Source organism: Chenopodium quinoa, unplaced genomic scaffold (genome assembly GCF_001683475.1).
Source record: "Chenopodium quinoa cultivar QQ74 unplaced genomic scaffold, ASM168347v1, whole genome shotgun sequence".
Classification (NCBI taxonomy): domain Eukaryota; kingdom Viridiplantae; phylum Streptophyta; class Magnoliopsida; order Caryophyllales; family Amaranthaceae; genus Chenopodium; species Chenopodium quinoa.
The window spans coordinates 4,984,529-5,051,049 of NW_018743327.1; the positions used below are offsets into that span (position 1 = coordinate 4,984,529).

Below are 66,521 nucleotides of genomic sequence, written 5' to 3' on the forward strand. Positions count from 1 at the left end.
TCACATTGAGGCGCTTGTCTTTTAGTATAATATATAGATAGATTTTTAACGTCTTGTTTTTGTTTGCGTGTTTTCCTATTTTACACCTAGAATTTATAAATTACAAGTTTTGTACCTAAATTTTTTAGAAATTTTAAAATAAAATTTAAAATTTTCACCCAAAAAATTACAAAAACACACATTCCGGTCCATTCCGGTTTTTTACCCGGACCGGACCGGAAACCCGGAATCCTCAATTTGTGAGGACCGAAGACCGGTCCGGGACAGTCCGGTCCAATTCCGGTCGGTTTTCCGGTCCAGGTCCATTTATGCACACCCCTAATGCCAGCGCAACTTCGTGACTTGCGCTGATAAACGCCGAAAAAAAAAACGTACGTGTAATAGGAGTGGACTTCCCGTGAAACCGTTTTCGTTAGGATCTCCTCTAAGGCGATTCAAGCACAGATTGGTTTCCGCCAAAACCAAAGGAGCGGGTGAATGATATCCCTCTATTTGCTCTACTATGGACATCATGGAATAATCTCCGTATTCTTTGCCTATCCTAAGTAAACAATTAACAAGTTCACGAATTTTAAAGCGTTGTTTAGTCATGTTGTCACGAGGGGCGACAAAATGTTCAATAAATTGAATCAAGTTCACGCCTTCTTCAGTTCCCATGTTGGTCATATCATTGTCGAACAAGCCAAAAAATCTTGGGAATATAGGTTTGGGATCCGACAAGGTAGGCGAATAAGTCACAGGGAGAGTGTTTGTAGGGAAACCTAGCAAGGCCTCGAACTCACCGGGAAGGGGGACAATTTCGTCCCCTCTGAACAAGAAAAGATGGTGGTTAGAGTCCCAATGGTTAACTGCGGCATGAATAAAATCAAAGTTAACAACTGGTTGCATATAATTCAATAAAGGGTCTAAGTGGTAAATTTTGAAAGCTAGTTTGTCCTCGGTTGAAAGGGAAGTGACCCATTGCTTCAAACGTTGTTCAAAGGTCTTCACCATTGTTCAAAAAAAAAGAGAGAGAAAAAGAATTTAGAGAGATTAATTCTTTTTAGTTTCTTATATTACTAAGCGAATGAATGCGAGATGAAGTGGCCAACCTCACGCACAGCCCTTGAATGAAAGCGCAACATCACACAGAGCAACGCACCCAACACAACCTCACGCGCAGCCCTCGAAGGCACCACAGAGCACGCACACCAACATCGCACACGCACACACCAACGCAGCACCCCACGCAAAGCACCGCAACATAACACGCAACAGAAAATTGAGCACCAACCCAAGATGAAATTAGGGTTTGAGACCCCTAATCTCGACCAAAATATTGAAAAAAATTATAATAAATTTGTGTATGTGGGGAAAAAAAATCAAAGCCCTAATTTCACAATTAAACAACAAATTGCAGAATTAAATTAGGAACAAACCAAGATCGAAAAAATCCTCTAGAAATTAGAGAGGCCTGATACCATGTTAAACTCAAGAATATTGTGGAGAAAACGGCTTAGCCCTTGCATTGATATTAATCACATCTATATACACAATACAATAGGAAATCTAACTTGCCTAAAATTCCTAACAAGATAAACTTAACATAAATACACCAAACAGACTCTAATAATCGATTCTCACCCCGCCCTTGTGACTCTCTAAACACCCTTTTTGGTTGAAGGGATTTGGCTAGAAAAGAAAAGAAAAGGTTTTAATATTTTCCCATATTTAGTTTGATGAATGATATGAGAATTTTAAGGAAAGAAAGTGAAATAAAGCCTCTTTACAAATTTTCAGCTTTCCTTTCCTCCTAAAATTGGAGGAATTCAACTGGAAAGAGAAAATAAAAGCATATTTCCTTTCTCTTCCTTTCATTAACCAAATCTCCTTCTTTTCCCTTCTTTTCCTTTCTTTTCCCCTCCCCTCCCTTCCTTTCTCTTCTTTTCCTTTACTAACAATGAACCAAACAAAGCCTTAAGTATAGAAGTCCTATTAGTAAAAGTTTTGTTTTACTTAACTTTTGTTTTATGGCAAAATAGGAGTTAACCTAAACAAATACTGTTTAAAAAGTCAAACAGGGGTTAACATAAAACAAATACTGTTCTTTAAGGACACTTTTTCATTATTTCACGGTATAAGATTATTATTATACCTTTCTTTCTGATAGCAACAGCATCTTCTTTTGGATCAGCAGTAACATTTAAGATTTGAAAACACAACTTTTACAACCTGGACTTTGTTAGACTAACTCATATAGAAACGTGAAGAGGTTGAATTTGGGCCAGCTGAATCCACGTAAAGTCTGCAAAATCTAAAAACCAAGTAAGAATAAAGAAGTTTATAGCCAAGCTAGATGACAAACAGAGAATAAAGAATTAGTTTGCGTGAAAGGAAACAATATGCATGTTAGCAAAATATGTTACATTGTTATAGCTAACATATCCTATCTCATCAAAAAAGAAAAAAAAATAAAATATGTTCAACTTTTCATATTTTATTCCGAGAGCCCTAATTTATCTTCATGATAAACAAAAATCATTTATCTAGTGTCATTATTAGAGTTGTCAATTCAGGTATTCAAGTAGGGTTTGGGTCGGGTCAAATTAGGTCTCGGGTCAAATCAGGATCAAGTTGTGTCGGGTCAATTTAGCCCTAATTTATCTTCATGATAAACAAAAATCATTTATCTAGTGTCATTATATTAGAGTTGTCAATTCAGGTATTCAAGTAGGGTTTGGGTCGGGTCAAATTAGGTCTCGGGTCAAATCAGGATCAAGTTGTGTCGGGTCAATTTAGCCTCAGATCAGGTTTCGGTCGGGTCAATTTCGGTTCAAGTAATTCCGGGTCGTTCATCCTTTCGGGTTTAGGTAGGGTCTGATTCGAGTCAAATTAATAACGGGTTTAATTTCAGGTTCGGATTGTATTGAGTCGGATTTGGTCGGGTTAATAGATAGTACATCCGGGTTCGGGTTAAGGTAGGGTCAGATAATTATATAGTCGGAATCTTAAAGTTGGATCATTCTTGGTTTTGGTTCAAGTTCAATTCGAATAAATTCGATGTGGTCAAGTTAATTTATTTAATTACGCTCTGCATAATTTGTTTAAGCATTATCAAGATTTTATTACACCTATATAAGAAGTAATAAAGAATAAAAGGTATATAAAATTTATTAAACCGTCCATGACTCGCTTCATTAACAGGTTGTGTTGGGTTATAAACGTTTTCAGGTTCTAATAGGGTCGGGTACTATGTTCGGGTTCGGATTGTTGTCGGGTCCTATTAAATTGGTTGACGGTTACTATCGGTTCGGGTGCGGGTTTGGATTCAGTTCATAAAATATTGAATCAAATCAGTTGTCGGTTAACATCGGGTTGGTTCGGGTCGGGTTACGGGTCACTAGTTTCACCCCATTGTTCGGGTATAGGTCAGGTTCAGATCATTATCGGTTCAGGTCAGGTCAAATTTTGACTGCTCTAGCTATTATTGAAAATAATTCGATCAAACATCCCAATCAGCATGACATTTTCATAAATAAATCAACATTAAATAATGAGACCCGCATTTAATAAAAGTTTTTACTTATTTACAAAAATGTCACTCAATAAATACTTTTTTGTTTATCATGAAGATAAACTTGTATTTTCTCTTCTCTTTTCTTTTCTGCCTTTATTTTGAATAAATAGTACAACACTAATATATATACACTCTATAGTTTATCATAGTCTATAGTTTATACCCTACTTCCTCTTTCTACCTAGTCCAAAACACCATCTATAGAACTTTAACCCTTTGTTTGAAATATAAGACAACATGCCTGAGCAAGGCTCATTGCCAGAAAGAAACGACGAGTTTTTGGTTAAATTAATAGACCCACTTGAACTTAGAATGTGGTCGTTTTATAGAGCTTGCATTGCAGAGTTTATTGCAACCCTTCTTTTCCTCTACATTACTATCCTTACTGTTATAGGACATAGTGTCCAAAGCGATGCGTCGTGTGGCGGTGTCGGAATTCTCGGCGTAGCTTGGGCTTTTGGTGGCATGATCTTCATCCTTGTTCATTGCACCGCGGGTATTTCAGGTAAGCTACCTATATTAATTAATTGTAACTATTGTAGTTTTATATTATTCGTTTACATGCATGCTTAAATTAGTCTTCCTTATTTGATATCTCTTAAACTTTTCTTAATTTGATTACGTACGTGAACAAATTTTCTTGTCTTTATTTGCATGTATGCATGAATGGTTTAAAAATAACTATAGGATACAAACATATTATTACTAGATAACAAAAGGTTAATTAGAGGGAAACTACCTTATAAAATACTTTTTCTGCAAATAATTATCTTGTAACTATTATTTTTAAATAAATAACTAATTTATATATGTTTCTATAGTAATCAACTTTAAAGTGACTTCCATATACTTAATTCTTATGGATTGATTTTTTTTTTTTTTTTTTTTTTTTAGTCAAACTTGTTAATAACGATTTTTCTTTTATAAAGATTCATATTTTTTTTTTTGGAAATTAATTAAAAATGCTTTGAAAATTCTAAAAATTAATTTCCAAAAAAATTAATTTAAAAAAAAAATTAAAATCATTTTTAATAAGTTTGACGGACAAAAAAAAAAGCAGTCAATAAAAAGTAATTATAGTGGTAGTCATTTTAAGGATGATTACTGCATGCACAATTTTTAAGCAATGAACTTTTTTTGTTGATAACACTACCAAGATAGAATCCATCCAAAATTTAGGTTATAGAGCCAATATTTATAGATCTTACACGTAATTAAGCTAAATTACTCGAAAAATAAAACCACTCTACACGCTATGCCATATTTGTTAATTTACCCCTTAATTAAAAACCCTGAAATAGGGGCAATCGATGTCAAATGGTGCATTTAAGGGTAGTTGGGGCTAAGTGAGTGTAACTACTGCATACTAATTAGAGGTAATGGGTAGCATGGACATTATATTTGTTGTAGGCCTCATTAGCTATAATTTGGAGGATATATTTTTATAAAAAAAAAACATTGCAAGGTAATTATGTGCAAAAAGAGTGTTTTATAGGGTTTTTTTAAAAAAAAAAATATTTACAATGGTAAGTTTTATCCAACTAGGTGGGCACATAAACCCGGCGGTGACACTCGGGATGCTCCTAGCGCGAAAAATCACACTGTTACGTGCAGTGTCGTATATGGTGGCTCAATGCTTGGGATCCATATGTGGAGTAGCGTTAGTAAAGGCGTTACACGGTGTTTACTACGACAAGTACGGTGGAGGAGCGAACAAGTTGTTACCTGGATACAGTACTAGCACCGGTTTGGCCGTTGAGATCATCGGTACCTTTGTTCTTGTTTACACCGTTTTCTCTACTACTGATGCTAAGCAAAAAAGCCAGGAATTTACATGTTCCTGTAAGTACCTCAGACTTACTTATTGATCCATGTTCATTTTAATTTTTTGAATTCAACTTTACATGTCTTAATTAATCTCAGTACGTACGTTATTATCTACAATGTATATACCATTACGCTAATAATTAGGATTCTAGGGACATACATAATTGTATTGGAATAATAGGGTGTCAAATGAGTAAGGACGAGTCTAAACTCTAAAGGACCTTTTTCTTAAATTAATTTCTTAGTTAAGTAATTCATGTAGAATTTGAAAAATTAATCCCTCAGAATCATGCGAGTATTTTATGATTAAAACTGCAAGTACATGTTCTATAGTATTATAGTGAAAGTTTTTTAGCTAAGTGATCGTTTGAAATGACTATTATAATGTTATACTAGTAATGATTATATAATTGACATATTAATCTCCAAGTAATACATTATAATACTTTATATTTAATATTTCGTATAAAATAGTATTATCAACTTTATATATTCATCAACTTTTATATTTATATTATTTTTATTTTTATTTTTTAATGCTTGAAATATATTAATTTTATGTTGGATTAAAATTTTCAAAAATTGTATTTGTATTGTATATATAAAAAGATTAATTATGTTCATATTATAATGTAAATATACCGGTTATATTATTTATCATTAAAATAATAAAATAGTAATATTTTAAACGACCGCTGCAAAACATCCTTTATAATTTATAAAGGTAAAGTTATGCCAATAGGATACAAAGAAAGAATAAAGGTAAAGTAGATTAAGAATTGAAAGTATTGTTAACATAAAAGAGCTGAATGAATTGAAGGTACTAGCACCACTTGCAATTGGATTTGCGGTATTTATGGTTCACCTTGCAACCATTCCCATCACCGGAACTAGCATTAATCCTGCTCGTAGTCTTGGAGCTGCAGTATTCTACAACCACCACAAGACCTGGAATGACCTTGTTAGTACAATTTACCTTCTTATCAACTCTCTTAACTTTCTTATTCATCTAAGACTATTATAATGATTAATGAATTATCTGTTTCATTTTACTGCCACTTTCAACCCTATCATATATGTTCCATTTTTTAAAAGTTTTTAGACAAATTATTATTATTATTATTATTTAGGAAAAATTGACAAGAATAATCCCAACTTTGCTCCGTTCTCCCAAAATAATCCCAACTTTCGATTATTTTTTAATAATTCCAACTTTGTATTTCATCCGCCCAAAACAGTCCCAATCGGTCATCCAACTTGCTATTATAAGTTAACGGACACGTGTCATCCTATGATAGGTTAAAAAACAAATAAATAAAAAGGAAAAAATAGAAAAAGAAAAAAATAAATAAACCCACCATCCTTAAACGGTTCAACCTAGCCACCGCCACTGCCGGCCCAACCCCCTGACTCCCAGGCTTCGGCCGCCGCCCAGACACCTTCCCCTTCCTCCGGCGCCACCTCGACCATTCTCCCCCTTCCCCTTAAACCACCATACCACCATTCCCTCACCCTAAAACCTCGCAAAACAGCCTAAAACTCCTTCCCACGCTCGACCGCCCCTTCCCCCACCCTTGAAACCCCAACGACTATGATTTCGAGGGTGGGGGAAGCGACGGACGGGCGTGGGAAGGGGTCTCTAAGGCTGTTTTGTGGGGTTTTAAGTGAGGGGATGGTGGTTTTGGCCTTTAGGGTGAGGGGATGGTGATTTAATTAAGGGGAAGAGGAAGGGATGACGGTGGGGATAGGGGTAGGGGTGACGCCGACAGCAGGCAGCTGGGTTTGGCGTCGTCAAGGGGAGGGGGAGAGGGTTGCGCCTGCCGGAGAAAATGGCTTGGGCGGTGCAGAGGGATGTCACGGATGTGGTGGTTTCTTTAAAAAATAATTTTGATTTTTTTTTGGAAACCTTTTAATTTTTGATCAATTAGTTTAGTTTTTTTTTTTTTTACCAATTACGTGATGACACGTGTGCATTAAAACCTTAAATAAAATTTGTGCCTATTTAATAGGTCACCGGTCACCTGGGTTTGTTTTGGGCGAATGGTGTATAAAGTTGGGATTATTAAAAATAATCGAAAGTTGGGATTATTTCGGCAAACGAAGCAAAGTTGGGATTATTCTTGTCAATTTTTCCTATTATTTATTCCCTCTCACATTCCGACATTCATTATTTTTCAATAATTATCACTTTCACTATATTTTCTGATGTAATATTCAACTACCTTACATATTTTATTAGTCAAAAAATTACATAAAGATATGTGTTAGTTAATTTATTAAAGTGTGACGCTTAGTATCATTTTTATCAATCAGTCTTGCATAAGGCGGTTTTACGTTAATTTTAATTTAAGACAGTCAATTTCAGGGTAACTTTAACAATTTTTATGGTAACATTAAACCTTTTAAGGGAAACTTTTAATTTGTAACGAATTTGATTGTATTTTAATATGTTATTTTCTAATTGATACATATTATCAAAGCTAATATGATTACTCTTATACATTATAAGTGTATTTTAAAGGTAAAATTTATGTTAGCAATATGGTAATTTTTATAATAACTTTAACCCATGTTACAATTATTTAATGAAATTCCGTGTTCATCAATAATTTGTCCATTTTAATTTATTTATCTATTTATTTAATTTTTAACAGGGTCATTTTTTAATTTAATAAAGCTGCGGTTGTATGATTTAATTTATAACATTTTTGTTTCCCTTACAATTATTGGTGATGTAGTGGATATTTTGGATTGGACCCTTCGTCGGAGCAGCAATTGCAACTTTCTACCACGAAGGTATCCTCAACGCTAAGATATTCAAGGCTTTGGGATTTTGAGCAGCTCTCAATAATAAATTTACCCTATGATATTGTATGTGAATTATTTATAAGTTCTTTATAAAAAAATTGCCTGTGAATTTCAAGAAATAAACTTTATTCATACCATTTTTCTAATTATTTCACCAAAGTTAATAGTACTTGTTGGCAATAACATCTGTGTCACTTAATCCTTAGAGGCTTATCAATTGAAAGTTGTTTTTAAAAGGATTCTTGATCTTTGCTTGAAAGAATTACAATTTTGCAATTCCATTTAGGAAATTTGAGCACTTAATATCGTGTTTGTGTCACACTTCACTTGCTTTCGTGCAGTCCTTTCGACTGGGATAGTCGGGAGTTACCGCACCTACTTGGAAGTTACCGCACCCTTAGTAGTTAATGATAGAGTATAAAACTTATTCCTGAGTCTCAACCACCAGTTTAAGTTTTTGGTTGAGATGGTCCATTTACATGGTATCAGAGCTAATGTGACATGGAGGTCACAAGTTCAAATCTCATTCACCCCTCCTTCAAAATGGAATTAATTTGCGCAGAGTATGAGAGGGCCTCCACCATCAACTTAAGCTGGTCACGGATTCGAATTTCATCCACCCCTCCTTCAAAGTGGAATTCATTCGCACTGGGTATGGGTATGCCTGTGTTGCATCTACATTTCAAGCCCAAATGGGCCTTTCATGTGAAGGGGAGTGATAGAGTATAAAACATATTCGTGGGCCTCAACCATCATTTTAAGATTTTGGTTGAGAGGGCCCTCTAACAGTTAAGGCTTATTCACTTCAGCTTAATTTCAGTTCAGTTCAACTGCTAATTTTCTACTCTCATATTCATTTCAACTCTATTCAGTTTAGTTCAGTTCAGCTCAGTAAATGCCAATACATCTTTTATTTATATTTTTACCATTATTCTCTCACTTATAAAGTTATAATCTACACAAACGAACTATTTGTAAAGAGAATTTACAAACCACGCCTATTATTTAACTCATCACACTTTTTATGTAGATGAAGGAATAGGATCTTTCAGCCTAACGTATGTGGTCTAGTAAAAAGGAAAGCACTTTCTAATCATGAGATTAGAGGTTCAATTCTCATTAGTAACAATTAAGGAAATGAGATTCCCTTACCTTCTCCCCAATCTCCAAATTGTCTAGTCCGTTATCCCAGACCAATTTGACCCATTAAGGGTTACGACTCGATAAGGCCCTTCATCTCCAATATGATGACATTTTTCATATTAATAGCTCAAATCATTTAAAGAAACGTACAAACCGTTTTGTGAACTCGCTAAAGTTAAGACCTATGAGATTAATAGTTGGGACCTTTTAATGAAAAATGTTCATAATTAGGATTAGTGGTGTCAACTTTTCTTACTACTCCCTCCGCCCACGATTATCTGCAACATTTACCATAAATAGGTGCTCTGATCTTTATTATCTAAAAAAAAAATTTCTTTACATTTTTAGTAAATTTAAAGAGTAAAATGACCACCTAGCTTACCCTTACTTTATTTTTTAAAATTTGTTTAACATCTTATAATTACACTTACTTACCAACTAATTACCACCATAACCTAGCCACTTTGCCGCACTAACACCAGCTCAAACGAGCCAAGAGCACCAGCCCCACCGACCAGCCATTCTCCGACCAGACCCAAGATCACCTAGAGCACCAGCCATTCTCCGACGTGGGTTTGAGTTCGGTGGGTTTTGTGATGGCCATCGACGGTTTCGGTGGGTTTCGTTGTGGCCACCGTGGATTTCGGTTTTAAGTTCGTGGGTTTCATGGTTGTCATCGTGGTGGGTTTCGATTCCAGATGTGGGGTCGTGGGTTCCTTGGTGGGTTTCTGTGGTCTTAGTTTCGATGGGTTGTGTGGAGGGTTTCGGTGGTCTTGGTTTCAGTGAGTTGTGTGGGGGGTTTCGGTGGTCTGGGTTTCAGTGAGTTGCATGGGGGGTTTTGGTGGTCTGGGTTTCAGTGGGTTATGTGGGGGGTTTTGGTGGTCTGGGTTTCGTGGTGGGTTTAAAGGGTTGCGCGGGAGGGTTTTGGTGGTCTGGGTTTCGTTGTGAGTTTGGAGGGTGGCGTGGGCATTGGTGGTTCGTGGGGTTGCATGGGTGTTGGTAGTTCGTGGGGTGGCGTGGTGGTTCAGCACTGACGCGAGTGGTGGTGGTTCTCCTTGTGTTTTTATTTTAAATTTGGATTAATTCTTCTCTCTCCTCTTAATTTTCAATAATGTTGTTTAAGAAGTTTTGTCTAACAGTCCGCAAAAAGGACGTTTGGTACAAATAATCGTGATTCAAAGGGAGTATTAAAAGTCAACACTCATAACCACGCATCTACCAATGTATAACAACGTTGTTTAAATAGAATAAGTTTAGATGAGTAAAAGATCCAACAATTCTCTTAACCACAAATAGGGGTGTAAATGAGCCGTTACGTTTGTGAACTACTCGCGAACAATCTCGATCAAAGCTTGGTCAAAACTCGTTTGTTAAGCTAACAATCTTGAACAAAAATTTTAACCTTATCAAATAGGTGAACATAGCTCAAACAAGATCATGTTCGACTCGGTAATGTTCATGAACAACTCGTTTAAGTCAATTTATATCTTTTATTCATACATATTTATAAAAAGTACTAATTATTTCATCATGTAAAAGCCTGAAAACTCCGTCATTACCTTTTTTCTATAGAAAAAAATATAAAAATCATAAAATTAAACGGATGTGTTAAAATTTGAAAGAAAAAAAAAACAAACAAACAAACCATTTTTTAATGATAAAAAAAGCTCATTTATTTAATCAAGCCGATTTAGACCCATTTAAGCTCGAACTTAAACTCAAAATGCAAACGAGTACGTTCGTGGACAAAGCTCGAACAAGCCAAATTCTTAACGAGCCTAGCTCGAACAAGATTTTTAAAAGCTCGTTCAAGCTCGAGATAGTTCGAACACGAATATTTCTTATCAAGCTTAGCTCGAACAGACAAAAACTCCGCTTGACCCAGATGTTTGCAGCTTTAACCACAAACACGTTCAACATAAGATGTGTACAGAGTGTAAAATTGAAAGGCGTTGTGTCAGACATTCAATCCTACACAAAGAATTACGCTTAACCCGCTCCTTAACTCAGTTCGGAGTAGCAAAAATTTACTTTCATTCAAAACGGTTATGCTTAAACCTTTCGCTCGTGTCCCCCAACCAACTTAGTCCGTAGGAAACAAAACACAGGAAACGGGGTAGCTTGACAATATAAAATAAACTCAAGTACTCAAAGTATCCACCAAAAAACTGTATGACAATATTAGTGCAAGTCTTACTAACATCAGCACTTTGTCCTACAAGACAAAATTGAAAATTTTGCAGACATCTAAGAAACAGAGAAAAATGAGCCCACACAAGGGCAGCTTCAAACCTATTAATTAGTTCTTGCACAACACATAAATAAACTCAAAATAGCCCTAGAACCTCCTTGGGCCTCCAGTTCCCCTGCTGAAGACTGGGGCAGGGGCCATATCCTCTGGCTCGGCCTTGGTGATTCCAGGAAGGTCAGACATACCAAGAGCGGCAAGCATATCAATGGTCTCTGGATCAACTTTGATGACATCAACCTTGATAGCAGACTCAGCAGGCACAAAGTCCATACGCCTTTCACGCTCCTCCTCTTGCAATTTCAAAGAAATTCCACGAACAGGGCCCTTTTGAATTCTCTTCATGAGATGAGTGGAAAATCCAGCAATCTTGTTACGCAGACGCTTTGAAGGAATAATGGCAACCTCTTCCAAGACCTTCTTGTTGGTATGGAAATCCAATGTCATTCGAGAATAATACTTCTCAATGACTTGGCGAGAGGACTTCTTCACAGTTTTTGTACGGACACGACCCATCTTAGTAGCTTAAAATGAACTTACCTGTATCAGCAATACATGAGCTAAATTAACTTACTTGCAACAAACAGAAAAGAAGCAACAAGATCTCAATCAATTAGAACAATCCATTTTAACATCACAATTCCAAAGCTAATTTCTTTACTCTACCCATATCAAGAAGCAAAGGGACCAAGTAAATAAACACAATCAGCGGCAATAACTCTTACTAATCAATTCGTAAACTTCGCTAATCTACGATTGGAAGATAGACAATTTTGATAAAAGCTGTCCAATTCACATGAGCTTTCATAGAGTATTCATAGGCCAAAACTGGTTTTCCATACCGTGTCAATGACTTATTTCTTCTACAATTATCGGGAATGACACACTACTACTCCTAATCCCCTCGCATTTTATCTTGCTTCTCATACCCTCCTTCCCAATTCTCCGTTCTCTTTGCATTCTAATTCATTTAACCAGGCAGAAAACAATCATCCACAACTTTTCAAACCAAATTTCCATTGAAATACTGTCTTTATTGTCAATACACTTCTCTTCTAAATTATTTCCCATTTAAATCAAACACATCCTGCTATAAAATACAATTTATTTCCGATGAATTCCCGACTAACTTTCAATCAGAATAATAAGAAACACCAAATCATTCTAATAAGTTACTGTAGTTAACTGCAAACAACAAACTATATGCATTATCATCTAAAGTGAAAAGCAGCTAACCATTTGAATCTCTAAATACTACAAATAGAGCTGAATATTAAAATAAACTGCTAAAAATAACTGAATATCACACTAAATTTAAAAGCGAAAATCAAGCGTTTCAGTAGCATCACATATCCCAAAACCTAACACAAATCACCATATAATACAACATTACAAATAAAAAATACGAGTAACCCAATTGAAGGAAAAACTAAACAAATAAAACCCAAATCTCAAAATTTGAAATTTTCCCAAATTCTAATCAATAACCGGTTCACTTAATTCGCAAAATAGAACGGAACAAGTAATTAAACAAAATCAATGTGAAATTATCAGCAACAGAATATGAAGGAGAGAGAAATTACCTGAAGATAAACGAAGTAGGGAAAGAGCACAAGGACTCTGGTGCGGCTGCTGTTGCTGGTAGAATGAAATGGGTGTTCCGAAGAGAAAAAGAAAGTGAAGAACTAAATATTAGGGTTTTGGAATACTACTGTTTTTAGGTTAGGGCTTTTTTTTCTATGCTTGGTGTTCATTTAATGGACTGTAATTCGTTTCTTTTTGGGCTTTTGAGCTGTTTAGTTTGGGATTACTAAGTTTTGATTTTTTGATTGGTGAAAGTGTTTGGGTCCATTTTTGTACTAAAGAGATTTAATTGAAGCAATCTCTAGATTGGTGTATAAAAACTGGACTTTTTTTTTTTTTTTTATGGGTTTGAATTGATTCAATCAACCCAAGAGCCACTGATTTTCGCGCACCCTATTCAATATCCGCACACTTTATTGGTTATCCTAAACAAGTTTGTTGTTGGCGATTACAGTGAGAGAACACTAAACTAAATTCATTTTACTATAAGTAAGTATTTGGAAGTTATCTCTCAACGGAAGTGAAAGTCATTCTCATACTAGAAATTTACTCAAAACAATATATATGAGATATATAGATATTGTAACAAATCTAATTGAAGATTTAAAAGAAAATAATAGAGAGCAATTTGGTTATTTCTATCGTGTCATGGTGGAAGAAACCGTAAGAGTCATAACTGTTGAATTAAGGAATTTTGGATCTAATTCTCAACAGGCGGTTACCAGACAGGATAATCGTAAATATAAATGAGACTCTAAACGCTACTAACGTGGCTCTATCCAAGAGTATAGAAACCAAAAAAGTTACAAGACTATAGCCTTTAGTGGAGAAACATAACCAATGAAATGAAAAATTGATGAGTGTTTTAACTACTCAAGCTAGTGGGATTACTAAAGCAAATCAATGGGAAAATATTCTTCTAGGAATCCCTTGATAAGAGTACGTGACAAAATCTCATGTCAATCCACCCCCTCAGTCAATGCCAAGAAGCATCCCTTCTATTGCCGCTGATGAGGGGTGTATGGGCGAAGGAAAGTTAGTGATTCTAGATTAGGTTATGAGTCAGAATATATTTGTAATGGGAACAATATTTGTGTATTTTTGAAGTGAATTTCAAGTGAGTAGGGTGCATTACATATATAGGTCTGAAACACATATTGATGCATGGATTATAGAGTGCACAAGCTTGATGAAACTCACATGCACTGTAAAATAAAATTAGAAAGATAGAGACTAAACTCAGTGAAGCACATGTAATTAATTAGTGGGGTAAATTAGAACCATTAACAAGTAGCAGGGTTTAATTTTTTGGCTACCAATTTGGTGGGGTGATACAATCCATACAACTACATTTATACAATAATTACTATCCTACTTAACGATATCACGTACATGCTTATTAAAGAGCATTTAACATTTTGACCTTAAAACAACCAATTAGCTTAAATACTAAAGTATACATATATATTATATCCTATCCTATATACTATACATTACATATTAGCAAAAATTTACAAGAATGAGACAAACTTTGGGTGATCTTCTTCAAACATGAAAAACTTTGAATTTTTCTAGTACAAGATAAAGTTTGATATGTATTTTTTTTTTTTAAAAAAAACACGAAAATTTATGGTTACATGGTGAATAGGTCACCCTTTTATATTTATTTTTTGTATTTTTGTAAAATATATATTTTGTATTATGTTGTGTTTATTTTGTATTTAACTTAATTTTTAACTGATTATAACTTCTTTTTAATTATAAATATTATTATTTTAATTATTATTTTACTTTTAATGATAAAAAAAAGAAAAAAAACCAACCCCAAAAAACCCAGCAACCCCGAAATCCATCCCACCACCCCGCGAACCTCACTACCCACCTACAATCCCACCCATGAACCCCCCTACTGGCGGGGTTCATCGGTGAGATTTGGGGTTGGTGGGATCGATGGGTGGTGGGATGGGATTTTGATTTAATTTTCTTATTATTTTTTTAGGAATAATAATAATAATATAATAATAATAATAATATGTTTTTGTCGGTAATAATAATAATAATAATAATAATAATAATAAAAATAATAATGTGTGGTTTTGTCGAAAACTATCAAATAAAACCTAGTTAAATTTTGTGAGAAATCACCTAATAAAAAATGTTGTAAAGAAATTGTCAAATAAAAGGCAAAATGTTGGCCGAATTGCCACCGTTGACCTATAATTTTGTTGTTGACCCACCTCAAACATCCCCGAAACCACCAATTGCATCCCCAAAACCAACACAACTCGCTTGAAACTACCTCCACCATGCCAAAACCTATAACACCCTTAAATCTCCCTCTACGGAAATACGAGTATAATACGTATAATTATACCGTAGAGATAGACTTAGGAGTGTTACCATCGCGTGATTACGCAAGGCTACTCAAATACAATTAAACAAGGCTACTCAAATACTTAACTCAATAACATGACTCCACCTGAAAATAGTCAACACTACTTACCATTAGGATAAACAGGGCAAACCAAAACAAATAGGAAATACGGATTAGCAAAATATGCTAAGTACGATAAGTGCGAGATAATGTAAAAACTCAATTTTATTTGCAAACATGCTTTTAAAACCAATTTCAATAATTAATGTAGTAATTTCAAAATTCATGATTTGAAACCAATACCAATAATCCAATATTTCAATAGAATAATTAATAAAACTAATTCCTCTTTTAAAACCAATTCCTCACCCAAGTGTGCACCCCCCTCCCCCCCAAGCTAGTCTTCTTATATTACAAGGTTATTCTTGAGGGGTAATAGGGAACCCGGGCCTTTTAAGCAGCACTAGAGAGGGGATAGAGACTCGAGACTGAAAACTAATGTCCTTCTTCCTTTGAGCCTCGCAGGTGCTAAAGAAGAATGAGAAAACGGTCCACTTTCTTCTTACACGTCGGTTTTTTCCATGATTGAAGTCTTGCTGCAAAGACTCCTTCCTCCTTCGTTCACAACTCCGCGCGAAAATCCGAATTCAAGGTTAAGGCGAATTCGGTATTCTCAGTTGCCTTGTCGCGCAGTAGATGCAATAAAGCTTGTAAAGCTTTAATTCAATAATTCGCATAGTGGGATTACTAACATGCTTCTAAAGCTTTAATTCGATAATAGTTCGATAAATCCTCCGTAAATAAAATAAACCATTATAATAGTTTAAATCAAAACTTCTTTTTATCCAAATAAATCGTGCTCTCAAAATCAACCTTTTAATAAATAATGGAGAATAAAATCTCATATTAATAACCTTTCAAAATCAAAAAATCTTCCTTTGACAACCTTTTTATTCAATTCAAAAAACTTTTCAAATCAATTCCTTTATTTAAACATGATAAGTAATTCATACCATTCAAAACATGATATGAAAATCAATCCTTCAAAAATACATTTATTAAAACAAATATTAAAATCAATACCTCCAACATAATTTATTTCATAAATCACAATTCAAATCAATTTAATTCAATCACCAATAAAATCATACAAATGTTATTCAAACCAATCACTTTCAAAGGTATCTAGCAACCTAAATGTATCTTGATTCCGAATATCAATCAACACTTCACACTTTCGAAGTTCAATCACGAATACACCTTACAAATAACATAACCATAAGGTTATCACAACATAAACTCAAAACTAATGTGCATGGAATATAAAACTCTTTTAAAATAATAAATCAATATAAAATTATAGCTTTGAAATAGGTATTTATATTTTAGAAAGCTAACCATGAAGAAGATAAAAGAATAGGATTAAAGAGAATTGAGTTTTCGTTGAAAATAATAGGCAGAACTTACAGAGATCATAACTCCTTCCATATAACTCCTAATTGGGTGATTCTTGAGCCTAACCTCAAGGATTTTTTGAGAGGAACAATCGTATTTGAAACATTGAAACCCCAAAAACCGACCAGAAGTACCCGAAAATAGGCTTTTAATGTGATAATGTATGAAAAGAGTAGAAAGAAAAGTATGAGAAGGTTTAGCGAAAAGAAGATAAGAGAGAAGAAGAGAATTGGGTTTTGGTATGAATAATATGAGAGATATGAAGGGGGTATTTATTGGCTCATGAATGAAAGAATTTTATGGTAGGAGAATGTAGAAAGAATTATGGTAAAAATAATTAAGGAAATTATTTGGAGAAGCCGAGAAGAGAGTAAAAAAATTATGGAAAGTTTAATATTAAGGTGACTAAGCATAATTAATTTAAGGAAGGTGTATTATCATGAAATATAATATGGCAAAAAAGATTACTTGGAGAATAATCAAGGAAGATATAAGTTAGGAAAATAAGATGATCAAATATTTAGGAGATGGAAAAATAAAATAAATGAAAATAAGAGATTTTAAGGAGACAATTAAAAATACAAATTACCAAAATAATTTACCCAAATTCCAACCAAGGGGGCCGAATATTTTGAGCTTTCATGCTCCAAATTTTTGGATTTCCTTTGTAGTATTTAGGGAATGTTTTTGCTAGATTTAAAAAATTAAAAATAATTGTGTAAGTAATATTTATTTTACAAAATAATTAATTAATAAAATATCAATTATTCACCAAATAAATTAACCTAGAAAATCATATTTTCCACACTAGGAATATCCGAAAATCTTAGTCAATAATTAGGAATTTTTGAAATTTATGAATCAAATAATAAAATATAGGTTTTGCTTTAATTAACATATCCGAAAATATAAATAATTCGATTTTTAAAATAAAATAAATGGATAATAAATATTATCAAAATTTAAAATAATAATTAGGTTTTCAAAATAATTATGGCGTCAAAATTTAAATATCATTGTGGCTCCAAAATTCAAATATTAATTTCAATTACTAAAATACCCTTTTTAGGAAATAATAATTAATTAGAAAAATATGTATCAAAATACAGGGTATAACCTCCCCAAAAATAACCTTACCACCTTAAAAACACAACCCTCACAATGGTTTTAAGTTATGTTTTCAGGTAGGTCAATGGTGGAAAATATTTGATTCGTCTCAATGAGTATTTTATCAATATTCAATGTTTTATTATTACTAATATGCAATTAAAGATATTCATGGTCACAGTAATGCGTTGGCAAACGTGTACCATCAAAGTGAGAAGATCAATGTGTAACAAAGGAACTACAGTCTAGGGGTGAACAATAATGATCGAATATTCGAATTATGAGATATCCGATATTCGAATATGATTCGAAAAGTTTTGGATAACGGGTATCCTATTTTCGAAAAATGTTCAAATCGGATATATCATATATTCGATATTTCAAGTTTGTAATAATTTTTAAGAAAATACCATTAGTACCCAAAATTTTTGATATTTGTATCAAATATCCTATATTTGATATTTGATATCTGAAATATTTTGAGTATATGTTGGATATCGGATATTCGAAAATTGGTATCCAAATAGGGAAAATACAAGTTACTATGCAAGATAAATGAATTTTTGTTAATCTGATGACATTTTTGTAAATATATTGAAAAGTAAGGTCATTTATTCAGTACTTTTGGTGAGCTATCCAATTACTATTTGCTTTTTGCTTTTACTGTTTGGTGAGGAAATGACACATGTACCCCTCAACTAGTACATGAAAAGACGCATATACCCCTCCACTGGTACTTGAAAAGACAATTATACCCCCAGATAAACAAATTTGTTTATTTGGAGAATTAATTGGGTATCCCTCATCCAAATAAGTATTTTAATATCTAAAAGATAAGTTTTGGGTTAGATATTTGATCAAAATTGAGCACTACTCTCTTCATTTTTAAATATTTGCTCCACTTTTCATTTTTGGCCGTTTTTTTAAAAATACTTACTTTATTTTCTTATTTGGAAAACTTTTACAATATTTAATTTCTTTCTCTCAACTAGTGGACCGAACATAAATCATATTTTATTAATTTTATATTTTCTCTACTCTTATTCTCTCGAGTACTTTTATTTTTTACGGAGTACACTTTTTTATTTTTCTACCTATCCCACTACCTTCATATTTTATTATTTTCTCTAATTTATCCTAAAATTTCGCGCATGAAGAAATAGAGCAAGGATGATGTGAAAACAGAGGGACTAATTGGATATATTCTAAATTATTGAATCGAGTACAAATCAGATCAATAGATATACAAATCTTCATATAGTTTTGCTCATCACTACTCCCTTCGTTTTTATTTAAGTGCCCCCAATTTAACTTTGACACTATTCATATACATCGCTTTGATCATTGTTTGTGCTTTATATGTATAACAAAAAATATAATAAATGTGTACTTATTAGAATCGTTTCAAAACATAGTTTTCAAATATCAATTTTTTTAAAATATATAATTTATACTTCAGCGTTGAAACACTTCACTTTTCAAGCTTGCCGATGCATGCTTTCAATCGTTGATTTTTTTAATTACCAATCTGTAAAAATTATAAACATTTGATAAAAAAATAGAATGAATCAAGACGAATCTAACAAGATATCACATAACTATATTTTTATATAAGTATAAATCATTAAAAATAGTCAAAGTGAAACACATGAATACTGTAAAGTCAAACTGTTACAACTATTAAAAAAAAACGAAGGATATACTTTTGAAAAAAATTGCCATGATTAATCTCAATTTTGCTCTATCTCCTAATATTAATCTCAACTTTAGTTTATTTTTTATTAATCCTAACTTTATACCCTATCCGCTCCTATATTGCACCCAACCGGTCATCTATATTAATGTAGCAAGTTACCAAACACGTGATTCGTTAAATTATTTTTTTTAAATAAAATAAATAAATTTAAAAAAAAAATTAAAAACAAAATTATAAAAACAAATTTTACAACCAACCCAGAAGGTTGGCAAGCGGCAACCCCTGCCACCTCCGACCAACCCCTCCCTTCCCCCTTCGTTTTCGGCCTCTTCCCTATCGGTTTCCGGCCGCCACAGCCTTCCCTCCACCGATTACGCCACTCCTAGGTTTCACCTCCCCCGATTCCAGCACTCTTAGGATTCCCCTCCCTGATTTCTCCACTCCTAGGTTTCCCTTCCCCCACTTCCGCCATAAACAACCATGAAATCGGCCAATTTATGGTTGAAACCAACCATTCAGCCCTAAAATCGACCGATTTCGGCCGTGGGTGGCCAATTTTGGTGGTTGTTTGTGAAAGAGGTGGTTGTTTTTTGGTGGGAACTAGCCAGTTTAGGGTTGGGAAAAGTATGGGCAGGTTTCTCGTTAGTCGAAGGTGGGGCAGGGTCTGGTTGCACTACGGCTGTTGTTGGTGGTTAGGTGGCTGGTTAGTTTTATGGTTTATAATTTTTTTTCATCCAATAAAATATTGACACGTGTGCAAAAAAAAAATCCAACTGTAACACCCCAAATCTCCCTCTACGGAAATATTAGTATAATACATATAATTATACCGTAGAGATAGACTTGGGTGTATTACCGCCACGTGATTACGCAAGTCTACTCAAAATACTACTTAACTCAACAACAAAACTTGCAGCGGAAACTCAACTTTCTTTTATTAATACTTATAAAAATAGTAACATTGTTATGAGTGCTAAAAAATAAAGACAAGACCAACTTTACTAAACTAGGTGAAGCAAATCCCGGGACTCCCATATGCTCATTCATGACTCCACCTGAAAATAGTCAACACTGCTTACCATTACGATAAACAGGACGAAGCAAAACAAATAAGAAATATGGATTAGCAAATTATGCTAAGTACGATAAGTGCAAGTATAGTGTAAACTCAATTTATTTGCAAACATACTTTTAAAACCAATTCCAATAATTAATCCAATAAATTCAAAACTCATTATTCCAAAATCGATTCCAATGATTCAATATTCAAAATAATAGTTAATAAAACCAATTCCTTTATTAAGAACCAATTCCTTTTAATCCAATTCCTCACCCAAGTGTGCACACCCCCCAAGCTAGTCTCCTTATATTACAAGGCTATTCTAGAGGAAAGACCCGGTCATACAAAGTCCAAGGTCTTATCAATAAACCAAATCCACATAGTGGGATTACTAACATGCTTATAAAGTGACAGGGTAAAGTCGTATCCCCAAATAAAAAATAATTCCTAAATCCTCTAACTAATGTAGATAGGGAAGTAGGATCGAATCCACAGAGAAACGAGTCTTTCTATTCCTAATTAATTAATATAATCTAGATTATAAAGTAACCAAAATATAATGATCAAAGGAAACTAAACTACGAAGAGTAAAAGTGGGAAAGAATAAAAGTAGGAGGAAAAACAATGAATAAAAGGCCTAGGGCATAGGTTTACCAATAAATAATATTACAGGGTAAAACATAATAATCAATCATCAATTCATACATTAATCAGATCATAAAGGGCTTTCGCTACGTATTACAATCACACAATTAATTTACCGGTATTAAATCTCATCTCTCGAATCTCAACTTAACCATTTATAAATTAACCTGCCTATTGAAACTAGACCTAAACATTAATTCTCATATGTCAAATCTCGAATCAATATTGTCAAACTCATGCATAAAAGATCTCCGTAAATCTAGTCACAGAGCATTAAATCAATCAATAGGAAAATAATCTAGCATTGACAATTAACAACAATAAATTACCCCTTCATATTATTTATAGATCCCCACAAACCCTAGAAAGAAACTTACTTACACATAATTAAAATTAAATTAATCAAAGCTATTAAAGAAAGCATGATAAAAAGCAAGAATCAAGAGAAGAGAATAATAGTATTAAATTAATAAGAAAACAAAATAATAAATCTTGAAGTGAATAAAGAAAAGTCGGAAACAAAACAAAAACTAAAACTAAACTACGTAAAAGTTAAACTAAGAAAAGAAATTAACAAACTAAAAACTAAACTATAATAAAAACTTGCCTAACTTCTACGTACTACTATTGCCTCCTTTTATGAGTCAACTTCTAACCCCTAATCCCACTAAAACTCAAATTACTACTCCTCTAAACAATGTAAACCGAGTAAGTCAGCAAACAAAACTCAAACAACCGGCCCAATTTGTAGCCCATTAATTACTAACGCTGATGCGAGATCGGGCCCGGTCAGTCTTCAGTTTTCACACATATTCTTAGGTGCACATTCATGGACCTAGAAATAGATGTAACAACAGCACAATATGAGCATTAGCTTTTCAGAATGTGAACATTAGGTTTCTTCTCCTTTATTTTTCTCCTTCATTTTTTATTTTCTCTCTCCTTTGTTTTTTTATTTTTTTCCCCTTTTTTGATTGAATTTGTTTCTTACACCATGAAAGTAGTTATTAAGTATGACTTTTTGTGTGAATTTCAATTTTGTGCTTTAATTTCGATTGATTAAGGTATATATGAATCTTTGAATTCACAAATTATACTCTATTTTTTCTCCTTCGTTCTTTAACTTTTTCCTCTGTTTTTGTTTTTGTTTTTTTTTTTCTATTTTTCTCATTTTTTCGATATAATGATTGAATATGTTACTTACAATGTGGAATTGGTTGTTTATCTGCTTTTTTTGAATTCATATGAATTGAATTTTTTTTTTAGCTTCGATCAATTTCATTTGTGTATGAATTTCATTTGATTTTCTGCATTTTTTTTATCAATGAACATAGTCATGCAAAATATGAACATATGCATAGGTTCCCTTAAATGTGAACATTAACTTTTCAGAAAGTGAACATAACATAAAACATATGAACATATGCATTTCAGAAAGTAAACATAACAATTCAAAATATGAACGTAAGCATTGGTTTCCTTAAAGTGAATATAACCATTTAAAAGGTGAACATATGCGTAAAAAATATGATCATATGCATTTAAGAGAGAGAAGATATGCATAAACAGACTTATTGAGAACAACAAATATTTACTATGAATATTTACATTATGAACATATAAAATATTATTATGAATATAAGGCATTTTATTATGAACATAAAAAATTGAAGAAATAAAAATAATATGATTATGAAACATATGCATCATAATTCATAAGTATTAAAAATATGAACATATGCATTGGTTCATTTTTGAATGCGTATGAACATAATTAAGCATTTCAGAAGGTGAACAAATACATAAAAAAAATATGAACATGTGGATTTAGAAAGTGAATATAAGCATTTCAGAAAGTTTACAAACGAATTCAAAATATGAACATAAGAATTCAAAATATAAACATATGCATTTCAAAATGTGAACATAAAATATCCGTTTGATTTCACTAATTTTTTTGACAATTCCAATAATAAATTTCGAACAATATTCAAACAAAATTAAGTGATAATCATATAAATGCAAACAAAATTAAGTGAAATTTACATAAAATTGCCTTTTTGGGGAGGATCCTTTTGATTTTGCATCTCTTTCCTAATGTCCATTGAAGTTTTTGCAGTTTTTTAGTGAAAGAATGAAATAGAGGAGAGAGAAAGTGAAAAGGAGGAGAGAGAAAATCATATAGAAGAAGAAGATTTTTGAGTTTGGAAATAACGTTACATTTATTGGGTGTGGGTGGGTGTATTGCAGTTTGCGTGTTTTTTAGTTTTAGTGCTTTTTATTAATTGGGTTGTGTTTAATTAGGCTTTTGGGCTACGTTGTTACACCTATTTAAGGTGCACAAGGGTGCACCTTAGACTAATTACAGTTTTCACGGCTAGCAACTTTAGGAGATTGGATCTTTCCCTTGAATTGGGCTTCTTAAGATTCAGGTCCAAAATACTTCTACTCACTACTTGATTCATGCTAGTTAATTGGACTTTCGTAGCTTACTCACTTAATCGAGTCCTTAATCACCCAACCACACTACAAGAAAACAGCAAAATTGCGACACAAAAAATTCGTCGGAACTTATCCAATATCCGTCGGAAATAAGGTTTCCGACGGAATTCCGTCGAAAACGTTCGTCGGAAAACACTTTGTAGGAAATTGGTCATTTTCCGACGGAATTTCCATCGTAAACCTCATCTCCGACGGAAATTACGACGGAAATAACTTTGTTGGAATTGAAATTGACTTTAACTGAAGGTCCGTCGCAATTTTCCGACGGAAAAACATCCGTCGCAAACTAAAAATTCCGACGGAATTTTCTGTTGGAAAATATAATTTCCGACGGAATTTTTCGTCGCAAAATATATTTTCTGACGGAAAATTCCGTCGAAATTTTTTGTTTGCGAGTAAAAATTCCGTCGGAATTTTTAGTTAGCGAGGAAATATTCCGTCGGAATTTTTAGTTTGCAAGGAAAAATTCCGTCGGAATTTTTAGTTTGCGAGGAAATATTCCGTCGAAATTTTTTGTTTGCGAGGAAAACTTCCGTTAGAAAGACCTTCCAACCCGCCAGAAATTTTTGTAAAAAAATTGCATTTCCAAACCTGAATTTTGTTTATAATAAATCGACAAAAAATGTATTTCAAAACCTGAAGTTGTTGTTTAAAAAAAATTAATTACCAACCTACGAAATTATATTTATATATATATATATAATAATAATAATAATAATAATAATAATAATAATAATAATTATTATTATTATTATTATTATTATTATGTGCTAGTACAAAAGATAGTCCATAATTTGGTATCTATACCAAACAAAAGTTATGTTAGAGTGAATCTTTGCTAGACTAAAGCTAAGCTACGCAATCGCCTGGGTACCCTGGCCTGCTCCACCACTACCCGAGTCGTCCCTTGGGTCTCGATGCTGAGGATGAATGGTGGAACATGAGTCGTTGTTGGTGAAACGACTCATCATCTCATCAATACTCTCCTTGTATCTCCTCTCTATTTCAGCCATTCAGGAGTCAATTCGGCTTTGCATCTTGGCTTCCATTTGAGTTTGGAGAGCTTGCACCCTGCGTTCCATCTGATCTTGCATCTGAGAAATGATAGACGGCGTGTATTGCTGTGAAGAACGGGAAACTCGACCCATCCAGTTGCCATAGTAGAGCTCTGCACTTTGGCCAAGATGCGGATACAGTTAAACTCTTCGGAATGCCCTTGATCTTGAGACTGACCAAATGCATCCAAAACCATTTCACGATATTCATTTGACTTCCTTCCACGAGTTCCTGGAAACCCTTCCCCATGACACATCCACTCATACTAATTAGGTAAAAAACCACTGCGATACAAATGAAGTTTAATCGTATCCGCATCCCAAAGACGTTTGTTTTTGCATTTAAAACATGGACACCTAACTTCATTCGGGTTGCTACTCTCGGGATGATCTTCCACATATTTAAGGAATTCATCTCCCCCCTTCAAGAACTCAGGATTAATAGAATTCCTAACCTTCCTTTCGTACATCCAGCTACGTTTTTTTCGTTTCATGATTACAAGTTCTACACAACTAACACATATGCCATTAATCACATTAGTCAGAAAGCACAATATATATTCATTATAGATCAAAGTGTTATGGAAATGCAAATGAGAAGAGAAATGATTTCCAAGGGTCCTTATCACTCCAACCTAACCCATCCTTGGACGTTCAATCTCACTAGTGAATGTATGCCAGGATTTCAATTCTATGGAAAATCCGGCAGCATCTCCCTACAGTTCCCCAAGTACACGATATAGGCGATTAGAAACACCTATATATGTACCTAGAAAACATTGTAGATAAATGACAAGCAAGAATCTTCCTTAGAATTAAAACAAAGGAATACATTCACCACTTAAGTGAGAATAAACGTACAAGGACAGTCCCAACCAGGGACTATTCAAGACATACTCCTAATGTGTATGCCTTGAACGGGTATCTAGGTATATGATTATGCAAATGATTTATTTAAAAATATATATACTTAACTAACATACATAATATTAAACAAATATATCAAGATTAAACTAAACAAGAGAAACATATCATAACACCATACTATTAATATAAACCAAATCAAATCAAACCAAAGTAAACTAATATATCATATTAAACTAAACCAAACCAAACTACCATTTTATATATTAAACTAAACTAACATATTTATAAAAAATACTAAACTAAATTAAGATACTTTATATTAAAATAAATTAAACTAAAACACATTATATTAACATAAACTTAACTAAACTACATTATGTTAAACAAAACTAAACCAAACTAACATTGTTTTTTTAAAGAGAAGGGAGCAATTAATTAATTATAAGAGATGACCAATGTGACTAAATTAACCAAACTAACCTACATACATACATTATAATTAAAACCCAACACACTATCTAATAACCAAACTAACATACATACATACATTATATTAGGGTTTGTAATGTAACTAACCTTTACGTCTGCTCTTCTATTTAACAATTAAACCAACAAAATTGTACAAATACTACAAAAAATTAAAAATAAATAAAATAATTAAGGGTTTATGATTAAACAAAATTAAATTGAAAAAGGGGGGGGGGAGCAAAGGACAACTTACTCGAATTTTTAGCCGGACGCAATGTAGGTGCTTCAGTCACGACGAGGGGACGGACGGAGTTGCGTTGTGGTGGTTAAAGGTTAGCCGGTGGTGGTTTTTTTGAAAATTAAAAAAAACCAAAACTTAGAGGACAACACTTACCTATAGGCGGCAGTTGCGTCGCCGGAAACAACCACCGGCGTCGGGGGAACACTCGACAGCTCTCTCTTCCTCCTTCTCTTTCTCTTTCTCGTTCTCTTTCTCCTCTCTCTTTCTTTCACCCTTCTTTCTCTCTTTCGTTCTCGGCGGCGGGTATGCGTCAACGGCAGGCGTCACTGTGCGTCGCCGGCAAGAGTTAACGCGCCGCCGTCTACTTCTCTCTCCTTCTCTTTCTCTTTCTCCTTCTACTTCCGTCTTTCCCCCTTTTTTTTAGGTCAAGCCAAATGATTTAATTTTGGGTAATTTTCAAAAATAACACATAAATTCCGACGGAAAAAAATTCCGTCGTAATAATAATTTTCCGACGGAATATTCCGTCGGAAAATTATTATTACGACGGAATTTTTTTCCGTCGGAAAATTTACGACGGAAAAAGCATCGTAAATCATATTTTCCGTCGCTACATTGCGACGAAACGTACTCCGTCGAAAATTGTGAACTTTGCGACGGAAAAAAAAGAGGTCCGTCGCAACAATTCCGTCGCCATTTAGGCTATTTCTAGTAGTGCCAAATTCCTTTAACTCGGTCTTGCACTTCAAATATACGGTCATAAATAACGTTCAAACTCCAATATCTTCGTAATGGTTTAATAAGCTCGGTAATTGTCATAATTCTACAAATTCCTACAAAATAATATCAACTCTACAAAAACACTAGAAAACGTATATTAGTAATAAAAATAGCTCCGCAGAGCTCAAATCAGCACAAATATGACCGTAGGATGGGGAATAAAAATATATATAAAATAGACTCATCAAACTCCCCCAAGCCAAACCTTTGCTTGTCCCTAAGAAAAGCAATGAATAAATAAATCAATACTTCACCCCAAAAATAATTTAAATCAATAAATATGATTCGAGGTAAAGGCAACAAACATGTATTAAAGTCAATCAATCAAATCCATCCAACTACCAATCTTCCCTAACAATTGTCAAATAGAGTAAACCACATGAGCATATAGAATTCAAGACTAGTGCTCACACACTCAACTCTCATTTATGTGGTGAGTAAAAGATGTATTCGGTCGCTCTCCAACCCAACCCCTTTAATGTGAACAAATGCCCTCCCAAACTCACACACTCGTGTGTTTGAAAAGACATACACTCAACCTAATAGTCGACTCGGAATATGTCAAGTCATAACTTGCATTGATAAGCAACACTTTCACATCTACACAACTCTATGCACAAGGTCGGAAGGTCTTTAAAGCTTGTAATGTAAGGCTAGGGTAAAGGGTATGATAAATTTGGGAATATGTGAGAGAAAAACTATGCATTACGGGAGCCAAATCCTACTAAACCCATGATAAAAAATAAATGATGATCATACATCTCCAAGAACATAACTAACTCCAACAAGAATCCACCAAATACAACTCCAAACAATATAAACAATCCCAACACTTACAATTTCACTCATAAGAATATAACAATGTAAAACTTGAGTGAACAACAAACTTTGAACTCATTCTTTTTTTTCTTTTCAAACTTGAATTTTTTTCTTCTTTTTTTTTTCTTGAACAACCTTTATATAGATAATTTGAACATATAAAAATTTGAACATATAAGGATATTCAACTTTTAAACTCATCAAAACAAAAATATGATCATAAACAAATTACTTCTCAAAACCCACCCAAATTGTGCATATAATGTGCACACTACAAACTCCCTCACCTCACTATTTCACTCACTAATAGCTCCCCCAAGCCAAGCTTGGGACTAGTAACCAATGGGGCAAAGAAGGATTGTAATGTGGTTAATAAACAATAAAAGGGCAGAAGCAACAACATGGATAGCAAGAAGGGAACAAATGTATCTAAATAAATCTGAAGGCTACCTAAAAGAATGAACGCCTTCGTTCTCATCATGTGCATAATAACGAGTCATGAAACACTACTCATAGTTGCAAACCAATACTCAAATTCATTGACATACCAGGAACTAACACATATTCCTAACCAAATCAACTAGTCAAGCACTATATTCACAAGTAGTTGGACAAAATTGACGCATGTTTAGGAATCCAAGTAATTAAACTTCAAATCATGACCAATAAATCCACAATGCTTATCATCATATACCAAGAATCAAAACAAATTTTCTCAAGTATGGGGCACAGGGAAGGAAGATTTACAATTCATTGGAATATATTTTTGGATTTTTATTTTTATTTTTTGTAAGCAATAAATTTAACCTAAGAAAGAAATAAAATCTATAATAAGCACAGTAAAAGAAAAAAAATATAAAAATAAAAAGAGAGATTGAAAGATATACCACATGACACGAGAACCTCCCCCCAAGCTAAATTAGACAATGTCCTCATTGTCTTAAAGGGAAGCTAGTAGTCAATGTGAATACTCTTCATCATCACCACATCAATGTCACCAAAGCCTCGAGGATTGCAATGCATCTCTTTGGAACAAAATTGGGCAAGGAAGAAACAAAGTGTTAGTGGGAAAAAGTTCAAATTTGAGTCAGGTACACTATTCTGATCATAACTTTTGATATACAAATGATAATACAGTTATTATAATTGCATTGGAAAGTGGACTTGAAGAGCTTTCCAAAAATAGGTCACACGCCAAAATCCAATAAGAAACGCAAAAGTTATGGCCTGTCGAAATTGACAAAGTTTGCTGACGTGAACCCGCGCCCGACCGGGCGAGCTTAGCCGACCGAATACGAGTGCAATTCAGCTTGTTCTTCTCCTTTCAAATCAGCCTTCTAGATCAAAATCTACACAAAAATAAACTCCCACAAGCATAAGATACACTCTCCTTACCTCTCTAAAACAAAAAACAAAAACACACAACAAAAAGAAAAGACTAAACTAAAAAAAACAATAAAATACGGGTTGCCTCCCGCAAAGCGCTAGTTTATCAAGGTCCCGCTCGACCATACTCCTCCTCTCAATCGGAGGAATTCAACGCCTTGAGTAACTTATCAAATGCTCCTGCAAACATTTCATTAAGCACTATATAGGGCTTAATTGCAAGCACATTAATCCTTACAAAGACAAGGTTAGGAGCACATAAAGAGAACTCAAGATAGAAGGAAAGATCAAAAGAAAGAGATGAAAATACACCACAACCTTCTACTTCCTCCGCTAAAAATTTAGAATTCATAGAACGAACATGGAGGTAGTCATTGTCTTTATCATCCAATAATGACTTGAAAATTTTACCCTCACAAATAACCTCATCATCAACAAAGGAATTTTCAACCACCGTTTCTACAACTAATGATTTTTCAATCACCGATTCGTCGACCAATGATTTTTCAACCACAAATTCTATAACCGATGGTTCTTCATCCTAAAAAACATTCATATTATTATAGTGTCCATAGACTTTTTCATCAAGAGCCTTCCAATACCTTTCATTAGCAACTAATCGTTTCCGAATATGATCATATGTATATGGAAAGACTCTAAAATCATTAGGAGCATGCACGAAAAACTCACTATAACGGCATTCAGGATTTTCATGACAAAGACGTTGACAAGAACAGTAGTTTGGTGCCGCATAAAAATCATAAAATTCTTGTAGTGACATAAGTATGGATATTTTCAACTCATAAGGAATATAAGGGGAAATAAAATTAGACACTAATAACAACTAGAAATAAAAATAAAACCGTTTCCCCAGCAACGGCGCCAAATTTTGACAGGGTAAAGTCGTATCCCCAAATCAAAAATAATTCCTAAATCCTCTAACTAATGTAGATAGGGAATTAGGGTCGAATCCACAGAGAAACGAGTCTTTCTATTTATAATTAATTAATATAATCTAGATTATAAAGTAACCAAAATATAAAGATCGAAGGAAACTAAACTACGAAGAGTAAAAGTGGTAAAGAATAAAAGTAGGAGGAAAAACAATGAATAAAAGGCCTAGGGCATAGGTTCACCAATAAATAATATTCCAGGGTAAAACATAATAATCAATCATCAATGCATACAATAATCAGATCATAAAGGGCTTTCGCTACGTATTACAATCACACAATTAATTACCGGTATTAAATCTCATCTCTCGAATCTCGACTTAACCATTTATAAATTAACCTGCCTATTAAAACTAGACCTAAACATTAATTCTCATATGTCGAATCTCGAATCAATATTGTCAAACTCATGCATAAAAGATCTGCGCAAATCTAGCCACAAAGCATTAAATCAATCATAGGAAATTAATCTAGCATTGACAATTAACAACAATAAATTACCCCTTCATATTATTTATGGATCCCCACAAACCCTAGAAAGAAACTTACTTACACATAATTAAAATTAAATTAATCAAAGCGATTAAAGAAAGCATGATAAAAAGCAAGATTCAAGAGAAGAGAATAATAGTATTAAAGTAATAAGAAAACAATTTAATAAATCTTGAAGTGAATAAAGAAAAGTCGAAAACAAAACAAAAACAAAAACTAAACAACGTAAAAGTTAAACTAAGAAAAGAAATTAACAAACTAAAAACTAAGGGTTCGATTGGCATTGCCGTGGTTTTCTGTTTTTCGGTTTTTTGTTTTCTAAAAGTATATGATATGTGTCCCATAATGAATCAAAAATTATATAAACTTATCAAAATTATGATAATTTTGAAAACTGACAATAGAAAAGTGGAAACACATTTTTCTTGTTTTCTGTTTTTGGCTTTTGGTTTTCAAAAAAACAGAAAACTGAAAACCAAAACTGATGCCAAACAAGCCCTAAACTATAATAAAACTTGCGTAACTTCTACGTACTACTTGTTTTGGGTGTTTTTAGTCCCTCGGGAGAGTTACAGCTCGAAGATTGGTCCGGTGCGGCCTGTACCTGCAAAACAACGGAGACTCCTGTTGGTTGGAGTTCCGCCTCCAACGATCAAGTTAGAACGCGTAGGAGTGAGTAAAAAGTGCGGAAAAAGATAAAGATGAGATCTTTATAGATCCCGAGATCAGGTGCTTTCTCTGATGTGAAAGAAATGCAGGTGATGTAATAAATGATTCAATGCCCTTCATAATGGGGAATCTCTCCCTATTTATAGGGTCATGGGAAAATGTGCCCTTATTCTAGGTCATATGACCTAGATTTGGTGGGCTATGACAAGTTATGGGGAATCGGGCCTGCCATTCCATGACATGACAGTGGGGTCCACGTGTTAGTATTCGGTTGGTTTTGTTTAGACCAATGCTGGGCGGACAAGTGTCCTAATTCTGGGCGGGCACGTGTCTTATTCTCATGCCGCCACGTGGCAGGGTAATTTTACCCAAAACATTTGCCCCTGTCACAGAGGTGACGTGGCACGCCACAGGGCGTCTGTGACACATGTCAGCGCCTCATTTGGTGAAGTAAAAATTTACTGTTCTCCCTCTGGGGGATTACCGAGGTGCCCCGGAATTACCCCTCTATAAAAGTAATTTTTTGACCCTCATTTCACGCATCTTTGCGTGAAATTTGAGAGAGTTTCTAGAGAATTTTCACAAAAAATTGTATATTCTGCCGCTTGTTACTGTCCGTCTGCACCAACCGGCTCATTTCAAGTCAACCGTATCTTTCTCAAGGTAACCGTCTGGCTCTCTTCTGTTTAAACTTTTAAAATTTCCGCCTGTGTTTGTTTTTCCTTTGCTTTCATAAAATGGTTTCACAAACACATTCGGCACGGCCTAGGATAGCTGTCAGCCGGTAACCTAGGACGGCTGAATCTAGGACTAGGGGTGCCGTTTGCCCCACTCTTCATCCGTCCCCCAATCCAACCGTCTTTGTGTCTGTGCAGGACACCATGGCTAGAACCAAACGAACAGCTAGAACTGAAGAGAGGGATGGCTCCATTAGGGTGCCTCGGAGCGAGGTGTATTATGATAAACCAGGCACCCTAAGCACTCCGGAAGACTCAATTCTGGACATGCCGGTTGGTCAGCAGGAAACTGAATATGACCGGGGGTCTTCCCACTCTTTCTCCCTCTCAACCTCAACCTCTGACTCAGGCGGCTCCGAAACTGAACAGGAGCCGTCCGAAAAACCTGATGAGGAGCCCGCTTCCCCTGCGAGGGGTCAAGGTGAGGCGTCCTCTTCCCTTCAAGACGAATACACCCCTTACTTCACACACATTTCCCTTTCCACCCAGAAAATAATGCTGAAGGGGTTGAGTGACTTTAGGGACACTTATGTCATGGGGGCCGGATATGAAGTCAAAGTGTCAGCTTTGTTGGATGATGTATTCTGGCCCCTTAGCTAAATCTATAAGAACACTGCATTCGGCTGCTATGCCGCAGTGATACAGGCGGTCCTGAGGTTTCCCTTGGATCCGGCCATTGAGGCGATCCTAGACGGGTTCCGCCTGGGGGTGTGGAAACTCACCCCAAATTCATGGGTGAACATCCTGTGGTATGTAGCCGCCTGCAGGATGCAAAACATTGAACCTAGATTTGAGGCGTTTGCTTCTATGCACTATTGAGCAAAGCCCCTCAGTCAGCTGGCCCCGACTGGTACACCCTTACTAGCAATAAGGGGTACATGATGACACTTGGGAAGGAGTCCAAGTGGAAGGACTGGAGGAACAAATTCTATATAACCACTTCCCCAGACACCAGCCGGAATGCCAAGTTCAACTCTTGGAACCAGAACCCTTATCTCTTAGGCCAAAAGGCCCTTCTCCCGCCTGTCTCTGAAGAAGGTTGGGATCAAATCCTTGACCCTGGGTTGTTTAAGGTGGAAGTGCAGGCAATAGAGGGGGGTTCTGAGAAGGAAATCAGGTTCAACAGCTACATCCCCCAATATGAATGGCTCAAGGACCCGACCTATTTGGCCGCCTGTGGCCTGAGCTTAGAAAAAGGAAGAGGTGGGTAGACGGATGGGGGTTATATCATGCATGCTTTACTTATAACAAAAGAATTTTATTGTTGTTTTCTAACCACCCATCCGGCCTTTTTGCAGAAGAAGCAATGTCTCAGCTTACCCCAAACAAGAAGCCAAGCGGCACCGCCTCCGCCTACCGCCAGATGATGAACAAGAAAAATCAGATCTTCAAGCGGGAGCAGCTTGAACATGTAAGTCCTTCTTTCATCCGGCCTTTTCTCATTAACTTAGCCTTAATTTCACTAACTGGTGAACCTTTGTACAGGAGGGCTCAGTGAAGCCTCCAGTCGTCCCTAGGGTGAACCTCAAGCCCCCCAAGAGGACTGTAGAAGAGGCGGCTCCGACTCCCCCCAAGCGCTCCCGGAAGACTGTGGCTCACAAGCCATCCGCCAACAACTCCGAGTCTCACCCCTCTACCGGCGGTAAATCGTCGGCTGCTCTCTCTGCTCTAAAGCAGGCGTCCGAATCCAAAGCTTCCAAGGATTCGCCGTCTGCTGGAGCAGACTCCCCTGATAAGCGCCGCAACAAGCAGGTCCAGGACCTGGTTGTCATTTCAGGTACTTGAGTTTTCACTTCTCTTCATTTTATTATTATTTTTTTTTACTAAGTATAGCTTATCATGCGGCCTTATCATGCGGCCTTTTGCTTATGCCGGATGCATGTGTAGTAACACCCAAATTTATTCTATCTTTTGCCGAATGCATGCATATAATCACCTAGTCTTGTTTTCTCTTTTCATGCCGGATGTGTATACTCTTAACACCCAACTTGATTCTTGTTATGCAGAAGCCCCCTCCCAAGCTCCAGACCTTAGAGAAATTGCTAAGGAAATGCTCCAAAAAGGAGTCACTACTGAGTAGTGAGACTCCATCCGGGGAGTTGGCAGCATGAACCTGGATGCTATCCTTGCTCTTCTCGCTGAGGTGAGAACTTAATATATTTCAACTTGAAATCTCATTCGGATCGCTTGTTTTGCTAACATCCCTTTTCTCTTGTCCGGATGCAGGCTATGCTGCGAGTGAATGGGCTCAAAAAGCCATTCAAGGAGAAGACCAAGGAGGTAAGAGCTGTCAACCTTAGGGCCGCCTCCAATCTTAACAGAGCACAATATGATGTAAACAAGAATGAGTTGCTAACTCGGGATATCCTGTATTCTCGGGCGGCTGCCAACTTTGCAGGTTAAGAAGGATTTGGAGGCGGCTCAGCAGAAGGTGGCTGAGCTCAAGGGGGAGCTGAAGACAACCAAGGTGGAGCTTTACAAGTTACAGGACATCGACAGAGACACAACCAGTCTCCGTCGTCAGGTCGAGAACTTAAAGGAAAAACTTGCCAACCAGGAGGAGCAGCTCAGATCCAAGTATGAGAAGCGCGCTGAAGAGGAGAAGTGCAAGCTCATAGAGGAGAATGAGGCCGACTGTGCCAATCGAATGGAGATGGCATGGAAGGCTCTCTTTCCTAATGACGATTACTCCATCTGGGAGTATCGTTATGAGCAGGCGACTGACGCCTTGGATCAAGAGCAGCAGGAGCAGGCGGAGGCTCTGGCAGAGGAGCAGGCGGAGGAGGGAGCCTTGGATGGGGAGCACCGGGATCAAGCTGGGGATCAAACTGTCGATCATCCCGCCAATGAGAAGGAAGGGGCGGATGATAATGAAGAGCAGTTGGGTCCCGGGGCTAATTAAGCTGTTTCTGAGTTTTTTCTGCGACCGTATTGCCATAATGAATGCATTTCCGGCCTCCGTGCCGAGTATCTCCTTGTTTCTTTACCGACCGTGGGGTCGGGTCACTTAACAACAATTTTTTTTATGTCTTCGGCTGTTTAGCCGTTTAACAATATTTGGCTGACCACGGGATCAGCTTTTTAATTAATGATGAATCATCCGGCCGTTAGGTCGGTTTCTTTTTATACTTTGCGTTTAAGCGTTTAAATTTTGCATTTGAATTTGGGCTTGATAGGTATGGCATACCGGATGCTTTGCCCCTGGACGGCTGTGCGCTTGGGTTTACAAGTTGGTTGATTGATTGGAAATTGGTGATACCAAAGAAGGGTATGACTGATTTCTAGGTCAATCAATCACTAAGGTGATTGCCCCAAGCCAAGCACACAACCGGCCATATGATCAGACGACGCTGAATGCAGGCGGTCTTTCGACCTTGATGTCATGGTTGGATGACTAGTTATGCTACAAATATTACAGGTGCATGAATTAGAATATAAAATTTGCTTACTCCGCCTGCTATTCTTTTATTACGATAGAAGACGGACTTGTATTTTCCAGGCAGCCTCAGGTGCCTTCAACAGGTTTAAGCTATCCTACTAGGGCCAACTTTAGAATCGGTCCTTCTGTGTAGGTTGATAATCACAATTTTTTTCTAATTATACTTAGCCTGTTTTCCCCATTTAGGGAGACTGTATAATTTCTGGGAGTAACATAAGTTAAAACTTGGGTCAATAGCCGGGTGATATAATGACCATCCGGTTTCATAAGAACGATTTGTTCTTCAAGTCACTAGGGGCAGGCGGCTATGAGTTAGTCGATCAGACCGTTCAATCTTTGCCGTCTGTATGTGTTGGTAGAGCAAACAATAGAATGCTCTATGCGACGATAACACCTGGAGGGGCGTCGCCGGACGCCATGTTTCGCATTGGAGCAGGCAAATTTATAAAATGTCCAACCATCCGGCTTAGAGCCTCATGCCCTGTTTGAAGGGCGGTTGTATAGCCACTAAGCCTTTTTATGCTTAGTTTGATCTCTGGCCATTGGCCTCTTATTCAGATCTGTACTGATCAAACGGTTTTGTCTGCTTCTCAAGCGGGCAGCTAACATAGTAGGGCGCATGTATGTTAAATAAACAACATGATAAATAACTAAAAAACATAATTTCAAAACAGGAAGCAACTTCTTCATTCATAGGCTTACTATTCACAAAAAATTTACAATGCTTAGAAGTAGCACTTTTTGATATTGTCTACATTCCAAGTTCTGGGCAGCCGCCTACCGTCTGGTGTCACCAGGCGGTAGGTGCCGTCTCTTACTTCTTCATAGATCCGGTAGGGACCTTCCCAATTGGGAGTTAACTTTCCAAGTTCATTCGCCTTACCGGTTGCCTCCATTTTTCACAACACAAGATCGTCCACTTTCAAGGGACGCTTGTGCACTTTCTTGTTGTAGGCTCTGGTAATTCTCAGACGGTATATCTCATGGCGCAGGGCAGCATTGCCCCTACGTTCCGGGAGGGAGTCCAATGCAAGCCGCATGGCCTCCCAATTTGCCTCTTCATCATATAGCATGACTCTTAGAGTAGGCTCATAGCGCTCAATGGGCAAGACGGCCTCAGCTCCATAAACCATGAGGAATGGGGTTTCGCCGGTTGCCCCCTTTGCAGTAGTCCGGATGGCCCATAGGACATGGATTAATTCTTCTGCCCATAGACCACCGGCTCTTTCAATTTTCTTCTTTATGCCGTCTGAGATGAGCTTGTTAAAGGCTTCAACTTGGCCGTTTGCTTGGGGTCGGCCGACTGAAGCAAAGTAGCTGGAGATTCCCTGATCTCCTAACCAAGTTATGAGTTGAGGTGTTTCAAACGGAGGGCCATTATCAAACACCATAGACATAGGTACCCCAAACCGGGTGATGATGTTCTTCCAAATGAAAGAGATGACATACTTTGTCTTAATGTTCTTGACCGCCTCTGCCTCCACCCACTTGGTGAAGTAATCCACAGCCACCAGAATGTAGCGTTTTCCGCCTGGATCAGGCGTATAAGGACCAAGGATGTCCATGCCCCATTTAGCAAACGGGACCGGGCTGTGGATTTCCGTCAAATCAGTAGCCGGACGGTGGATCATTTTGCCAAACCTTTGACACTTGTCACATTTTCTAACCATTTCCATGGCATCTGATTCAAGAGTTGGCCAGAAGTAATGTCGTCTGGCTGTGACAGCCAAAGACCTGCCGCCTATATGGGAGGCACAGAACCTCGCATGTAGGTCTTCGAGAATCTCCTTCCCCTTCTCTGGGGTAACACACTTCAACAGAGGCTTAAGGAAACCAGCCTTGAAGAGTTCTCTGTTTCTCATCTCGAAGGTTGCAGCTCGCTTTTTTAGGATGGCCGCCTCCTGTGGTGAATCCGGAAGCGTTCCATCAGTAAGGTAAGCCCGAATGCCATCCATCCAGGTGGAACTTTGGTCAATAATTCCAATGGGCTCTTCATGTATACTTCTTTTTTCTAGGACTTCCCAAAAGACTAACCGAGGTGTGTCACAGCAGGCGGAGGAGGCTAACTTGGACAATGCATCCACCTGATTGTTGTCTGACCTAGGAACTTGACTCAAGTGGAATTCTTCAAGTGTCCCGGCCTCTTCTTTGACCACCTAAAGATATTTGATCATAGCCGGATGAGTTGCTTCAAAGATGCCCTCATACTGGCTAACAACCAATTGCGAATCAGAGTAGGCGTCAATTTTTGTTGCCCCAGCCGCCTTACACATACGGATGCCGGCTAGTAGGGCCTCATACTCCGCCTCATTGTTTGAGGCCTGAAACTTAAATCGTAGTGCATACTCAAATTTATCTCCTTTAGGAGACTCATAGATGATGCCTGCACCAGAACCATTTTTTGTAGAGCTCCCGTCTACATACACCTTCCAAACCTGATTGGGATTATCCAGGGGAACCGGACGTGTCATTTCAACAATGAAGTCGGCAAACGCCTGACCCTTCACTGCCTTCCGTGGTTCGTAAGTGATTTCAAGACTTTGCATTTCAATAGCCCATTTTAACATTCTACCGGATGACTCCAAGAAGACATTGGCCGCTTGAGAGGTTGGTCTGTATATATAAAAATCGGATTTGCCAAGAAGTAGGGTTTCAACTTCTTGGATGCCATATAAAGAGCAAGGCCAAATTTTTCAACCATGGGGTACCGGAGCTCAGCATTCCTAAGAACATGGCTAACGAAATAGACAGGGAGCTGGATGCCGCCTCTTTCAGCAAGGAGAACGGCGCTGAGGGCATGATCAGAGACAACTAGATACACGAATAACATCTCTTTGGGCAGAGGGCTGACTAGCCTTGGCAAAGAGTGCAAGTGTTCGTTCAATTTCTGAAAGGCCGCCTCAGCATCATCCCCCCATTCAAACCTAGTCTTCTTCCTGATTGCTTGGAAAAAGTAAAGGCATTTGTCACCTGACCGGCTGAGAAATCTTCCCAAGGCCGCCATACAACCAGTTAGCTTCTAAACCTCTTTAACTGTACGGGGTGACTTCATGTCGATTACCGCATGTATCTTCTCGGGGTTAGCCTCTATTCCCCTTTGATAAATTAAAAATCTGAGAAAATTCCTAGACTTAACACTAAAAACACATTTCTTTGGATTTAACATAACCCTATGTCGCCTGAGTGTGGTGAAGGTTTCTCGAAGATCAGCAAGGTGATCCGCCTGGAGCTTTGATTTGACTATCATATCATCAATGTACGCCTCTACATTCCTTCCAATTTGATTTATGAAAACTGTGTTAATCATTCGTTGGAAAGTAGCAGGCGCATTTTTCAAACCAAACGACATCACCTAACCCCTGATCAGTGACGAAGGCCGTCTTTTCTTGATCTTTCTTCCACAGGGGGATCTGGTGGAAACCTGAGTAGGCATCCATGAAACTCATCAAGGCATGGCCGGTTGTAGAGTCAACAAGGCTGTCGATCTTTGGAAGAAGGTAGCTGTCCTTTGGACATGCCTTGTTGAGATCCGTATAGTTAACACACATGTGCCAGGTACCATTCGGCTTCTTCACAAGCACAACATTCGCAACCCAATCAAGGAAGTTACATGGCCGAATGAACCCAACTTCTAACAATTTTTTGACTTCGGCGCCTGCCGCCTGACTTCTTTCTTCGCCGTGGTTTCTTTTCTTCTGCCGGATGGGCTTTCTCTTTGGATCCACGGCGAGCTTGTGGACAGCGAGATCCGGGCTGACGTCTGGCATCTCTTCCACTACAAAGGAAAAGATGTCTTTGAATTCTTTCAACAGAAGGTGTAAGTCTACACCTAACTTAGCATAAGCAGCCGTCCCAACCTTTACAGTTCGATCCGGACGACTGTCCCCAAAGCGAGATCAATATTCTCACCAGTCGGCTGCGGACGGAGCTCATCTGACCGCTCTCCGGTCAGTGATTGCTATTTCTTTTCTTTCTTCACCTCCACCAGCTGAGCAACTTTTCTTTTCTTTCCGGCTGCTGGTGGGGCTTGGCTGGTATCCTTGACATCGTCAAGGTCTATTGGTTCTTGCCCCTGACCATCTGGGGCCACTATATCCTTGATAGCCGAGAGATAGCACTCCCGGTCCGTCTTCTGATCTCCGTTCAAAGAACCAACAGAGCCATCATCTTTTTCATACTTGATCAGCATGAGCGAAGGGATGATTACCACCTTGGCTTCGTTGAGGGTGGGCCGACCTAAAATAATGTTATAGGCGGTCAACTCTTCAACAACCAAGAACTTGACAACCAGATTCGTCCTTCTCCTTTTTCTCCCAGCCGGATGGGTAAGTCAATTCGGTCGGCTGGGTACACCATTCCACCCCCAAAACCAACCAGGGGGTGGGATACCGGGTGCATGATGTTGGGCTTGTACTTCAGCTTTTGCAAGCACTTGTAACTGATGATATCTGAGGAGCTGCCGGTGTCTATAAGTATTTGTCCAACCAGCTGGTGGGCGACTTTACACTCAATGACGACCGGATCGTCGTGCGGGCGGCAGACCCTGCCCCTGTCCTTCTCAGTAATCAGGACATCAGGGAAGGTACTGCTAGCAGACGCCTGCTCCTCATCAACAGCCGAGTCCATCTGCCTCAGATGGCTCTTGGTGCCCCGAATAGTAGGGCCTCCACAGGAGAATCCACCTGCTATGGTGTAGACCGGATCTTTATCAGTGTCCGTGCTACTAGTAGGCTGGATGGTCTTTGACGACTGTCCTGGATTCTTCCCCTTGGACTTGGAGATGTAAGACTTCAACATCCCTTTGTCCGCTAGACGATCCAACGCCCTTTGAAGACAAAAGTAGTCGTTGGTATCGTGGCCAACTTCTTCGTGAAATTGGCAAAATTTGTTCTTGTTCCGCTTTTGGAGGGAACTCTTCATAGGATTCGGCTTCTCAAGGGTTAGCCAATCCTTAATCTCCATGAAAATGGAGTTGCAATCTTTGTTAAACTTGTACTTGGGGACGTACGGCTTAAACTCCTTCTTTTTCTTCCGGGACGGTTGATCAGAGTCATCCACCGCCCAGACTTCCTTTCTCTTCTTGTTCTCTTCCTTCTTTTTTTCCGGCTGGTTAGGGCGGCTGTCTTTTGGTTTATCGGACTTCTTAGAGTCCGACTAATTTCCAGACGAGCAGAGGTCGGTCTTCTGTATAAAGCTTTCGGCCTCCCTCAATGCCGCCTGTAGGGTGAATTGATCAGGATAGAATAGGTCGTTAAACTACCACCCTAATCAAATTAACACTTTATAAAGCCTAAACCTACACTAAGCTAGTTAGTAGCAAGTTAAGGGTCGAACCACTAGGGAAGCACGCTAATTCAACATCTAATATCACTAATGCAAGAGTAAAAAGGGGATTGTTTTGTTGGTTTTGTTGAGTAGAACACTAAAACTACAAGTAAGCTAGAAAATGATGATTAAAATCAATAGAAAATGATGCTAGGGATTCGGGGGTTTCAAACATGCATTAGAAAGAGGGGAATAATGATAGTTATCATGATGAAAATGCCAAAGAACACAAGATTCTACCTAAACAATTCATTCTCATGCAATAGTCTAGGAAAATCAATAAAAGAAGTCAATGCTAATAGGATCATTCAAATACATCCTATTAGACACAAGAAAATCAAGAGAATAAAGAAGCACAATACATGAAACTCCATTTTAACAACTCATTCTCATGAAATCATTAAAATAGAGGTGATCTTAATCTAGTTCAAATCATTTTCATGCATTTAAACTAGGAGGCAATCAAATAAAGTGCAACAATAATCCCAAGCCATTAAAAATCATGTCTTTCATCAATTTAAGGCATGTAATCAATCCAACTATCATCATTCATCCATCATTCAATACATATCTTCCACCCCCTTCCCCTAGCTAAGAGTTTAGCCTAGATAAGGGAGATTAAACATAATATCAAAACTAGAAATAAACACAAGAAACTCAAAACAAAACATGATTGAAATATATGAAATCAATAACAACAAGATAAACTAATAAGATAGACAAAAATAAGTAACAATAAAACAAATAAATAATATTAAAGGAAAGGAGAAGAGATTACTAAATAAAGGATTGAAGAAAGATGAAAACTTGGATACTTGCTTGATTGATGGAAGATTAAAGCTTGAGTAAAGTTGAATAAAATAAAGGAAGCTTGAATAACAATCTATTTTCTCCCTCTAGATTAGGCTAATGTTCTATGGAATTAGTACTCAATGTCCCCCTATTACAAAGAGTCCCGTCTATATATATGTGGCTCCACCCAAAAGAAAGAGACTTGGAAAACAAGGCGCAAATAAATCGTAAACCCAGCCGTGCGCGCCCACACAGATGAGCTGCGCGCCCGCACACAATGTTAGTGCGCCCTCTCAACGTAGTGCGCGGCCGCAACTTTGAGGGTACGGGGAAAATGAGGGCGCCGCACATGAGTCCTACGCGCCCGCACATCGGTGTGTGCGCCCGCACACAAGTCGCGCATAGGGTCGCACAAACTCTCTAGTTTTGCTCTGTTTCTTCAGTCTGGTTTTACGGGTTTTGACAGGGTTGCGCGACCGCAAAGCCTCACATGTGCGCCCACACAGAAGCCGCACAGTACCCCGCGCACAATAGATAGCTTGGCTTCTTAATATCCTCTTTCTTTCGGCACATAATACCTACAAAACCAAAGCATGGAGATCAAAATAAAAACAAAGCGAGAAGACTAAGAGAAGGGAAGATTAGGGAGAAAAGGAAAGAGGAAGCAAAACTAAGTAAAAATGCTTAGAAAAAGGGCCAAACAAGCGCAAATGAGGGGAAAATCCTTAGAGAAAAAGGATAAAAGAGTGGCATAAATGCCACTCATCAAAATCCCCCACACTTGCCTCTTGCTTGTCCTCAAGCAAGGAAAACCGGAACGAAAAGACAAACACAACAAACATAACATGACAAGGTTTTCGCAAAACCAATCAAACCTCAAGGTAATGGAATGCTCAATTTGAACTCATTTGCAAATAAATGCACCAAAGAATACTTATCTTTCTCAATTCAAGGAGGAAAGGCACATTCCAAGATGCTCAAGGTTGAAAAAGACAAACCTAAGCTAAGCGTAGAGAACCAATGATTTCTTTCTCCGCCCTAGCCCCAACCAAGACAGTCCGCGTTCTCTCCACTAGCTTCAATTCATCCCCTATCTAGATCCTCATGGTTCCTCGAGGGAATCGAAAAAAGAAAATTTTATGTGGAGTCATAAGGTCATCCCGACATCTCAACTATGCATACTCTCTCTATAGGGTTGAAATCTATCTCCCTCCATTGTTCTTTGACCACGCCCCTCTAGAATCCAAGGGTCTTAAGTAGGGTTGTAATGTCATGGCTAAGGGTTATGGTTGGGAAACAATTTGAAAACTTTGGTGGCAATTCCTAAGTGAAGCGTAAGAGTGGCCATCTCTCAAGAACATCCTAAGAATTGAACCTATTCTTCAAACTCACAACCTTTCAAAACAAACCCACCACGTTACTTCAATATTTTTCATTTTTTTTCATTTTTTCATTTTTTTCATGAGTTTCAAGTCCTTTCAACTTTCTTTCCAAGCCTTTTTGTGTACTCTTTTCATGAATAGCCTTTCAAAACCTTATTTGAATCAAATTACACAACTTTCTTGCTCAATTCCAACATTATCAAACTCGAACCTCACAAGTCAATGCTTCACTAACTACAAGGGTTGGTAGAACATAGGCCGATAGGTTAGTAATATGGCTAAGTCAAGAAAGGGTAAATAAGGCTCAAATTGGTTAGAAAGAGGGTGAATGTAAAAATGAAAACCAAATTTGTAACAAAATACAAAGAAAACAAAGAAAAATGAGAAGAAATGCCCTCTTCCTCCTCTAGAGTTATATGGTCACGATCTTGGGAGCTAGACGCCAACACAAAGATAAAGACATGCATAGTTGAGGATCCTAAGTGCCGCTCACAAGAATGATGAAGGCTAGAACAAATGACGCTCACACGGGATAAGAAATATAGCAAATACTAACCAAGGGAATCCTATCCACCATAAAGAGCAACACCATCTTACCACTTTCCCGTGAGCTAAGGGTTCAAACGTCCTCAAAAGTTCTAAACCGGGCTACCTTAGCTTACAATGTGTCTAACTCAACCCAAAGCATTCTCAAACCGTGTAAACCCTCATCAATTAGGAAGATAAGCATTCAAAGACACATCGAGGCAAACCAATCCAAAAGAGTGAGCAGTTTACACATCAAAAATCATTTCAAATTGTCATAATTACGCTTGTAACACAAAAAGGGAAAAACAAAACAAAAGAAAGAGGAAGAAATAAAAAAGGTTCACATACGAGACATATAATTCAATTAAATCCCAATCGTCATACAAGTGATCGTTCGATAACAACATCAACGATCCCAGGTTCCATAGAACCAAAAGCAAACATCCTCGAACCATTCAACTTATTCCTAAGCTAAACATAAGCTAAACACCCAAGGAAAAAGAAAATAAAAGACAGGAAAGGTCTCACCAAATGTCGCTTGAAATGAAGACAAGATAAATTATGCAATCTCACCAAGGGGGGCTCGAATTGCTTTTTGACTTCCTTTATCTCCATTTCCAAGCTTCAAAAGTAGGCCGAAATGAAAGAAACTACTGAGATGAAACAAAAATAAAATAAAAAGTTAAAAAAAATCAAAGAAAGAAACTAAGAATTTAAACAAAATGAAGAAATAGAAATAAAATAAAATAAACTAAAAGAAATTCTGATTAAGGGAAATTTGGACTATCGGGAGTTTGGATTTTTCCTCATGGGAGCATCATCACCTACACAAACACTTGAAAATTCATTAGCAAACACTTATCAAAATCACCCAGGGACATAATCATCACAATAAAGCAGATAAATCAACATCAAGACATGATAAAGCCAACCGAACCATGAGAGCTCTACCACCTACAATGAAATCCCCCCCTCCCACACTATCATGAAGACAAGCCTTCCCCCACACTATAAAAAAAAAATCCCTTTGGCTCTTACACCCCCCCCCCACACTAAAACAATGCACCGTCCGCGGTGCGCCAAATTAAAAACATAGGGAGGGGACAAAGGGGAGAAATAAAGAACAAGGGGGGCTAGTGGCCACTAGGGCCGGCTTCGTCAGCACCTCCATCATCCTCGGTTTCATAAGAGAAACCGTCCGGAGGGATGCCGTGTGGGTCCCAACCACCGGAGTAACCCGGAGGCCAACCATAGTGACCTCAGAAGAGGTCTTGTTGCCATTGAGGCAATGGGTCGAAAGGGGCGGGAAGCTAAAGAGAGGAAGGGTGGGTAGGATCGACATATGGATAGTTGGGGTCACCCCGAAAATCACTCCCCCCGGGGGCACGATAATCGTACCCGGTTTCCGTCGGGTAGTCTACCCGTGGAACACTGTGGGAGGAGGGCCCTTTCCAAAAGGGCCAAGTAGGTTGTGATCCCTGCCACCGAGGGACCGACCCTTGTTGGGTGGCCAACGGGGGTAGTTTACCGGGGGGTGACCTCACCCCTATCCACGGCCGCACCATAAAGAGCTTGGGTTTGCAAAAACATACCCTGCTGGTTCTCCATTAAGCTTTGCATGCCAAGTTGCATGCTCATCATTTGTTGCTCAAGGCTACTCATGCCTTGATGATGTTGTTGTTGTTGTTGTTGTTGTTGTTGTTGTTGTTGTTGCTGTTGTTGCTGTTGTTGCTGTTGTTGTTGTTGTTGTTGTTGTTGCTGTTGTTGTTGGCCGGCTTCCATATTCCTTAAGCCACCCAGAGCGGTGGGTAGCACACTATTATCTCTCGGAATCTTCCATACATTCCTTGCATTCCGCTCCAGAGATGTACGGCTGGGGTATGGAAAGATACAATGGTGCTCTCTGTCAACTATCCAGTCATGAAAATTGTTGGCATCTGAAGTTCCTTGGAGGAACCCCGACCTTCTCATCTGCTGAATGTCGATGAACAGATCTTTGTCGGCCCCCACTTGAGTGCACGAGGGAAATAAGCGTTCATATTTTAGCTTCTTCGCAATCCTGGTAATCATCCTACCGAGGGCAATTTCTCCTGTCTTGTGGCCTGACTTGATTGCCTTGCAACACAAGACGAACCAATACCCCATATTGAGCGGCCCTTTCAATTCCTCCCTAGTGGCAACCCACAAAGTAAATAGCTCCTCATGAGAGAGCTTGCTCAAATCCTGCTTGCTAAACACCGCAAACCCCAGAATGCGGTGTAGAATACAGAGCACATGATGGATTATATGGTTGGCCACCGAATACCGGGTGTTGAATTCTTCATAGTCGGTAATCGTTTGCCACCATATAAATGTATCGTACTCAGGAAACAAGCTCAACGAATGGGCAAGGAGGTCCGCCTCGGGGTTCAGATCCAACAAAACATTAAGATCACTCAGACTCATAGAGTGCCGGTTGTTGAACAATTGAAAGGAAATCTGGAAGTCGTTCCCAAGAGGCTCTTTTTCAAAAGAGGCCAAGAATTCGAAAGTTGGCTCCTTATAAGTTCGGTATTGATGTTTGATGAACTCGCTCATCCCCAAGTTATCAAGGAGCGACTTTATATCGTCGTCAATCCCTAAAGCTCTCATGGAGCGTTGATCATAGTGTCGGGAGGGATTTAACTTTCGGCCGTGAAGGTCATTGAAGAACGTAGCATGGACCTTGTTCCAAAATCTCAATCTAGGGGGAACATTAGGTCCTTGAGCCTGAGTTTGTTGGGTACTTGGTTCTTCAACCATTAACCTGGGTTCCTTTCTGCTCCTTCTTTTGCTCATTATGTTCAACCAACACAAAAAACCCAACCAAAAGGAGAACTAACTTCAAACTTAACAAACAATTGGAAAACAATAACAACAACTCAAGTCTCAACAATCTGAAAAAAGGGTTAGTGCTAACAACTAACCATACAAATATAACGCCCAAGACAACAAGAATCAACAACAAAGCAGTCAATCAAAACACATTATGATAGCAAGCAATTCTCATGAAATTAGTTGCATTATCAACAATTCAAACACCAAATTTCTCAACTTAGTTTCATGAAAATGGCTTCAAAAACAATAGTATGAACAACAATGTCCCCACAATCACCAAATTTCACACTAATAACCAACAAATCCCTCACAAAGAAAACCAAAACCACCTGCAATTCACTCAAGCTAATTCATGTTTAATGACTAAAAATTTTGCATAAATAATTGAAATTAAGTAATAAAATAGAAAAATTTAGAGTTATAACACCTTGTAGAAGCTTGAACACCACCAAGAGCCTCCAAGAACACCACCTTCAATGAAGCTTGCAAACCATGAAAATGGGGGATTTTTGGGTATTTTGGAGAGAGAAAGTGGGTGAATTTGTGAGTGGAGTGAAAGTTTTTGATGGATTTGAAAGAAAATCAATGGAATTTGTGAATAATGGGTGAAATTTGAAGGTTAGGGTTTGGGTTTGTGAGGAGAGAGAAGAGAGCATGAAAATGGGGTTTCGAAAATATGAGAAAGAAATCGGGGAGAAGAGGGTTAAAAACCCGATTTTCCTGCTCTGCGCGCCCGCACAGGTGAGCTGCGCACCCGCACAGTTGATTCTGCGCGCCCGCACAGAGGTCGCGCACTAGGTCGCGCAAACTCTCTGCCTCGAGCTTCAATTTTTGATAAATTCTGTGCGGGTTCTGACAGTGAACGCGCGCCCGCACAGAGACCATGCGCGCCCGCACAGATGGCGCACAACAAGTCGCGCAAACTTCCTGACTCGAGCTTCAATTTGAGATAAAATCTGTGCGGGTTCTGACAGTGTCTGCGCGCCCGCACAGGTCACACAGTGCGCCCGCACAGATAGCGCGCACAGGGTCGCACAGAGTAGTTTTGATTTATCCTCACATCTTCGAAATAGAAAATCCTTGTTCCTTCATCATCCAAACACCTATTAACCAAAAAGGTGAAAAAAAAGTAATCAAATTCAAATTCAAATTCAAAAAGGAGAAAGTGAAATCTGAATATTCTAAAAAAAAAAGTTTAGAAAGGAGTTAGAAACTCGGGTTGCCTCCCGAGAAGCGCTTCTTTATCAGGTCACTAGCTTGACCATGAGAAAAATCCTTCAAGTGGGAGGCTTTGGATCCAAAGGATTAAGTAATTTACATTCGATGATACCAACTTCTTTCTTGCAAAAGTAATGCTTTAGACGATGACCATTAACCATGAACTTGTTACCATCCGCATCTAACTCAAAGGAGCCATAAGGAGTAGTCTTTGAAATCACAAAAGGACCCGACCACTTTGACTTGAGTTTACCTGGAAACAAATGAAGCCTTGAGTTGAAAAGCAAAACCTTGTCTCCAACCTTAAAGTTCTTGTTTCGAATATGTTGGTCATGCCACTTTTTGGTCTTCTCCTTATATAACCTTGAGCTCTCATAAGCATCATCTCTAAGCTCTTCAAGTTCATTGAGCTTAAGCAATCTCTTATCACCGGCCAAAGACAAATCCATATTAAGCTCCTTGATAGCCCACCAAGCCTTGTATTCCAATTCAACCGGCAAGTGACAAGCCTTGCCATAGACCAACCTATAAGGGGTTTTGCCTATTGGAGTCTTGTACGCCGTCCTAAGAGCCCACATCGTGTCATCAAGTTTGAGAGACCAATATTTCCTTGATTTGTTCACCATCCTTTCAAGAAGATTTTTGATTTCATGATTCAAGACCTCCACTTGTCCTTGAGTTTGAGGGTGGTAAAGTTATCCTACCTTGTAATGAACGCCATATCTCTTGAGAAGAGCTTCAAATTGTTTTTTGGCGAAATGGGAGCCTCCATCACTACTTAGCACCCTTGGAACTCCAAACCTAGGAAAGATGATCTTATTTAGGAGCTTAAGCACAACCTTGTGATCATTGGTAGGTGAGGGTATGGCTTCAATCCATTTTGTCACATAATCGACCGCTACCAAGATATATAGATTCCCACAAGAAGAAACGAAAGGTCCCATGAAATCTACCCCCCAAACATCAAAGGGTTCCACTTCTAGAATGTTTTGTTGGGGCATTTCGTCCCTCATAGTAATGCCTCCGCTCCTTTGACATCTATCACATTGCGCAACGAATTAGTGGGCGTCTCTATGAATTGTTGGCCACCATAATAAGTATTGAGAGATTTTTGCCACTGTTTTGTCAACACCACCATGTCCTCCACATGGTAGTGAGTGGCAATGCTCAAGAACACCTTGAATTTCATGATCTGGAACGCACTTCCGATAAAGGCCATCTCCACATTGCTTGAATAGTTATGGGTCATTCCAAAAGTATCTTCTCACCTCCTTGAAAAACTTCTTCTTTTGTTAAGAAGAGTACTCCGGGGGAACGAATCCACCCGCAAGATAGTTGGCTATATCCGCGTACCAAGGGGTAGAATTTGACACCAAAGCCATGAGAGCCTCGAATCCTATCTCATCATTAATCGGTACATCCTCCTTGTTCTCAAATGGTATCCTAGACAAATGATCCGCTACATAGTTCTCCGCTCCCTTCTTATCCCTCATTTCCATGTGAAAGTCTTGGAGAGATAGAACCCAACGAATCAAGCGAGGCTTTGCTTCTTTCTTGGTCATGAGATACCGCACCGCGATGTGATCCGTGTACACGATAACTTTTGAGCATATGAGATAGGACCGAAACTTATCGAATGCAAACACTACTGCCAACATCTCTTTCTCCATTGTTGTGTAATTCCTTTGAGCCTCTTCTAGAGTCCGACTTGCGTAATAGATGACACATGATTTTCCTTGTTTCTTTTGACCAAGAACGGCACCTACTGCAAAGTCACTAGCATCGCACATTAGCTCAAAAGGCAAGCTCCAATCCGGAGCTTGCACAACGGGAGAAGAAATGAGAGCTTCCTTGAGCTTACGAAACGCCTCAAGACAAGCCTCATTAAAGTAAAAAACAACCTCTTTTTTGAGTAATTCGGCCAAGGGTTTGGCGATTGAAGAAAAATCTTTTATAAACCTTCGGTAAAAACCGGCATGCCCAAGAAAAGCCCGTACTCCCGTGATGGAAGTAGGAGGGGGAAACTTTTCAATCACCAAAACCTTGGCCGGATCTACTTCAATTCCATTTTTTGAAACCTTATGGCCGAGGACAATGCCATCCTCAACCATAAAATGGCACTTTTCCCAATTTAAAACCAAAATCGTCTCTTGACACCTTTTCAAAACTTTTTCAAGGTTAAAAAGACAAGTGTCAAAAGACGAGCCACCAACACTAAAATCATCCATGAAAACCTCAATTTCTTTTTCAAGCATCTCAGAGAAAATGGAAGTCATGCATCTTTGAAAAGTAGAGGGAGCATTGCATAATCCGAATGGCATTCTTCGGTATGCAAATGTCCCATATGGACATTTGAAATTAGTTTTCTCTTGATCACTTAGATGGAAAGGGATTTGGAAAAATCCGGAATACCCATCCAAGAAACAAAAGAAAGCATGGTTAGAAAGCCTTTCAAGCATTTGGTCCATGAAAGGGAGAGGAAAATGATCTTTCTTGGTGTTTTTGTTCAATCTCCTATAATCAATGCACATTCTCCACCCGGTCACCGTCCGAGTGGAGATTTCCTCTCCCTTTTCATCCTTGATTATGGCCATTCCACCCTTCTTTGGAACCACATGAACCGGGCTAACCCATTTGCTATCGGAGATAGCATAGATGATTCCCGCTTCACGTAGTTTCAAGATTTCTTTCTTCACAAACTCTTGAAGATGGGGGTTCAACCTTCTTTGAGGTTCAATGGAGGTGGAATGATCATCCTCAAGATGAATACGATGCATGCATATAGAAGGGCTAATACATTTAATATCATCAATGCTATACCCTATCACATCCCTATATTTCCTTAAAACATCAAGAAGTTTTTCGAAATTAAGACCATCTAGGGTAGCATTGACAATAATAGGGTGTTTTCCCTCCTTATCAAGAAAAGCATATTTCAAAGAAGGGGGAAGGGGATTGAGTTCTACCTTGGGAGGAGGCTTAGAACTCTCCTCCAATTTCTCCTCCTTGGACTCAAGCTCGACCTCAACTTGTTGTTCGACTTCCTCCTTTGAGGATTCATCCATTGCCATGACAAATTCTTTAGCCTCTTGAGAGTGGAACTCTTCTTTGCATGTAAGGGCTTCAATCATTGGATCTTGAGGCCTCATCACGACCCTCCCCAAGTGATCTAGCTCCTCATTCACAACATCAACTCTATAGCATTTTTCAACCATGGGGGTCTTGAGCAACTTCGAAAATTCAAAGATAATTTTTTCATCGGCCACTTCACAAGTGATGGTGTTGTTCTTGAAATTGATGACCGCCCCCAAAGTTTTAAGAGCTTCACGTCCCAAAATCAAAGGAGTTTTAACATCTTCCTCCATATCCATCACTGAAAAGTAACAAGGCACGTAGATGTGTCCCACTTGAATTGGAACATCCTCAAGCACTCCACAAGGTAATTTCACCGATCGATCGGCCAATTGAATTGTCTTCCTTGTAGGGATCATCTCAATATTGAGTTTTTGAGCAATGGATATAGGGATTAAACTAACACTTGCTCCAAGATCGGCTAAGGCGCCCCTAGCTTCCATGTTCCCAATTTTCACCGGCAAAGTGAAACTTCCCGGGTCTTTCTCCTTCTTGGGCATCTTATGTTGGACAAGAGCACTCACTTGATGTGGAAGGGTGATAAGCTCATCATTGAGCTTCCTCTTGTTGGTGAGAATATCTTTGAGGAACTTGGAATAAGATGGCATTTGTGTCACAACTTCAAGAAAAGGGAGGTTGATATGTAAATTCTTCAGACACTAAGAAATTTTGTGAATTTGTCATTCAACTTCCTCTCCGCAAGCCGACCGGGAAAAGGAACCGGTCCATCAAGATTCCTAGCCTCACTAGGAATTGAAGTTGTCTTCTCATTGTCTATCTTCTTCTTCTCCAAACCTCCTTCTATCTCATCACCTTTTTCTTTCTCACCTCCCTTGTTTTCATTCACACTCTCCTCTCCTCCCTTCTTTCCCTCACTATCCCCTTCATTTGGTCCTTCATAGGAAGTTCCCAACCTCAATGTGATCACCTTGCATGTATCGGGTTTTGGATTGTGAGATGGGTAGGTTGTGGTTGTCCGGGTAGAGTGGATGGTGAATTGAAAGGAGTTGTGAATCAACCATTTTGTTGTGAATCAACCATTTTGTTGTGAATCAACCATTTTGTTGTGAATCAACCATTTTGTTGTGGGCTCTTATCTCTTGCATTTGTTGCCCAAAATATTGCACTTGTGCATGCATGACTTGGAGGAGTTGAGTTTGAGTTAGCTCCGCTTGAGGTGCTTGTTCTTGATGGTTTCTTTGAGGTGCTTGGGTTTGATTGTTGTATTGGTTGTTCCTTGGATAGCTTCCTCTTGGTTTTTGGGGTTGAGATGGAGGTGGATTTTGATATTGAGGATTGGAGTTATAGGAAGGTTGAGCTTGTTGGTTCCATTGTTGAGGTTGAGGTACAAACCCGGGTGGTGGTTGTCTCCAAGCTACTCCACCGCCGCTGTCTCTAAATCCCTCTTGCCTAGTGTTGTATGCCGCTACATGTTCGGGGCTTAAACCTCCACAATAGGATGTATCATGGTTTGTTCCTCACAATTTTGACAAGAGAAAGAGTTAACTTGAGAAGAGCTTGCTCCACCACTTGAGCTTGCATTCACACTCGTGTTCAATTTGGAAAGCCCTTTTGTTAGTTGATCAATTTGATGTTGTAATTGATCAACTTTCTCCAATTCGTAAATACCACCTCTCTTTGGAGCGTTTCTTCTTCGGCTCCCCAAGAGTAATTCTTTGCTACCTCTTCTATTGTGGCTTCAACTTGATTTTGAGGGATCTTGATTAATTGGCCACCCGCCCCCGCATCCAAATTGGCTCTTGACATGGGTTCCAATCCGTCGTAGAAAAACCGCATGAGCAACCCTTGATTGTACTCATGGTGGGGACATGCTTGGACCAACTCTTTAAATCTCTCCCATGCTTCACCAAGACTTTCATCGGCCTCTTGCTCAAATGATGCAATTTTCCTTCTCATTTCGGCGGTCTTCTCTTCGGAGATAAAGCGCTTCAAGAATGCCTTTACAACCTCCCTCCATGTTGTGAGATAGTTAGGCTTTACTTGCTTTAGCCATTTCTTTGCTCGTCCGGTGAGAGATTGCCGGAAAAGGTGCATACGAATGTAGTCTTGACTCACTTCACTGGTTTGCATCATTGCGCACAATTCAAGGAATCGGTCCAAATGTTCAATAGGGTCCTCACTTGCACTTCCGGAAAATTTCTCCGATTGGACCATTCGAGTATATTGTGGATGGATTGAGAACTTGGTTTCCGTGACGGGTAGCAAAATCCCTCTCGTGAGCTCATAATCCTCCGAATTTCCGAACTCACGAAACAAGACATCATTCTCTTGTCCCGCCATTGATTCGCGTGGTGAACTTGAAGAGTAAGTATCACTCTCACTATCAACTATATCACCAAAACCTCTTCCCTCGTCTTGATAAAGCCTACGGACTTGTCTCAAGGTTCGGTTGATTTCGTGGTCAATTTTATGTGAGGGTGTTCCTTGAGACCTCCTAAGCATTCACCAAAGATAAGCAAACAATTAGCAATGACAAGGATGATAAAACAAAAGAAAAAAAAAGAAAATAAAGCAAAATAACTAACAAAAGCAATAAAATTCGCTAAACAAGCCGCTTCCCCGGCAACGGCGAAAAAATTTGATCGGGATCGGATAGGTCGTTAAACTACCACCCTAATCAAATTAACAATTTATAAAGCATAAACCTACACTAAGCTAGTTAGTAGAAAGTAAAGGGTCGAACCACTAGGGAAGCACGCTAATTCAACATCTAATATCACTAATGCAAGAGTAAAAAGGGGATTGTTTTGTTGGTTTTATTGAGTAGAACACTAAAACTACAAGTAAGCAAGAAAATGATGATTAAAATCAATAGAAAATGACGCTAGGGATTCGGGGGTTTCAAACATGCATTAGAAAGAGGGGAACAATGATAGTTATCATGATGAAAATGCCAAAGAACACAAGATTCTACCTAAACAATTCATTCTCATGCAATAGTCTAGGCAAATCAATAAAAGAAGTCAATGCTAATTAGGATCATTCTCATACATCCTATTAGACACAAGCAAATCAAGAGAATAAAGAAGCACAATACATGAAACTCCATTTTAACAACTCATTCTCATGAAATCATTAAAATAGAGGTGATCTTAATCTAGTTCAAATCATTTTCATGCATTTAAACTAGGAGGCAATAAAATAAAGTGCAACAATAATCCCAAGCCATTACAAATCCTGTCTTTCATCAATTTAAGGCATGTAATCAATCCAACTATCATCATTCATCCATCATCAATACATATCTTCCACCCCCTTCCCCTAGCTAAGAGTTTAGCCTAGAGAAGGGAGATTAAACATAATATCAAAACTAGAAATAAACACAAGAAACTCAAAACAAAACATGATTGAAATATATGAAATCAATAACAACAAGATAAACTAATAAGATAGACAAAAATAAGTAACAATAAAACAAATAAATAATATTAAAGGAAAGGAGAAGAGATTACTAAAGAAAGGATTGAAGAAAGATGAAAACTTGGACACTTGCTTGATTGATGGAAGATTAAAGCTTGAGAAGGAAGCTTGAATAACAATCTATTTTCTCCCTCTAGATTAGGCTAATGTTCTATGGAATTAGTACTCAGTGTCCCCCTATTACAAAGAGTCACGTCTATATATATGTGGCTCCACCCAAAAGAAAGAGACTTGGACAAAGGCGCAAATAAATCGTAAACCCAGCCGTGCGCACCCGCACAGATGAGCTGCACGCCCGCACACAATGTTTGTGCGCCCTCTCAGCGTAGTGCGTGGCCGCAACTTTGAGGGTACGGGGAAAATGAGCGCGCCCGCACATGAGTCCTGCGTGCCCACGTATCGGTGTGTGCGCCCGCACACAAGTCGCGCATAGGGTGGTGCAAACTCTCTGGTTTTGCTTTGTTTCTTCAGTCTGGCTGTGCGGGTTCTGACAGGGCTGCGCGCCCGCAAAATTTCACATGTGCGCCCGCACAGTACCCCGCGCACAATAGATAGCTTGGCTTCTTGATATCCTCTTTCTTTCGCCACATAATACCTACAAAACCAAAGCATGGAGATCAAAATAAAAACAAAGAGAGAAGACTAAGAGAAGGGAAGATAAGGGAGAAAAGGAAAGAGGAAGCAAAACTAAGTAAAAATGCTTAGAAAAAGGGCCAAACAAGCGCACATGAGGGGAAAATCCTTAGAGAAAAAGGAAAAAAGAGTGGCATAAATGCCACTCATCATGAATGCCCCTTTCCTGACCAGGTCGAACTTAAACGTTGACCCGTCTTTCAGACCTTTGAAAAAGTCTGTGAAAGCTACGTCGTCAGACAACCCCTGGATTTGAATCCGAGTCAGGTTGAACCGCCTGACGTACGAGCGAAGGCCCTCCTTCTCACCCTGCTTAATGGTGCTCAAGTCAAGACTTGTTTTCTTTGCAGGGATGTTCATTGAGAAGTTGGAAGCGAAGAAGAAGGCTAACTTCCTGAAGCTATCAATGGATCCGGCTGGCAGATTGTCAAACCATTGCTGGACAATGCCCTTCAATGTGGCCGGGAAACAACGACACCAAGTGGCATCATCCAACCCCTGCAAATACATGAGGTTGGTGTATGCCATGAGGTGGTCCTCTGGGTTGGCAGTACCATCATAAGTACCCACCAACACATTCTTAACCTTAGCAGGTTGAACCGCCTCGGTTATCTCCCTAGTGAACGCAGAAGGTTGTTCACCAAGTCTAAGCAGACGGAGCTGCCAGTCCAGAGGCTGGACGTATGCCGCCTGACCTCCAAAGGGGGCCGGCTACATGAACTGAAGGTCATACTGACCATACTGCGCCTGAGACGCATGCGGGGCGCGTCCGATCAGTTGGGGACCAAGCTGAGCGGACTTGCCACCGGTCCCACTCTCATGTAAGGACAGTGAGTTCCTTACAGAGGTTTCTTTGAAGCTGTCTGGAAAGCTCGAGGATGAGGCTGACTCAGACAGCTGCTGATTTCTTCTTCGCTCGATGATGTGCCGAGCGTCGTGAGTTGATTTTTTACTGGTTTCTGGCTGATCACGCCGGACGTTCCTCTGAGGCCCAGTGGGCAGGAGGATCTTAGTCCAGTCAAGTTGTGCGGCTGCCTTCTCCCTTGGATGGGGAGTTGGCTGCCTATCCTTGACTGACTTCTTCTTCGCAGGGGAAGAAGACTTTCTAGCCAGTTGGCTCTTGTAATCCCCTGTATTTTTAAATATATTATAAATGAAATTATATATTATTTATAATATTTATTTGTATTTTTCCGGAATTTAATTTCAAAAGTTTCAATTTTTAATTTTGGGTCGAAAATTATTTTGGTACAAATTTTTATACATACCTTCATTCTATAATTCATGTCCAAACAATCAAAGCCTAACCCACTTTACTTTCCTAATTGGCTCATTAATTCAATCTTACTATTTACCCTACACCACTCTCTCTCCTATAAATACCCCATACATCCCCAAATTTTTCCCACACTAAAGGTTAGTCTTATTTTCTCTCCTCTTTATTTTATTTTCTTATTTTCCTTTTATTTTTATTTTTCCTCTTATTTTCTTTTCTTTTCTTTCTTCTTTCTCTTTTCCTACGTGATTTTTAACTCACCACCATTGTTGTCGCCCTTATGCCGCCCAGCCACCACCGGCGCCCCTCACCACCGCCGGCCACCTGACACCGGCGACCCACCGGCAGCCCAGCCGTGGCTGCCCCCTTTCCTCCTCCTTTGTTTTTTTTTTTTTTTTTAGTTTTGCTTAGAATTGATTTAATTGTTTTGGGTTTTGATTTTGTGGTATAAATATTATATTTTTAGTATCAAAATCATGTTTTTGATGTTTTAAACTAATAATTTCAGATTTTAATATGTTATAAATTTTCAAATTTTATGAATTATAAACCTAGGGTTTCAATTTATTTAAATTGGGATTTTAGGGTTCTTATGACTAATTAAATTAGTGCTTTTGTTCCTATTGCATGTCTAATGATTAATTAAGCATAAAAACATGTTTTTAATGAAGTTTTAAGGAGTTTTAATCTAAATAATGTTGCTGGAAATTTGGTTAAGTATTAATTTATTGTTGTTGCTTGTTTTCTAGGAAGTGATTATTTCTTAGGAGACTTTTAAGTGATTAAAAGTGGCACAAAGGATTGTTTATAAGAGGTACGTACATGTCTACTTCGTTGTAAATAGTATCATGTTTAGGTACCAAAGAAAAGAACTTAGTTTCATGATTATAGAACACTTGGATGAAAATTGTTTGGTTATACATTTAATTAATTCATGTGCTTATGTTTATGAGATATGTTTTGGTGAATTGATTATGTTTGTATGGAATTATGGATGCAAGCATGTTGAATTATATTGGATTAATTGTTGTATGGAATGTTGATACAAGCATAATTTTATTGGATTGGTTTGTTAACCACATTTGGATTATTAAAGGATTGGAATTGAATGGTTTAAGTGGAATGAATTTATTAATTATACCACAAGGTTGTTATTTATTTTATTTATTACTCAATCATGACTTGTTAGTATGTTGAGTAAAGGTGGATTAAGCCGAATGGATAGGTGAGTTGACTATGTTCAACAATTTTGGATAATTTGGAGGTTTATTGAAATTAAAGGTCAACTTGTGATGTGATCACCATTGTCCTAAATAAGACTAAAAATAAATTGATGTATGATTTTTATGTATGGTCTATTTGATTGAGTCGGCTATTAATTAAAATTGTAATCACGTAAAGTGAAACATGGATGAGCAATAAAACTCTAGAAAACGTGCACTTCTAGAGTATTGACTTATGGGTTGGGGTACACGGTGGTAGCCCGTGGCTTTTCGAGGCTTGTTTGATCAACATGTCCTCTTTTCTTTTGGTATTTACATTTTTATTTTATAATGAAAGTTAGATGGGATCCTAGACTAACTTTGTGAGAATGGAGTCGCGCCCATTCTTGCATCGCGCTAAACTTTTATTTTTAAATAGTCATTTGGGGCCAAAATGATTTGGTGGATTAGACAACCTCGTCTATTGCTTACTCCAAATTAAATTAATTAAATTAAATATGAAGAGTCAAGTGTTTGGAATTGATTAGCAAAGTATAATGAGTCGATTGAATTGTTTAAGTGTGGAGTCTTGATTAATGAATTCAAGTTGTATATTTATTTACTTTAACTAGTTAAGCATGCTAGATTTTGTGCGTTGTAGCTTGTATGTACTCAGCTTTGCTGAATGCGTGCTTTTGTGTGTTTTCTTTTGGTCATGGCCTTCACCTTTCAATGACCTTATGATGATCCAATTATTACACTTGTATTATTGGGGAGCAGTATTGCACAGGTTAGCTTGATGATGTGAAGTTCGGTGATTTGACATACGCATTGTCAAGGGTTTGGTGTGGTTGAGAGTATTCGATTCTTGTGTTGAACTTATTTATATTTTGCTATTTCATTTATGTTTTAGACTTTGATTATTGGTTTGGTTTTAAATAAGGGTCTTTATGGTTTCAATTTGTAAGCTTTGGCTCATTCGTTTTCTAAACTGTGTTATTTTAAAGACTTATGTTTGGTTTTCCGCTGCAATACTTTGATAAAGCCTTAACGTTTTAACACGTGGCGGTAACATGTCAATGGTTCTCCACTATTTTATTTAAAGTGAGTGGTTTGGAAAAGGGAGAATTATTGGGGTGTTACAGCTCTTGCCAGAACCAACCTTGTTCTTGCTGATCATTTCTTTGATTTCACCCTTGAAGGAGTTCATGAACTTCATGAGCTCCTCCCGAGTGACTGGGGTGTCTCCCCTGCTTTTAGGGGATTTCCCTCCTGACCTTCCAGGGGGCCTTTTGCTTAGACCCACCTGGTCGATGTTCCGTTCCAGCTGGTCTCTAGAAGTCTGTACTTGGAGATGAAGGAGCCATCCTTGGCTAAATACGTCTCCACATCATCATCTCATCATCATCAGTTTCATCCTCAGTGACGACCTCTGACTGAGGCCGGTTGATTGGCTGAGGAATACCAGAACTTCCCGGTTGAGTAACCGGTTGAGGGTTTTCCTGAGTTACTGGTTGAATAACCGGTGGTAAATTGATAGGATCAGGTTGTGGTACGGACTCTTGAACCATCTTGAGGTACTCTCCCCACAGACAGCGCCAAATGTTTTGGGTGTTTTTAGTCCCTCGGGAGAGTTACAACTCGAAGATTGGTCCGGTGGGACCTGTACCTGAAAAACAACGGAGACTCCTGTTGGTTGGAGTTTTGCCTCCGACGATCAAGTTAGAACGCGTAGGAGTGAGTAAAAAGTGCGGAAAAAGATAAAGATGAGATCTTTATAGATCCCGAGATCAGGTGCTTTCTCTTATGTGAGAGAAATGCAGGTGATGTAATAAATGATTCAATGCCCCTCATATTGGGGAATCTCTCCCTATTTATAGGGTCATGGGAAAATGTGCCCTTATTCTAGGTCATGTGACCTAGATTTGGTGGGCTATGACAAGTTATGGGGAATCGGGCCTGAAAGCCGCCATTCCATGACATGACAGTGGGGTCCACGTGTCAGTATTCGGTTGGTTTTGTTTAGACCAATGATGGGAGGACAAGTGTCCTAATGCTGGGCGGACAAGTGTCTTATTCTTAGGCCGCCACGTGGCAGGGTAATTTTACCCAAAACACTACTATTGCCTCCTTTTATAAGGAGTCAACTTCTAACCCCTAATCCCACTAAAACTCAAATTACTACTCCTCTAAACAATGTAAACCGAGTAAGTCAACAAACAAAACTCAAACAACCGGCCCAATTTGTAGCCCATTAATTACTAACGCTGATGCGAGATCGGGCCCGGTCAGTCTTCAGTTTTCACGGCTAGCAGCTTTAGGAGATTGGATCTTTCCCTTGAATTGGGCTTCTTAAGGTTCAGGTCTAAAATACTTCTACTCACTACTTGATTCATGCTAGTTAATTGGACTTTCGTAGCTTACTCACTTAATCGAGTCCTTAATCACCCAACTAAATTCCTTTAACTTGGTCTTGCACTTCAAATATACGGTCATAAATAACGTTCAAACTCCAATATCTTCGTAGTGGTTTAATAAGCTCGGTAATTGTCATAATTCTGCAAATTCCTACAAAATAATATCAACTCTACAAAAACACTAGATAACGTATATTAGTAATAAAAATAGCTCCGCAGAGATCAAATTAGCACAAATATGACCGTAGGACGGGGAATAAATATATATATAAAATAGAATCATCATAAAGCATTAATAATAATAATAATAATACTTCAATGGTTCAATAAATCCTTTTAATATCCAATAGTTCCCAATATTATTTAAATACGATAAGTAATCTAAACCATTCAAAACATGATTTAAAAATCAATCATTCAAATACTTTTATTAAAATAAATATCTTCAAACATAATTTATTTCAAAATCAATTTAATTCAATCACCAATCAAATCATGTAAAACATGTTATTCAAACCAATTACTTTCAAAGGTATCTAACCACCTAAACGTACCTTGATCCTTGCTAGAAAAACCACACAAAAAGAACCTCAAGAACCTTGATTGAAACCTTAATTGAACACATCCTACAAATAAATATAACCTTAATCAATATAAGGTTAACAAATAATCAAAAATAATTAAATAAAAACCTCCCAACTATATGTACATGAACCTTTCAACATAAACATTATTAAAAATCTGATTTTATATAATTAAAACTACTCATAATAATTATTTATAAATCCCCCATAATAATAATAATAATAATTGAATAAGAGAAAAGAATAAGAAAAGATAAGAAACCAAGGAAAAGAGAAGAATTGGATTTGCGTTGGAAAGAATAGGCAGAACTTGCAGAGGCTGTAAATCCTTCGATACAACTCCGAATTGGGTGATTCTTGAGCCTAACCTCAAGCATTTTTTGAGAGGAACAATCTTCTGTGAAACATCAATACCTCCAAAAACTGAGCAGAAGTGCCCGAAAATTGGCTTCAAATATAAACGGGATGATTTGTGTAAAAAGAGGAGAAGAAAAGTAGAGAATTGGTGTGGATAAGTGGGAAGAATTAAGGGTCTATTTATAGTGTTGAGGGTGTAGAAAGGATAGAGTTTAAGGTGTGATATGATTATTAGAAAATGTGATAAGTTTTTGGGGGTTGTTAAGGTACTTGAATCAAATTAAGTCTAGATTAATAATTGGGTTAAAAGATAAGAAAATTTAAATGGATATACATACGGTTAGAAGAATAAAGATATAAACAAAATGAGATAATGAAGAAGAAAATTAGAGGTTTCTTTAAAATATAATAATTAACAAACTAAAGTGATAACAATCACTCTTCAAAACATGATCAAATCACGTTTCACAATTATTTATTTATTTTATTTATTTATTTTAATATAAAAACGAAAATAATAATAATAAAATAATTGAATAAATAAATATTTTAGATAATATAAAATTAGTTAAATACATAATGTACATTAGATATTTCTCTTAAAATAGTTAGTATAATAAAATATGGACCGACCTTAAAAAAGATAATTAAACCTACATTATCAATTTAGAAATCCGAAAATAATTAATTATTCAAATGATTAAATACTTATATTTGTCACCAAAATTCAAATATTATTTTGGCCCCAAATAATGAATTTACTAAAATACCCTTTTTATAAAATAATTCTTAATTAATTAATTAGAAAATACGTATGAAAATACGGGGTATTACACCAACTCACAAATGGTAACTTACTGAACTGGTTGCAAGTCACTTGGGAGTGTTTTGGGCGGATTGGGTAGAAAATTGGGATTAATAAAAAATAAACAAAAGTTGGGATTAATAATGACGGACGGAGCAAAGTTGGGATTAATCATAACAATTTTTCCTACTTTTCATGCTCCCTCAATTTTTTTATAGGTAGAGATGAGATTGTGCAGGGTTTTAAGAGTGTGTATAAAATAAGATGTTAGTAGGGTAGATAAGGTTATTATTTTATTGACAAGTAAAGTGGTAAGAGAGAGTGGGGACCATTAGAGGAGTGAGAAATGATAAAGTAAGAAAAGCGGGGACATTAGTGAGTAAAGATGTATTCTAAGAGATTTCAAAAAATAAAACTCTAGCTTTATCTTATAAATAAAATTGAGAGAGTATCATTAATCAAAATTGTGCACCGACAAATGTACCGATTAAATTGAGACACTAAAAAAAAAAGGGAAGTACTCCTTCTTTCCCTATTTCTTTGCTCCATAGCTAATATTTGAGTCAAATTTTCATAACTTTGACCACAAATTCCTATTAATCTATAAAAGATACTCCGTAATAGAGTAGCCCGCGCGTTGCCTCGGGTTTCTACTTTTATATTCGTGCATTTGGGGCATTTTTTGTAAGGATTTTGAAATATGAAATTGATATTATTGAATTTTTTTTAAAAAAAAAAATAAATAAATTTAATCATGTGATTTACACTTATGTATAATTTTTTATAATGTTTATAACACTCTTGATAATGGGCTAAGATGGTTAATAAGCCACCTTTGATATAAGTGTTTGGGGGTTCAAATCCTTTAACATCATATTTTTATATACTAAGTATGAAGTAATGTGGATTGTTTGGGTGATGATGTGGCATAAAGAGATGTTGGGTAGGTGGTGTGGCGTCATGAAGTATTTGTGAAGTGACATGACATATTATACAAGGATCTACGTGGCACAAGAACGTTTTTATAAACGCCTTTTAATAAATTAGTATAGATATAGATTTTTATTAGCATCAAGTTTTTATAATTTTTACACTTGTAGAGATAGAGATATATATACTCCCTCCATTTTTAAATACTTGTTCCACTTTTCATTTTCAGCCGTTTGTAAATATTTGCTCAATTTCCTTTTTTGGAAAACTTTTACAATATTTAATTAATTTTCTCATCTAGTGGATCGAACACGAATCAAACTTCCACCGTTTTTTAATAGTTGCAACACACCATTTTTCACGGTATTTAAAAAAGTGGGTCTCATGTGATTTAAAACAATCAAAACAGAGGAGAGAGATCGTTAAGAGATAATTTAGTCGACTATGAGATTATAATAAGGGTAATAGTACAACTTTTGACATAAAATACTTTCCAATTATAATGTGTTACAAACTTACAAATATTGTGACATTTCCATTTTTGAAAAGTTTGCAACTATAAAGAAACGGAGGAAGCATCTTATTAATTTCATATTATCTCTTCTCCAATTCTTTCAACTACTTTTACTTTTTATAATTTTTATTCTTCTAACAACCCCACTATTTCCATATTTTATTACTTCCTCCGTCCCTAAATTACATTCCTACTTCTAACATTTATTATGTTACGAATAAATGCTAGTAGTAAGAATGTAATTTAAGGATGGAAGGAATACTTTTTTCAATTTCTCCTAAAAATCCATCCACAAAAAAAGAAGCAAATATTTAAAATATCTAAAAATGAAGGGAATGTTATGAAATATTTGTGGATATCCATTATTCCGGAACAATCTAGAATTAGGATTTATATTCTTATCCAATTAAACCCTAATATATTGTATGTATATATACACCTTATCATATGGAATAATATACACAGATTAATTCTCTCTCAATCTCTCATCTTTCCCCATTATTTCACAACACGTTATCAGCACCATAGATCTCTCTCAAAGTGACAAATTGAATGGAATATAAATCCAAATTTTGCGATTTGCATCTCGCATGCAATTATGTTACTTGAATTATAGTTTTGTTTAATTTCAAAATTCACAACAAGATTAATGGTTGGACCATATTCTTGTTGGAATTACATGATCTGTGTTGGACCATATTCCTTTAATGGAATTAAGTGGGTTGCGGTCTCCTCGTGGCGTATGTGAGATGTGACTAATCTAGAAAGTGAACATATTAAGAATAGAGAATCCTCAATTGCTACAACGAGATCCGTATCAGGAAAGTTTTTCATCTACTTATTATTTTCGTAACCATATTGTATATACTGTATATGTTAATTATGTTACGAAAGTTTAGTATTTTATTCGTTGTTTTGTTTTGCAATGTCGAAATTAAATTAGTACTCCTAAATGCTTGCCACATAAACTGTCGAATAATATACCCATATCTGTGAAACAAGTTTGGCATGACACTAATTGGTTTAATATTGTTTGACTTGTTATATATATGTAGTATGTTGTAGAGTATTATCTATAGTGCTTATAAGACAAATTCTCATCACTCTAATAATGGTGGTTTTGGTTAAGACTTCATTCATAATTTATGATGGGAATATTATATATATTTTTTGATGGAGTAAAGTACTTGTTTGATTTTTCTCGTTAATTGCACCACGACAAATTATTTCCGATTAGAATAAAATTATTCTTGAACATATAATCTAAGTGATTTGATAAATTTCTTTTATGTATCCGATTGAATTGTGTTAATCTACTATTATAATTAAAAGTTAGTAACTCACCTTGGTGAGTGTGTTCTATGATAGCTTATTTGTTTGTGGTACTTGTTGATTTACAGTTCCTTTGATTCTTCTAATACTTATTTAACTGCATCAACTATATGTCTCCCCATTGATGTTGAGTTATTGATCTCCTGAAGAGAACAAATTATGAAAAATAGATCTAATAATAACTACATACATATGGGTTAGAAACCTTCTGGAACAATCTAGAAATGTCTAATGGTTTTGAAAGTATGTTGACTGGATTATTCTCCGTTCACAAAACTAATGTGTTCCTATATATGTCATGAAATCTCTTGATTATTGAAGAATTAAAAAGTATATATTTTATATATATATAAAATTCATGGTAAAGTTCATAATTATTTGAGTAAAGAATAGTGTTATGAGTTCAAGAAATTAATTAAACATGCTATTTTGAGCAAATTACTTGAAGAATGTTTTATGCCCATAGTTTACCGAATTTTCAACATAAAGATGAATATAATTGGACAAGAGAAACAAGTAAGAGTTTTGTAAGAATATTTTTCTTTGCTTGATACATGACATTACCAAAAGGATTTATGGTTTGAGTGCAAGGGATTTCAAAGTTGTTGGATAATTAAGATTTATTTCATATCCCCATATGCAAGGATTAGGGGGAGATATTATTCATTTCGTTATTATATATAATCCTTGCACATGAATTGTATGATATATTGATGGTCAGTATTGCATACATTTGCTTTAATATCAATGTCAATAATTTATTTAATAAAAGCGACCACACCATCCTGAAGATGGATGTAAATAAATGAATTTCATTGATCATTACTGGTTGTAAATGCTCCAATTAAAATTATTGTCCCAGAAGGACAACATCGGTTAATAATGAAACCTAAAGCACGTCTGAAGCATTGTAATCTAATAGATTAAAAATAAATAAATAAATAAGAACCTTCAGAAAAGGAATGGAGCAACTATTGACAATGACAAATTTGAGGAAAAGATAAATCCCTTTACATTTCTAGAATAAAATTATTTTTAGTAAAATCAATATGTGAGATTAGTTGATTGTCTTGCTAATTGTATAAAGAAACACATGTTGGTGTTCTAATATTACATCACATTCATAGTCATGCATGAAGTAAATTTGATAAAATGATCACTAGTGTTGGAAAACTGGCCAGAGTTCAAATTTAGAGAAGTGATTGGATGTGATAATTAAATTAGGCCATCAGGGTTAAAAATTACCCGTTATGGAAACCTGAAGTTTCGTTTGATAATGTAATGACGCTCTCTCAATGACAAATATATGAAATGAATTGAATGGCAAGACATAACATTGAGATTGAGCTATATTTGGATTCTGATTCATATTAATTTGTATATATGAAAATTTCAAGGGTTAATAAGTTTTGATTTTTTTTTTATAAAAGAGTAATAGGTGACCAGAAGCTCACCAAAATATCGTATATATTATTGTAAACTATCAGAGAACTAGAAGCTCACCAAATACATTATTTAAGGCTTTAAAGATCCAGAAGATCACCAAATACATTATTTAAGGCTTTAAAGATCCAGAAGATCACCATCTAGTAGAATTACAAGCAAGTGATCTATGCTTGTATAACAATTCTTTTGATTGGGGCTATTATATGTCAGCACATAAGAAATTGGAAAATAATGGAAAACGTACAACTGCACAACACATGTCTCCCCATTGACATTGTTTTTCAGAAGATATTATGAAAAAGATAATATATAATAAATACACCTGTAATGTAAAATTAACGAAGAAATGACTTTTCATTGAAGTTGTTCTCCAGAAGAGATGAAACTTGTTAAATACAAATCTTCTAAGAAATAAATTTTGATTGTGATCCTCCTAATGA

The 66,521-nt window shown here is 37.1% G+C and overlaps 2 protein-coding genes and 1 pseudogene across 2 annotated transcripts; 1 reads left to right on the forward strand and 2 right to left on the reverse strand.

Moving 5' to 3' along the window:
* Window positions 1-3,697: 3,697 nt before the first annotated feature.
* LOC110737429 lies at window positions 3,698-8,366 on the forward strand (annotated as a pseudogene).
* A 3,085-nt stretch (window positions 8,367-11,451) lies between these two features.
* On the reverse strand, window positions 11,452-13,316 carry LOC110737430 (40S ribosomal protein S17-like). Its single transcript, XM_021917793.1, has 2 exons — window positions 13,166-13,316; window positions 11,452-12,122 (listed from the first exon to the last, which is right to left on the reverse strand). Exon 2 carries the CDS (start codon window positions 12,096-12,098, stop codon window positions 11,673-11,675), a length of 426 nt encoding a protein of 141 aa, XP_021773485.1. The 5' UTR covers window positions 12,099-12,122; window positions 13,166-13,316; the 3' UTR covers window positions 11,452-11,672.
* Window positions 13,317-47,006: 33,690 nt separating this feature from the next.
* Window positions 47,007-48,638, reverse strand: LOC110737325. The gene is made up of 2 exons (XM_021917685.1): window positions 48,129-48,638; window positions 47,007-47,123 (listed from the first exon to the last, which is right to left on the reverse strand). The coding sequence occupies exons 1-2, from the start codon at window positions 48,636-48,638 to the stop codon at window positions 47,007-47,009; spliced, it is 627 nt and encodes a 208-aa protein (XP_021773377.1).
* Between the last annotated feature and the right edge of the window lie 17,883 nt (window positions 48,639-66,521).

What these genes read in the sequence shown, in the direction of transcription:
- LOC110737430 (XM_021917793.1), bottom strand. Translation starts at nt 12,098, where the DNA reads ATGGGTCGTGTCCGTACAAAAACTGTGAAGAAGTCCTCTCGCCAAGTC.
- LOC110737325 (XM_021917685.1), bottom strand. Translation starts at nt 48,638, where the DNA reads ATGGTGAACAAATCAAGGAAATATTGGTCTCTCAAACTTGATGACACG. An exon ending in ATTACTTTTGCAAGAAAGAA is followed by an intron (nt 47,124 to 48,128) that starts GTTGGTATCATC and finishes AGTGAATTGCAG; the next exon opens with GTGGTTTTGGTTTTCTTTGT.